The 72,089-nt window shown below is 44.7% G+C and overlaps 1 protein-coding gene across 1 annotated transcript; it reads left to right on the forward strand.

The window, feature by feature from the left end:
• Positions 1 to 17,795: 17,795 nt before the first annotated feature.
• Positions 17,796 to 47,108, forward strand: LOC145791557 (uncharacterized). Its single transcript, XM_082871918.1, has 5 exons — positions 17,796 to 18,302; positions 18,425 to 18,920; positions 45,715 to 45,786; positions 45,997 to 46,159; positions 46,922 to 47,108. The coding sequence occupies exons 1-5, from the start codon at positions 17,796 to 17,798 to the stop codon at positions 47,106 to 47,108; spliced, it is 1,425 nt and encodes a 474-aa protein (XP_082728044.1).
• The last annotated feature ends 24,981 nt before the right edge of the window (positions 47,109 to 72,089 follow it).

Consider the following 72,089-nt stretch of genomic DNA (forward strand, 5'->3'; position numbering starts at 1 on the left):
GTCCAAATTGAAGGTGAACACGCAGCCCACACTGATTGAAAGTTGAACACGCAGTCCAAACAATGATTTTCTGAGCACACAGCCCAAATTGAAGGTGAATACGCAGCCCACACTGATTGAGAGTTAAACACGCAGTCCAAACACTGATTTTCTGAACACACAGCCCAAATTGAAGGTGAACACGCTGCCCACACTGATTGAGAGTTGAACACGCAGTCCAAACACTGATTTTCTGAACACACAGTCCAAATTGAAGGTGAACACACAGCCCACACTGGTTGAAAGTTGAACACGCAGTCCAAACACTGATTTTCTGACCACACAACGCAAATTGAAGGTGAACACGCAGCCCACACTGATTGAGAGTTGAACACGCAGTCCAAACACAGATTTTCTGAACACACAGCCCAAATTGAAGGTGAACACGCAGCCCACACTGATTGAAAGTTGAACATGCAGTCCAAACACTGATTTCCTGAACAAACAGTCCAATTGAAGGTGATCACGCAGCCCATACTGATTGAAAGTTGAACACGCAGTCCAAACACTGATTTTCTGAACACACTATCCAAATCGTAGGTGTTCACGCAGCGCACACTGATTGAGTGTTGAACACGCAGTTCAAACACTGATTTTCTGAATACACAGTCCAAATTGAAGGTGAACACGCAGCCCACACTGATTGAGAGTTGAACTCGCAGTCCAAACACCGATTTTCTGAACACACAGTTCAAATTGAAGGAGAACACGCAGCCCACACTGCTTGAGGGTTGAACACGCAGTCCAAACATTGATTTTCTGAACACACAGTCCAATTTGATGGTGAACACGCAGCCCACACTGATTGAGAGTTGAACACGCAGTGCAAACACTGATTTTCTGAACACACAGTCCAAATTGAAGGTGAACACGCAGCCCACACAGATTGAGAGTTGAACACGCAGTCCAAACACTGATTTTCGGAGCACATAGCCCAAATTGAAGGTGAACACAAAGTCCAAACACTGATTTTCAGAACACCCAGTCCAAATTGAAGGTGAACACGTAGCCCACACTGATTGATTGTTGAACACGCAGTCCAAACACGGATTTTTTGAACACACAGTCCAAATTGAAGGTGAACACGCAGCCCACACTGATTGAGAGTTGAACACGCAGTCAAAACACTGATTTTCTGAGCACATAGCCCAAATTGAAGGCGAACACACAGCCCACACTGATTGAGAGTTGAACACGCAGTCCAAACACTGATTTTCTGAACACACAGTCCAAATTGAAGGTGAACACGCAGCCCACACTGATTGATTGTTGAACACGCAGTCCAAACACTGATTTTCTGAACACACAGTCCAAATTGAAGGTGAACACGCAGCCACACTGATTGAAAGTTGAACACGCAGTCCAAACAATGATTTTCTGAGCACACAGCCCAAATTGAAGGTGAACACGCAGCCCACACTGATTGAGAGTTAAACACGCAGTCCAAACACTGAATTTCTGAACACACAGCCCAAATTGAAGGTGAACACGCAGCCCACACTAATTGAGAGTAGAACACGCAGCCCAATCACTGATTTTCTGAACACACAGTCCAAATTGAAGGTGAACACGCAGCCCACACTGGTTGAGAGTTGAACACGCAGTCAAAACACTGATTTTCTGAGCACACAGCCCAAATTGAAGGTGAACACGCAGCCCACACTGATTGAGAGTTGAACACGCAGTCCAAACACTGATTTTCAGAACACCCAGTCCAAATTGAAGGTGAACACGCAGCCCACACTGATTGAGAGTTGAACACGCAGTCCAAACACTGATTTCCTGAACAGACAGTCCAATTAAGGGTGAACACGGAGCCCACACTGATTGAGAGTTGAACACGCTGTCCAAACACTGATTTTCTGAACACACAGTCCAAATTGAAGGTGAACACGCAGCCCACACTGATTGAGTGTTGAACACACAGTCCAAACACTGATTTTCTAAACACACAGTCCAAATTGAAGGTGAACACGCAGCCCACACTGATTGAGAGTTGAACTCGCAGTCCAAACACCGATTTTCTGAACACACAGTCCAAATTGAAGGTGAACAGGCAGCCCACACTGATTGAGAGTTGAACACGCAGCCCAAACACTGATTTTCTGAACACACAGTAGAAATTGAAGGTGAACACGCAGCCCACACTGATTGAGAGTTGAAGACGCAGTCCAAACATTGATTTTCTGAACACACAGTCCAAGTTGAAGGTGAACAGGCAGCCCACACTGATTGAGAGTTGAACACGCAGCGCAAACACTGATTTTCTGAACACACAGTCCAAATTGAAGGTGAACACGCAGCCCACACTAATTGAGAGTTGAACACGCAGTCCAAACATTGATTTTCTGAACACACAGTCCAATTCGATGGTGAACACACAACCCACACTGATTGAGAGTTGAACACGTAGCCCAAACACTGATTTTCTGAACACAAAGTCCAAATTGAAGGTGAGCACGCAGCCCACACTGATTGAGAGTTGAACACGCAGTCCAAACACTGATTTTCTGAGCACATAGCCCAAATTGAAGGTGAACACGCAGCCCACACTGATTGGGAGTTGAACACGCAGTCCAAACACTGATTTTCTGAACACCCAGTCCAAATTGAAGGTGAACACGCAGCCCACACTGATTGATGGTTGAACACGCAGTCCAAACACTGATTTTCTGAACACACAGTCCAAATTGAAGGTGAACAGGCAGCCCACACTGATTGAAAGTTGAAAACGCAGTCCAAACAATGATTTTCTGAGCACACAGCCCAAATTGAAGGTGAACACGCAGCCCACACTGATTGAGAGTTAAACACGCTGTCCAAACACTGATTTTCTGAACACATAGCCCAAATTGAAGGTGAACACGCAGCCCACACAGATTGAGAGTTGAACACGCAGCCTAATCACAGATTTTCTGAACACACAGTCCAAATTGAAGGTGAACACGCACGCCACACTGATTGAGAGTTGAACTCGCAGTCCAAACACCGATTTTCTGAACACATAGTCCAAATTGAAGGTGAACAGGCAGCCCACACTGATTGAGAGTCGAACACGCAGCCCAAACACTGATTTTCTGAACACACAGTCCAAATTGAAGGTGAACACGCAGCCCACACTGATTGAGAGTTGAACACGCAGTCCAAACATTGATTTTCTGAACACACAGTCCAATTCGATGGTGAACACGCAGCCCACACTGATTGAGAGTTGAACACGCAGCGCAAACAATGATTTTCTGAACACACAGTCCAAATTGAAGGTGAACACGCAGCCCACACTGGTTGAGAGTTGAACACGCAGTCCAAGCACTGATTTTCTGAGCACATAGCCCAAATTGAAGGTGAACACGCAGCCTACACTGATTGAGAGTTGAACACGCAGTCCAAACACTGATTTTCTGAACACCCAGTCCAAATTGAAGGTGAACATGCAGCCCACACTGATTGATTGTTGAACACGCCGTCCAAACACTGATTTTCTGAACACATAGTCCAAATTGAAGGTGAACACGCAGCCCACACTGATTGAGTGTTGAACACAAAGTCCAAACACTGATTTTCTGAACACACAGTCCAAATTGAAGGTGAACACGCAACCCACACTGATTGAGAGTTGAACTCGCAGTCCAAACCCCGATTTTCTGAACACACAGTCGAAATTGAAGGTGAACAGGCAGCCCAGACTGATTGAGAGTTGAAGACGCAGCCCAAACACTGATTTTCTGAACACACAATCCAAATTGAAGGTGAACACGCAGCCCACACTGATTGAGAGTTGAACACGCAGTCCAAACATTGATTTTCTGAACACACAGTCCAATTCGATGGTGAACACGCAGCCCACACTGATTGAGAGTTGAACACGCAGTCCAAACATTGATTTTCTGAACACACAGTCTAATTCGATGGTGAACACGCAGCCCACACTGATTGAGAGTTGAACACGCAGCCCAAACACTAATTTTTTGAACACACAGTCCAAATTGAAGGTGAACACGCAGCCCACACTGATTGAGAGTTGAACACGCCGTCAAAACACTGATTTTCTGACCACATAGCCCAAATTGAAGGCGAACACGCAGCCCACACTGATTGAGTGTTGAACACGCAGTCCAAACACTGATTTTCTAAACACACAGTCCAAATTGAAGGTGAACACGCAGCCCACACTGATTGATTGTTGAACACGCAGTCCAAACACTGATTTTCTGAACACACAGTCCAAATTGAAGGTGAACACGCAGCCACATTGATTGAAAGTTGAACACGCAGTCCAAACAATGATTTTCTGAGCACACAGCCCAAATTGAAGGTGAACACGAAGCCCACACTGATTGAGAGTTAAACACGCAGTCCAAACACTGATTTTCTGAACACACAGCCCAAATTGAAGGTGAACACGCAGCCCACACTGATTGAGAGTAGAACACGCAGCCCAATCACTGATTTTCTGAACACACAGTCCAAATTGAAGGTGAACACGCAGCCCACACCGATTGAGAGTTGAACACGCAGTCAAAACACTGATTTTCTGAGCACACAGCCCAAATTGAAGGTGAACACGCAGCCCACACTGATTGAGAGTTGAACACGCAGTCCAAACACTGATTTTCTGAACACACAGCCTAAATTGAAGGTGAACACGCAGCCCACACTGATTGAGAGTTGAACACGCTGTCCAAACAATGATTTTCTGAACACCCAGTCCAAATTAAAGGTGAACACGCAGCCCACACTGATTGATTCTTGAACACGCAGTCCAAACACTGATTTTCTGAACACACAGTCCAAATTGAAGGTGAACACGCAGCCCACACTGATTGAGAGTAGAACACGCAGCCCAATCACTGATTTTCTGAACACACAGTCCAAATTGAAGGTGAACACGCAGCCCACACCGATTGAGAGTTGAACACGCAGTCAAAACACTGATTTTCTGAGCACACAGCCCAAATTGAAGGTGAACACGCAGCCCACACTGATTGAGAGTTGAACACGCAGTCCAAACACTGATTTTCTGAACACACAGCCCAAATTGAAGGTGAACACGCAGCCCACACTGATTGAGAGTTGAACACGCTGTCCAAACAATGATTTTCTGAACACCCAGTCCAAATTAAAGGTGAACACGCAGCCCACACTGATTGATTCTTGAACACGCAGTCCAAACACTGATTTTCTGAACACACAGTCCAAATTGAAGGTGAACACGCAGCCCACACTGATTGAAAGTTGAACACGCAGTCCAAACAATGATTTTCTGAGCACACAGCCCAAATTGAAGGTGAATACGCAGCCCACACTGATTGAGAGTTAAACACGCAGTCCAAACACTGATTTTCTGAACACACAGCCCAAATTGAAGGTGAACACGCTGCCCACACTGATTGAGAGTTGAACACGCAGTCCAAACACTGATTTTCTGAACACACAGTCCAAATTGAAGGTGAACACACAGCCCACACTGGTTGAAAGTTGAACACGCAGTCCAAACACTGATTTTCTGACCACACAACGCAAATTGAAGGTGAACACGCAGCCCACACTGATTGAGAGTTGAACACGCAGTCCAAACACAGATTTTCTGAACACACAGCCCAAATTGAAGGTGAACACGCAGCCCACACTGATTGAAAGTTGAACATGCAGTCCAAACACTGATTTCCTGAACAAACAGTCCAATTGAAGGTGATCACGCAGCCCATACTGATTGAAAGTTGAACACGCAGTCCAAACACTGATTTTCTGAACACACTATCCAAATCGTAGGTGTTCACGCAGCGCACACTGATTGAGTGTTGAACACGCAGTTCAAACACTGATTTTCTGAATACACAGTCCAAATTGAAGGTGAACACGCAGCCCACACTGATTGAGAGTTGAACTCGCAGTCCAAACACCGATTTTCTGAACACACAGTTCAAATTGAAGGAGAACACGCAGCCCACACTGCTTGAGGGTTGAACACGCAGTCCAAACATTGATTTTCTGAACACACAGTCCAATTTGATGGTGAACACGCAGCCCACACTGATTGAGAGTTGAACACGCAGTGCAAACACTGATTTTCTGAACACACAGTCCAAATTGAAGGTGAACACGCAGCCCACACAGATTGAGAGTTGAACACGCAGTCCAAACACTGATTTTCGGAGCACATAGCCCAAATTGAAGGTGAACACAAAGTCCAAACACTGATTTTCAGAACACCCAGTCCAAATTGAAGGTGAACACGTAGCCCACACTGATTGATTGTTGAACACGCAGTCCAAACACGGATTTTTTGAACACACAGTCCAAATTGAAGGTGAACACGCAGCCCACACTGATTGAGAGTTGAACACGCAGTCAAAACACTGATTTTCTGAGCACATAGCCCAAATTGAAGGCGAACACACAGCCCACACTGATTGAGAGTTGAACACGCAGTCCAAACACTGATTTTCTGAACACACAGTCCAAATTGAAGGTGAACACGCAGCCCACACTGATTGATTGTTGAACACGCAGTCCAAACACTGATTTTCTGAACACACAGTCCAAATTGAAGGTGAACACGCAGCCACACTGATTGAAAGTTGAACACGCAGTCCAAACAATGATTTTCTGAGCACACAGCCCAAATTGAAGGTGAACACGCAGCCCACACTGATTGAGAGTTAAACACGCAGTCCAAACACTGAATTTCTGAACACACAGCCCAAATTGAAGGTGAACACGCAGCCCACACTAATTGAGAGTAGAACACGCAGCCCAATCACTGATTTTCTGAACACACAGTCCAAATTGAAGGTGAACACGCAGCCCACACTGGTTGAGAGTTGAACACGCAGTCAAAACACTGATTTTCTGAGCACACAGCCCAAATTGAAGGTGAACACGCAGCCCACACTGATTGAGAGTTGAACACGCAGTCCAAACACTGATTTTCAGAACACCCAGTCCAAATTGAAGGTGAACACGCAGCCCACACTGATTGAGAGTTGAACACGCAGTCCAAACACTGATTTCCTGAACAGACAGTCCAATTAAGGGTGAACACGGAGCCCACACTGATTGAGAGTTGAACACGCTGTCCAAACACTGATTTTCTGAACACACAGTCCAAATTGAAGGTGAACACGCAGCCCACACTGATTGAGTGTTGAACACACAGTCCAAACACTGATTTTCTAAACACACAGTCCAAATTGAAGGTGAACACGCAGCCCACACTGATTGAGAGTTGAACTCGCAGTCCAAACACCGATTTTCTGAACACACAGTCCAAATTGAAGGTGAACAGGCAGCCCACACTGATTGAGAGTTGAACACGCAGCCCAAACACTGATTTTCTGAACACACAGTAGAAATTGAAGGTGAACACGCAGCCCACACTGATTGAGAGTTGAAGACGCAGTCCAAACATTGATTTTCTGAACACACAGTCCAAGTTGAAGGTGAACAGGCAGCCCACACTGATTGAGAGTTGAACACGCAGCGCAAACACTGATTTTCTGAACACACAGTCCAAATTGAAGGTGAACACGCAGCCCACACTAATTGAGAGTTGAACACGCAGTCCAAACATTGATTTTCTGAACACACAGTCCAATTCGATGGTGAACACACAACCCACACTGATTGAGAGTTGAACACGTAGCCCAAACACTGATTTTCTGAACACAAAGTCCAAATTGAAGGTGAGCACGCAGCCCACACTGATTGAGAGTTGAACACGCAGTCCAAACACTGATTTTCTGAGCACATAGCCCAAATTGAAGGTGAACACGCAGCCCACACTGATTGGGAGTTGAACACGCAGTCCAAACACTGATTTTCTGAACACCCAGTCCAAATTGAAGGTGAACACGCAGCCCACACTGATTGATGGTTGAACACGCAGTCCAAACACTGATTTTCTGAACACACAGTCCAAATTGAAGGTGAACAGGCAGCCCACACTGATTGAAAGTTGAAAACGCAGTCCAAACAATGATTTTCTGAGCACACAGCCCAAATTGAAGGTGAACACGCAGCCCACACTGATTGAGAGTTAAACACGCTGTCCAAACACTGATTTTCTGAACACATAGCCCAAATTGAAGGTGAACACGCAGCCCACACAGATTGAGAGTTGAACACGCAGCCTAATCACAGATTTTCTGAACACACAGTCCAAATTGAAGGTGAACACGCACGCCACACTGATTGAGAGTTGAACTCGCAGTCCAAACACCGATTTTCTGAACACATAGTCCAAATTGAAGGTGAACAGGCAGCCCACACTGATTGAGAGTCGAACACGCAGCCCAAACACTGATTTTCTGAACACACAGTCCAAATTGAAGGTGAACACGCAGCCCACACTGATTGAGAGTTGAACACGCAGTCCAAACATTGATTTTCTGAACACACAGTCCAATTCGATGGTGAACACGCAGCCCACACTGATTGAGAGTTGAACACGCAGCGCAAACAATGATTTTCTGAACACACAGTCCAAATTGAAGGTGAACACGCAGCCCACACTGATTGAGAGTTGAACACGCAGTCCAAGCACTGATTTTCTGAGCACATAGCCCAAATTGAAGGTGAACACGCAGCCTACACTGATTGAGAGTTGAACACGCAGTCCAAACACTGATTTTCTGAACACCCAGTCCAAATTGAAGGTGAACATGCAGCCCACACTGATTGATTGTTGAACACGCCGTCCAAACACTGATTTTCTGAACACATAGTCCAAATTGAAGGTGAACACGCAGCCCACACTGATTGAGTGTTGAACACAAAGTCCAAACACTGATTTTCTGAACACACAGTCCAAATTGAAGGTGAACACGCAACCCACACTGATTGAGAGTTGAACTCGCAGTCCAAACCCCGATTTTCTGAACACACAGTCGAAATTGAAGGTGAACAGGCAGCCCAGACTGATTGAGAGTTGAAGACGCAGCCCAAATACTGATTTTCTGAACACACAATCCAAATTGAAGGTGAACACGCAGCCCACACTGATTGAGAGTTGAACACGCAGTCCAAACATTGATTTTCTGAACACACAGTCCAATTCGATGGTGAACACGCAGCCCACACTGATTGAGAGTTGAACACGCAGTCCAAACATTGATTTTCTGAACACACAGTCTAATTCGATGGTGAACACGCAGCCCACACTGATTGAGAGTTGAACACGCAGCCCAAACACTAATTTTTTGAACACACAGTCCAAATTGAAGGTGAACACGCAGCCCACACTGATTGAGAGTTGAACACGCCGTCAAAACACTGATTTTCTGACCACATAGCCCAAATTGAAGGCGAACACGCAGCCCACACTGATTGAGTGTTGAACACGCAGTCCAAACACTGATTTTCTAAACACACAGTCCAAATTGAAGGTGAACACGCAGCCCACACTGATTGATTGTTGAACACGCAGTCCAAACACTGATTTTCTGAACACACAGTCCAAATTGAAGGTGAACACGCAGCCACATTGATTGAAAGTTGAACACGCAGTCCAAACAATGATTTTCTGAGCACACAGCCCAAATTGAAGGTGAACACGAAGCCCACACTGATTGAGAGTTAAACACGCAGTCCAAACACTGATTTTCTGAACACACAGCCCAAATTGAAGGTGAACACGCAGCCCACACTGATTGAGAGTAGAACACGCAGCCCAATCACTGATTTTCTGAACACACAGTCCAAATTGAAGGTGAACACGCAGCCCACACCGATTGAGAGTTGAACACGCAGTCAAAACACTGATTTTCTGAGCACACAGCCCAAATTGAAGGTGAACACGCAGCCCACACTGATTGAGAGTTGAACACGCAGTCCAAACACTGATTTTCTGAACACACAGCCCAAATTGAAGGTGAACACGCAGCCCACACTGATTGAGAGTTGAACACGCAGTCCAAACACTGATTTCCTGAACAGACAGTCCAATTAAAGGTGAACACGGAGCCCACACTGATTGAGAGTTGAACACGCTGTCCAAACACTGATTTTCTGAACACACAGTCCAAATTGAACGTGAACACGCAGCCCACACTGATTGAGTGTTGAACACACTGTCCAAACACTGATTTTCCGAACACACAGTCCAAATTGAAGGTGAACAGGCAGCCCACACTGATTGAGAGTTGAACACGCAGCCCAAACACTGATTTTCTGAACACACAGTCCAAATTGAAGGTGAACACGCAGCCCACACTGATTGAGAGTTGAACACGCAGTCCAAACATTGATTTTCTGAACACACAGTCCAATTCGATGGTGAATACGCAGCCCACACTGATTGAGAGTTGAACACGCAGTCCAAACCCTAATTTTCGGAGCACACAGCCCAAATTGAAGGTGAACACGCAGCCCACACTGATTGAGAGTTGAACACGCAGTCCAAATGCTAATTTTCCGAGCACACAGCCCAAATTGAAGGTGAACACGCAGCCCACACTGATTGAGAGTTGAACACGCAGCCCAATCACTGATTTTCTGAACACAAAGTCCAAATTGAAGGTGAACACGCAGCCCGCACTGATTGAGAGTTGAACTCGCAGTCCAAACACCGATTTTCTGAACACACAGTCCAAATTGAAGGTGAACAGGTTGCCCACACTGATTGAGAGTTGAACACGCAGCGCAAACACTGATTTTCTGAACACACAGTCCAAATTGAAGGTGAACACGCAGCCCACACTGATTGAGAGTTGAACACGCAGTCTAAACATTGATTTTCTGAACACACAGTCCAATTCGATGGTGAACACACAGCCCACACTGATTGAGAGTTGAACACGCAGCCCAAACACTGATTTTCTGAACACAAAGTCCAAATTGAAGGTGAACACGCAGCCCACACTGATTGAGAGTTGAACACGCAGTCCAAACACTGATTTTCTGAGCACATAGCCCAAATTGAAGGTGAACACGCAGCCCACACTGATTGAGAGTTGAACACGCAGTCCAAACACTGATTTTCTGAACACACAGTCCAAATTGAAGGTGAACACGCAGCCCACACTGATTGATGGTTGAACACGCAGTCCAAACACTGATTTTCTGAACACACAGTCCAAATTGAAGGTGAACAGGCAGCCCACACTGATTGAAAGTTGAACACGCAGTCCAAACAATGATTTTCTGAGCACACAGTCCAAATTGAAGGTGAACAGGCAGCCCACACTGATTGAGAGTCGAACACGCAGCCCAAACATTGATTTTCTGAACACACAGTCCAAATTGAAGGTGAACACGCAGCCCACACTGATTGAGAGTTGAACACGCAGTCCAAACATTGATTTTCTGAACACACAGTCCAATTCGATGGTGAACACGCAGCCCACACTGATTGAGAGTTGAACACGCAGCGCAAACACTGATTTTCTGAACACACAGTCCAAATTGAAGGTGAACACGCAGCCCACACTGATTGAGAGTTGAACACGCAGTCCAAACACTGATTTTCTGAGCACATAGCCCAAATTGAAGGTGAACACGCAGCCTACACTGATTGAGAGTTGAACACGCAGTCCAAACACTGATTTTCTGAACACCCAGTCCAAATTGAAGGTGAACACGCAGCCCACACTGATTGATTGTTGAACACGCAGTCCAAACACTGATTTTCTGAACACACAGTCCAAATTGAAGGTGAACACGCAGCCCACACTGATTGAAAGTCGAACACGCAGTCCAAACAATGATTTTCTGAGCACACAGCCCAAATTGAAGGTGAACACGCAGCCCACACTGATTGAGAGTTAAACACGCAGTCCAAACACTGATTTTCTGAACACACAGCCCAAATTGAAGGTGAACACGCTGCCCACACTGATTGAGAGTTGAACATGCAGTCCAAACACTGATTTTCTGAACACACAGTCCAAATTGAAGGTGAACACGCAGCCCACACTGGTTGAAAGTTGAACACGCAGTCCAAACACTGATTTTCTGAGCACACAACGCAAATTGAAGGTGAACACGCAGCCCACACTGATTGAGAGTTGAACACGCAGTCCAAACACTGATTTTCTGAGCACATAGCCCAAATTGAAGGTGAACACGCAGCCTACACTGATTGAGAGTTGAACACGCAGTCCAAACACTGATTTTCTGAACACCCAGTCCAAATTGAAGGTGAAACGCAGCCCACACTGATTGATTGTTGAACACGCAGTCCAAACACTGATTTTCTGAACACACAGTCCAAATTGAAGGTGAACACGCAGCCCACACTGATTGAAAGTTGAACACGCAGTCCAAACAATGATTTTCTGAGCACACAGCCCAAATTGAAGGTGAACACGCAGCCCACATTGATTGAGAGTTAAACACGCAGTCCAAACACTGATTTTCTGAACACACAGCCCAAATTGAAGGTGAACACGCTGCCCACACTGATTGAGAGTTGAACATGCAGTCCAAACACTGATTTTCTGAACACACAGTCCAAATTGAAGGTGAACACGCAGCCCACACTGGTTGAAAGTTGAACACGCAGTCCAAACACTGATTTTCTGAGCACACAACGCAAATTGAAGGTGAACACGCAGCCCACACTGATTGAGAGTTGAACACGCAGTCCAAACACTGATTTTCTGAACACACAGCCCAAATTGAAGGTGAACACGCAGCCCACACTGATTGAGAGTTGAACATGCAGTCCAAACACTGATTTCCTGAACAAACAGTCCAATTGAAGGTGAACACGCAGCCCATACTGATTGAAAGTTGAACACGCAGTCCAAACACTGATTTTCTGAACACACTGTCCAAATTGTAGGTGTTCACGCAGCCCACACTGATTGAGTGTTGAACACGCAGTTCAAACACTGATTTTCTGAATACACAGTCCAAATTGAAGGTGAACACGCCGCCCACACGGATTGAGAGTTGAACTCGTAGTCCAAACACCGATTTTCTGAACACACAGTTCAAATTGAAGGTGAACACGCAGCCCACACTAATTGAGAGTTGAACACGCAGCCCAAACAATGATTTTCTGAACACACAGTCCAAATTGAAGGTGAACACGCAGCCCACATTGATTGAGAGTTGAACACGCAGTCCAAACACTGATTTTCTGAACACACAGTCCAATTCGATGGTGAACACGCAGCCCACACTGATTGAGAGTTGAACACGCAGTCCAAACACTAATTTTCTGAGCACACAGCCCAAATTGAAGGTGAACACGCAGCCCACACTGATTGAGAGTTGAACACGCAGTCCAAACACTGATTTTCTGAGCACACAGCACAAATTGAAGGTGAACACGCAGCCCACACTGATTGAGAGTTGAACACGCAGCCCAATCACTGATTTTCTGAACACACAGTCCAAATTGAAGGTGAACACGCACCCCACACTGATTGAGAGTTGAACTCGCACTCCAAACACCGATTTTCTGAACACACAGTCCAAATTGAAGGTGAACAGGCAGCCCACACTGATTGAGAGTCGAACACGCAGCCCAAACACTGATTTTCTGAACACACAGTCCAAATTGAAGGTGAACACGCAGCCCACACTGATTGAGAGTTGAACACGCGGTACAAACATTGATTTTCTGAACACACAGTCCAATTCGATGGTGAACACGCAGCCCACACTGATTGAGAGTTGAACACGCAGTGCAAACACTGATTTTCTGAACACACTGTCCAAATTGAAGGTGAACACGCAGCCCACACTGATTGAGAGTTGAACACGTAGTCCAAACACTGATTTTCTGAGCACATAGCCCAAATTGAAGGTGAACACGCAGTCCAAACACTGATTTTCAGAACACCCAGTCCAAATTGACGGTGAACACGCAGCCCACACTGATTGATTGTTGAACACGCAGTCCATACACTGATTTTCTGAACACACAGTCCAAATTGAAGGTGAACACGCAGCCCACACTGATTGAAAGTTGAACACGCAGTCCAAACAATGATTTTTTGAGCACACAGCCCAAATTGAAGGTGAACACGCAGCCCACACTGATTGAGAGTTAAACACGCAGTCCAAACACTGATTTTCTGAACACACAGCCCAAATTGAAGGTGAACACGCTGCCCACACTGATTGAGAGTTGAACACGCAGTCGAAACAGTGATTTTCTGAACACAAAGTCCAAATTGAAGGTGAACACGCAGCCCACACTGGTTGAAAGTTGAACACGCAGTCCAAACACTGATTTTCTAAGCACACAACGCAAATTGAAGGTGAACACGCAGCCCACACCGATTGAGAGTTGAACACGCAGTCCAAACACTGATTTTCTGAACACACAACCCAAATTGAAGGTGAATACACAGCCCACACTGATTGAGAGTTGAACATGCAGTCCAAACACTGATTTCCTGAACAAACAGTCCAATTGAAGGTGAACACGCAGCCCAGACTGATTGAAAGTTGAACACGCAGTCCAAACACTGATTTTCTGAACACACTGTCCAAATTGTAGGTGATCACGCAGCCCACACTGATTGAGTGTTGAACACGCAATTCAAACACTGATTTTCTGAATACACAGTCCAAATTGAAGGTGAACACGTAGCCCACACTGATTGAGAGTTGAACTCGCAGTCCAAACACCGATTTTCTGAACACACAGTTCAAATTGAAGGTGAACACGCAGCCCACACTGATTGAGAGTTGAACACGCAGCCCAAACACTGATTTTCTGAACACACAGTCCAAATTGAAGGTGAACACGCAGCCCACACTGATTGAGAGTTGAACAGGCAGTCCAAACACTGATTTTCTGAACACACAGTCCAATTCGATGGTGAACAAGCAGCCCACACTGATTGAGAGTTGAACATGCAGTGCAAACACTAATTTTCTAAGCACACAGCCAAAATTGAAGGTGAACACGCAGCCCACACTGATTGAGAGTTGAACACGCAGTCCAAACACTGATTTTCTGAGCACACAGCACAAATTGAAGGTGAACACGCAGCCCACACTGATTGAGAGTTGAACACGCAGCCCAAACACTGATTTTCTGAACACGCAGTCCAAATTGGAGGTGAACACGCAGCCCACACTGATTGAGAGTTGAACACGCAGTCAAAACACTGATTTTCTGAGCACACAGCCCAAATTGAAGGTGAACACGCAGTCCAAACACTGATTTTCCGAACACACGGCCCAAATTGAAGGTGAACACGCAGCCCACACTGATTGAGAGTTGAACACGCAGTCCAAACACTGATTTCATGAACAGACAGTCCAATTGAAGGTGAACACGGAGCCCACACTGATTGAGAGTTGAACACGCAGTCCAAACACTGAGTTTCTGAACACACAGTCCAAATTGAAGGTGAACACGCAGCCCACACTGATTGAGTGTTGAACACACAGTCCAAACACTGATTTTCTGAACACACAGGCCAAATTGAAGGTGAACACGCAGCCCACACTGATTGAGATTTGAACTCGCAGTCCAAACACCGATTTTCTGAACACACAGTCCAAATTGAAGGTGAACAGGCAGCCCACACTGATTGAGAGTTGAACACGCAGCCCAAACACTGATTTTCTGAACACACAGGCCAAATTGAAGGTGAACACGCAGCCCACACTGATTGAGAGTTGAACACGCAGTCCAAACATTGATTTTCCGAACACACAGTCCAATTCGATGGTGAACACGCAGCCCACACGGATTGAGAGTTGAACACGCAGTCCAAACACTAATTTTCGGAGCACACAGCCCAAATTGAAGGTGAACACGCAGCCCACACTGATTGAGAGTTGAACACGGAGTCCAAACACTGATTTTCTGAGCAGACAGCCCAAATTGAAGGTGAACACGCAGCCCACACTGATTGAGAGTTGAACACGTAGCCCAAACACTGATTTTCTAAACACACAGTCCAAATTGAAGGTGAACACGCAGCCCACACTGATTGAGAGTTGAACTCGCAGTCCAAACACCGATTATCTGAATACACAGTCCAAATTGAAGGTGAACAGGCAGCCCACACTGATTGAGAGTTGAACACGCAGCCCAAACACTGATTTTCTGAATACACAGTCCAAATTGAAGGTGAACACGCAGCCCACACTGATTGAGAGTTGAACACGCAGTCCAAATATTGATTTTCTGAACACACAGTCTAATTCGATGGTGAACACGCAGCCCACACTGATTGAGAGTTGAACACGCAGCCCAAACACTGATTTTCTGAACACACAGTCCAAATTGAAGGTGAACACGCAGCCCACACTGATTGAGAGTTGAACACGCAGTCCAATCACTGATTTTCTGAGCACATAGCCCAAATTGAAGGTGAACACGCAGCCCACACTGATTGAGAGTTGAACACGCAGTCCAAACACAGATTTTCTGAACACAAAGTCCAAATTGAAGGTGAACACGCAGCCCACACTGATTGATTGTTGAACATGCAGTCCAAACACTTATTTTCTAAACACACAGTCCAAATTGAAGGTGAACACGCGGCCCACACTGATTGAAAGTTGAACACGCAATCCAAACAATGATTTTCTGAGCACACAGCCCAAATTGAAGGTGAACACGCAGCCCAACCTGATTGAGAGTTAAACACGCAGTCCAAACACTGATTTGCTGAACACACAGGCCAAATTGAAGGTGAACACGCAGCCCACACTGATTGAGAGTTGAACACGCCGTCCAAACACTGATTTCCTGAACAGACAGTCCAATTAAAGGTGAACACGCAGCCCACACTGATTGAGAGTTGAACACGCAGTCCAAACACTGATTTTCTGAACACACTGTCTAAATTGAAGTTGAACACCCAGCCCACACTGATTGAGAGTTCAACACGCAGTCCAAACACTGATTTTCTGAACACGCAGTCCAAATTAAAGTAGAACACACAGCCCACACTGATTGAGAGTTGAACTCGCAGTCCAAACACTGATTTTCTGAACACACAGTCCAAATTGAAGGTGAACACGCAGCCCACACTGATTGTGAGTTGAACACGCAGCCCAAACACTGATTTTCTGAACAAACAGTCCAAATTGAAGGTGAACACGCAGCCCACACTGATTGAGAGTTGAACACGCAGTCCAAACACTAATTTTCTGAGCACACAGTCCAATTCGATGGTGAACACGCAGCCCACACTGATTGAGAGTTGAACACGCCGTCCAAACACTAATTTTCTGAGCACACAGCCCAAATTGAAGGTGAACACGCAGCCCACACTGATTGAGAGTTGAACACGCTGTCCAAACACTGATTTTCTGAGCACACAGCCCAAATTGAAGTTGAACACACAGCCCACACTGATTGAGAGTTGAACACGCAGCCCAAACATTGATTTTCTGAACGCACAGTCCAAATTAAAGGTGAACACGCAACCCACACTGATTGAGAGTTGAACACGCAGTCCAAACACTGATTTTCTGAGCACACAGCCCAAATTGAAGTTGAACACGCAGCCCACACTGATTGAGAGTTGAACACGCAGCCCAAACATTGATTTTCTGAACACACAGCCCAATTGAGGGTGAACACGCAGCCCACTTACTTTACTTTGCACGCAGCCTATTCATTTTATTCGCACGCAGCTTTATTCATTTCATGCTGAAACATGCATTCATTCTGAATGCAGGTGACTTCTCGCACCGTGCGGAGATATGGCTCTACCGCGGGGAGAGACTGGTATGCTGAGCTCCCGGAGGTCGTTCGGGGCTTGGTCGTCTTGACGGGGTTTGAGCCCTTCTGTACTGGGTTATCCCGTTGCCCTACCAGGAGGACGCTGATGGCCGCCCTGGTAGAGAGATGGTGGGACACCACCAACTCTTTCCATTTCTTTGCCACTGGGGACATGACTATGACCCCTTTTGACTTCCCTGTATTGACCGGCCTTGATGTGGGAGGCTGGGTGATCCCATATGATGAGGACATGGACGAGTGGGAGGCCGCTTGGATATATCTGCTGGGGGCTCGCCCGCCTGTTGACAGAGCTTCGGGGAGAGTCCGATACACCTGGTTCTCTTCCCATTTTCGGCGGGTGGAGATGGAGCTCGGGACTCCTGATGAGGCAGCACAGTATGCCCGCGGCTTTTTGATGTTCCTCTTCGGGACCACTCTGTTTGCTGATAGAGGGAACACTGTTGGGCTTTATCTGCTGAGTGCCTTGGTGGACCTGTCACAGGTCAGGCGGTATGACTGGGGTGGTGCCGGCTTGGCCACCCTTTATTGCTACATGAGCGCGACCTCACGCGGACGGGGGGACTTACTTGGCGGCTATTGGAGAGCCTGGGAGGTACTTTCTGCCCTTTTACATTTCTGCTCCTCATTACCTGCACATCGCACACACGGCGCACTTTATACTCTGAACCGTGCATTTTGCCCTCGGCATTTCAAATTCTGCTTTATTTTCTACAGTTGTGGGTCTATGTATATTTCCCGACATTGGCCCCGGAGTTGATGGTAGCGGGACCTCTCATGACCCCGTACTCACTTGTGTTTGAGGGCCGGCACCCGCCAAGATCTCGGGAGTCTCTCCTTTACCTGCGACAGTATTTCGACACGGTGCGCTCATCGGAGGTACTTCAGAACTCTCAGTTCTTTCTGTTTTCATCTTTGATTTGTCCTGTACATCTTCGATTTCTGTTTGGTTTATGCACCTGTTATCTGCAGATTACATGGCAGCCCTGGACGCCCTTAGGTGAGGGTCTCCAATTCCAGTTTGCCGGAGGGTGGGGTGCCTCCCGGTACAGGCTCCTGTTCGAAGGGCCGGTTGGTAGGGCCTTTTTTCTGGGGGAGCGTTTCTTGCGTCAGGTCTGGGGGTACACTTCTCAGGACCCTCCATCAGCACCCCCAGTCGATATGCGGATTGCTGATGTGCTCATTTCCCGAGATGTTGTTAATACTATGCTGGGTACTGATGCTTTGCTATATCTTGAGGAGGGGGATTACGCTACATACCGTCACACATACCTGAAGCCTCCATTGACGGGAGTTCGCACCCCGATGATGAGGCCTGCTGGTATGCCATCTTCGAGCCAGGCCTGGGCTCGGGCTGCAGACGCCCCTTCCACCAGCAGGGCTGGTACATCTAGAGGTGGGGGTGGATCGGTTCCCCCGATTCCTTCGACTTTTCCTCATCCTGGGTGGTCGGACATGCCGACTGAGCTGATGGGGTGGCAGTATGGGACTACCTCTCCGATTCCGATCCCGATAGAGCCTCCGATGCCCGGTCATCGATACGTCATTGATCCCGACTCACCGCCGGTATGCCCCACTGTTTTTCATCTATCATTCAAACACTTAGACATTCCTTTATTCACTGATGATTATGAGCTCGTATCTGCAGCCACCCAGAGAGTACATGGAGGGGGTGATCGGATTGGTGGCCTCACTTGAGGGGATGGTCCTGCGGAGGGAGGCACAGTTGTCTATCATGGGCTTCCAGGTACCCTTTAGTTTTCTAGCATTTATCATACTTCTGATGACATGATGATTTCTACTGCATTGATAGGCTACTTGTGTAGAGCACATTTGACACACACCCCACTTGTACACTGTGTTTACATGCACCCATTTCGTGTAGTTTTTGCTTGTATCTGCATCTGATGTACACATTTGGACTGATGTATTTAATTTGAACTCTTTGTTCTCAGATGCCTCCGGTATATGCTCAGCCGTAGGCCGGGCCACCTGGGCCTTCTCGGGGAGCTGGGCCATCTGGGCCCTTTCACGGAGCTGGGCCATCCAGGCCTTTTCACGGAGATGGGCCATCCAGGCCTTTCCGAGGATTTGGGCCGTCTCGTAGACGCAGAGGACATATTGTGGAGGAGGAGCCTGGTGAGGATGAGGAGGAGGAGGAGGTTGCAGACCGTCAGTCGGAGACATCTGCTGATGGAGAGGACGGCTCCGGCCTTGGTTCCGGGAGTGGAGGCGAGGCTGAGGGGGATCCCGAGGATGACGGCTCCGATTCAGATGATGGCGATGGCGATGGTGGCGGAGAGTCTATTCCGCAGAAGAGGACGAAGAGGGCCTCTTATTACTGCTCTTGAGAGCACAGATGTGGCTGTTTCCTGTTTTATTTATCTTTTTGCTAGTAGTTGTAGCACATTTGTACATTATCGGGCAGTTTTATTTTTGTAAAACTTGTGCCTTAGTCTGTAAAATGTTGTAACAAACGAGGCATGATGGAATGAAATAGCTTTTGAAAAAAGTGTTGTATTTTAAACTTTTAGCATCATCGCATCATTTTGCACCAAAATGAGATTGAATGGAAATGTGCATTGTGCATTTTGCCCAGTCAGGTAGTGAACCGACGCAACAACTTAACTTCCTAAGATATAACAAAACCTTAGTAAGTTTACAACTCGATAAGCAAAATACAATAGTGTTGACAACTCAAATAAACAAGACTCAAACAAAAATTGCTTAAACAGGGAGTAACAACTCAAAAACACGAAACACGACAGCTCGACAAACAACTCGATAAGCAAAACGACAACTTGATAAACAAAACAACAACTCGATAAACAAAACTCAACAACACAAAGTGTACTTCGGACGATCTGGGCAATCAGAACGCATCCAAAACAGAGGGAAATAGAGGCTTTTGACACACCCGTTGCAGGGAAATGCTTGTAACTTTCTCTTGGAGGGTAAAACAGGGCTAAAGACACACATTGGAGCATGGCCGGCTACTTTTTGGAGCCGGCCAACCATGTTTATTGCCAGGGGGGGCCACCGGCCAGTTTTTGAAAAAGGAAATGGCCGGCCTGCCAGAAAAGGTGGCCGGCCGGCCACTTAGTCCAGCAACCGTCAAATTTTTGACACTTGTCCCCCGAATAGTGTTTTTCCCTCTTTAAAAGCCTTAGCTTCGTGGTTCATTCAGATCACCTTAGTTTTGCACCAAAATGGAGGCGTTTCTTGTTGAAAATCTCACAGCTTGGATCGCTTCTCTAGATGGTTTGGAAAAGCTAAACTTCCGGGGTTTTGGCTTGAATGCACTGTTCACGCTGAGTCGCACTCCGCTGCACCTTCCTTTCCTCCATGCCGCGGCGAGGTTTTGGAACCCAGTGACGCATATCTTTAGCTTTGGCGGGCAAGAGGTATGTCCGACTTTTGAAGATTTTCAGGTTTTGATGGAATCTGAAAGTCATGAAGAGATTTTGCCCCAGTTTCGCTTTGGCCACGCCCAAGCTTTAGGGCGAATGTGTGGACTCACCGCACACGACGCTCGGTCTCTGATCTGTAATGGGGAACTGGATATCCTCGGTCTGATTTATCGCTTTTCTGACGCTGGTGACCGTAGCAACCATTGTTGGCAAGGTCTCCGACAACACGCCCTTTGCTTGTGCCTGCTGTCTCACTTTCTGCTTTCCCCGGGCTTTGGCGGATCTAGCATCCGTCTAATTGAAGTTGCTCAAGGTTTGAAAGAAGGAAAGAGTTGCATTGCCATGACCCTGGCCGAGACACTGATGGGCTTGGATGCTTTCCATCGCCGGGAGATGACTAGATTTGCTGGGAGTTCACTGCTGCTACAGGTAATGTTTCCCACCCAATCTTACATATGTATTTGCTCACATCACTCGGCCCTCAGGCTCGGTTTTTCTCACAAAACCCCTTTTCTCACTTTTCCCTCATTGTACATCTCTCTATTCTTTATTCTCTCATTTTTCATCCCTCCCCCAGGTATGGTTGATGGACAAATTGCAGGTTGTGGATTCTTGCCCAGCCTACTCAACTCGAGGCTATTTCTTTCGACAGCGCCTAGTTGATGCCCTTGATGAAGGGTGGTGGTTTGACTGGATGTGCAATTTGTCTGCAGATCGCATTGTTTGGCGTTGTCCTTGGCTCAATCTCCCGGCAATGAGCTATAGCATGTCCCGGCTGATCGGGATCCAGTTGATTGGTCTAACCCACTGTGTGTTCTACTTTCCGTTTCGGTTCCTACGCCAGTTCGGTCATGATCAGATTTGCCCGCCAGAGGGGATTGAGTACCCGGCTGCTTTCCCGGTTCGAGGTGCACAGCTTGCCCGATATACCACAGCATGGAGGACTAGAGAGCTCCAGGCCCCTGCTCCCACTTTCAATTGCACTTTATCTGACGAGTGCTTGGATTGGCTCAATAAGGAGGCACAGATCGGGCCTAGCTTGGCATCAGAGGCTTCGACCAGCTCTGGGAGGGGATGCAGGGATACTTGACTTGACTATGCCCCGGATTTATTGATTTATTAGTACTTTCAAGTTTTCTTTATGAATGTAATAAAAAGCAACTTCGATTGTATGCAAGAGCAGGAGATCTCTGTTTTGAAATCAATGAAATTGAAGGTTGTGGTACTGAACTTTGGTCCCAAAATGGTCTTAGTTGTAAAGAGATTAATTTGAACAAAGTCAACTTTTATTAAAACTTTTCAAAACTATTTTCGATATGGATCAGAACTGGACACGCCTAAGATCTGTCACTGAGATGCACAATCTCGGATCCTAGCAACTGGAAAGTTGCCCCTAGTCTGAATAGTACCGCGATAACGTGTGGCAACGGAAAGTTGCCCCTAGTCTGATAGCACTGCACTGGAGATTGCGATAAATACTGATGGATAAAGATGACTGAGATGGTCAAAATGGACAAAGTTGATCGGGGAAAAGTTTATGGCTGAACTTCAGGGTGAAGCTGCCTACGTATCCCAAAGATGGGAATCAAGCCTTACGTAGTTCAGGCTTAGGTTCACTCGGGTATTTTCACTCTCCTTTTACGCTCTAACTTTTGCCAAGGTCACCCTTTGCGGGTTTTCAACCTTGCGAGCTCAGTTTTTATATTTTCCAATTTTTTGTGCTCTGACTTTTGCCTAGGTCGCCCTTTTGGGTTTTCGGCCTAGCGAGCCTCTCAAGGGTAATATTTCTTCAACTTGTCCATATTGATCGGTTGTGAGAACTCCAAGCCATCTAGATCCATCAGAACCACAGCTCCACCTGACCAGATACCTTTGATAATATAGGGACCAGTCCAATTAGGTTTGAACTTGCCCCTTGGGTCGTGGATGGGAGCTCGGTTGTCCTTGAGCACCAAATCTCCTTCCCTTAGATTCCTGGACTTAACTTTCTTGTTGAAAGCCCGAGCAATTCTGCGCTAATAACCTTGAACATGGTACAGTGCTTTCAGTCTCCTCTCATCAAAAAGCATGAGTTCCTCAAACCTGCTCTGCTGCCAATCTGCTTCGGCTATTTGACACTCAGCCAATACTCGCAATGATGGAACCTCAATCTCGATAGGTAGAACGGCCTCCATCCCATAAACCAATGAATATGGAGTCGCTTCGGTAGAAGTTCTAATTGAAGTCCTGTAACCCCATAGAGCAAATGGCAGCTTATCTGGCCAATCCCGGTAGGTTTCCACCATCTTCTGCAGTATGTGTTTGATATTCTTGTTGGCGGCCTCGACTGCTCCGTTGGTTTGCGGCTGGTATGTGGATGACTTATGAAAAGCCACATTGTATTTCTCCAACAAGTCAATCACTTCCTTCTTGAAGTGGGAACCGTTATCTGAAATGACCTCGTTTGGGACCCCATAGCGACAGATGATGTTATTTCTGATAAACTTTGCAACGTGCGACGCCTTCAATACCACAAATGATTGGGCCTCGACCCACTTTGTGAAATAATCTATCGCGAACAGGACGAACTCATGCCCATTTGACCCCTTTGGAGTGACAGCCCCGATCACATCAATTCCCCAAACTGAAAATGGCCATGGCGAAGTCATGTTGTATAGCTTCAACGGCGGGATGTTCATGCGGTTTGCATGAATCTGACACTTGTGGCATCGCCGGACAAAACCGATACAATCCTCCTCCATGGTGGACCAGTAGTAACCTTGTCTGAGGATCTTCCGTGCTAGCATTACTCCGTTCATGTGTGCACCACATTCTCCTCCATGGATGGCCTCTATCAGGCGCTTTGATTCATCGGCTTCGACACACAACTTATGCATTCCCAGATGACCTCTCTTATACAGCTTACCCCCACAGATGATGAACTGAATGGCCATTCTTCTGATTGCCCTTTTATCCTTGGCATTTACCCCTAGTGGGTATGTTTCTTTCTCTAAGAAATTCCAAATGTCATGATACCAGGGGTTTTCATCCTGAACCTCATCTATAGCAGCAATCGACTCGTAGGCTGGTGCAAATTTCTGGTCAATGACGACTGGACGCATCCGGATTCCAAACGGGATGTCTATCATGGAAGATAGAGTTGCTAAAGAATCTGCGAACCTGTTGTTCTCTCTTGGAAGATGAGCAAAGTTTAGCTTCTCGAACCTAGGAATTAACAAGTCCAAGGTTTGGTGATACATCATCATCTTTTCTTCTTTGACTTTCCAGTCTCCTTTTGCTTGAGACACAACAAGGTTCGAATCTCCGATGACATCCAACCGTCTTGCCCCTAGTTCCAGGGCTGCCTCTAGACCGGCAATGCATGCCTCATATTCTGCTTCGTTGTTCGAAACTTTGAACCGGAGTTTGAAGGCTAGGGGGATACGGGAATTGTCGGGTGCTATCAGCAACACTTCTATCCCATACCCATATTGATTTGACGCTCCGTCAAAGTACATCGTCCAATATTCATCGTCGATGTGAAAAATGGCTTCATCTGGGAATAAGTACTCAACTGCTTCACCTCCTTCCACTGGATGATCGGCTAAGAACTCTGCCACTACTCTTCCCTTGACTGACTTGCGTGTTACATATTTCAGATCGAATTCGGAGAGCAACAGCAGCCAACGAGCTAGCCTACCTGTAAGTGCCGGTTTCTCGAAAAGGTACTTGATGGGATCCAGTCGTGAAACCAACATTACGGAGTGAGCTAACAGGTAGTGCCGCAGCTTCCTAGTAGCCCATACCAAAGCTAAGCAAGCCTTCTCTAATGGTGTGTAGCGAGTCTCATACTCTAGCATCTTCTTGCTCAGATAGTAGATGGCCCTCTCCACCTTATCCTCTGATTCCTGTGCGAGCATGCAGCCCATTGTGGTCTCAGTCACTGAGAGGTACAATATCAACGGTTTCCTCAGCTCTGGCGGTGACAACACGGGCGGGTTCTGCAAGTATTCTTTGATCTGTTCAAAAGCAGCTTGGCATCGGCCGTCCCATTGGAATTTCTTGCCTTTCTTCAGGAGACCAAAAAGTGGTTCACAAGTCAAGGTTAATTTTGAGATAAACCGTCTTATGAATTGTACTTTACCCAGAAAGCCTCACACCTCTTTTTCAGTCCTTGGTGGTGGCATTTCTAAGATGGCCTTGATTTTTTAAGGGTCGACCTCGATGCCCCTTTGTGTAATCAGAAATCCCAGCATTTTTCCCGTTGTAACACCGAACGTACATTTCTGAGGATTCAGCCGCAACCGGAATTCCCTGATCCTTTGCAAGAACTTTTGCAAGGCGGTGTAGTGGCCCTCTCTTTCTTTGGACTTGACAATCATGTCGTCCACATACACCTCAACCTCTTTGTGGATCATGTCGTGCAATATTGTGGTCGCGGCCCGTTGATAAGTAGCTCCGGCATTCTTCAACCCAAACGGCATTACCCTGTAGCAGTATGTCCCCCATGGGGTGGTGAAAGCAGTCTTTTCTCTGTCTTCTGGTGCCATTACTATCTGATTGTACCCTGAGAAGCCATCCATGAATGAGAGCAAAGCATGCCCTGCTGTGAAATCCACCAACTCGTCGATATGCGGCAAGGGAAAGTCGTCCTTCGGACTAGCCCTGTTTAAATCCCTGAAATCCACGCACACCCGGATCTTGCCATCCTTCTTCGGCACTGGAACGATGTTGGCCAACCAAGTCGGGTATTCGAAAACCAGCAGGAAGCCGGCATCGATTTGTTTGGTGACCTCTTCTTTAATCTTGAGAGCCCAGCAGGTACGGATCCTTCTGAGTTTCTGCTTGACAGGTCGGGCCTCGGGGTCAAGGGGGATCCGGTGCTGTACAATCTCAGGATCGATCCCAGGCATGTCTTCGTAGGACCACGCGAAAACATCTTTGAAATCTTTTAGTAAAGCGACTAAGCGCTCGCATTCCTCCGAAGACAACGTGGACCCGATCTGGACCAGCCGCGGGTCCTCCTCAATACCAATATTGACGGTAATGATTTCATCAGTTAAGGGTTTGACAAATCTCTCCTACTCCTGCTCAATTAAACGTTGCAAAACCGGAGGAATTTCTTCCTCGTCGTTTTCATCAAAATTTTGAAAGTCTGAGTTTATGCAATAAATTAAGGGCACAGAAAAGTACTCAGAAACCACAGTCACTTGATTCTCATTAAGCTCATCCAAATCGTCCGAATTCTCGGTTACAACAGACTCAAACGAGAAAGAAAAAGACGACCTGGACATAACTGCGGCATCCGGGTTATCATCCCCAGGATTACCAGACTCAGACTCAGTCGAGCTGGAACCTGATTCCGACTCACAGGACTCGGTGGAATCAGCTTCCGGCTCACTACCTGACCCGGTGCTGCTGGACAAGAATCCCTCTTCGTATTGCCAAGTGAGAGAGGGTGCGATAGATGCATCCAAAATAGTTATTGGCAGGCCCGTAGCCGTTCCATCCCCGATCACGCATACCGAGAAGTTATCCCCCAAGCACTTATGGTCGATTGGAGGATCTGAGAGTAGACTTGCCAGCGCTACCCCCATTTCAAGTTCGGTGTCCTCAGACTGCACTTTCTTACTCTGTTCAACTTCAGCTGATGGGTCTGTCTGCTCTTCGGCAACGTCATCCCCGGGTAGTTGCAGGTCGAAGAAGATCTCGAAACCTGGCATGCGCTTCTTCTCCGCGTTTAGCCACGGCTCTGGGAAGCCGAAAAACGGAAAGTCCTCCCCTTCCCGGACGAAGCGTCCGTTTAGGGTACCTTGAATGGGCCTATGCATCAATTCGAAAGGCTTCCTAGCCTGCTTTGCTCTGGCTCTTCCGGCCATTTCCTTTCCCTTCCTCACCCAGTCCTCTTTGGTGGGCAGATAACCCAAGCCAAAGGTATGAGGGTTACGTGGCACTTCGGCCAATGCTGAGACGCCCTTCCGGCCGCTCCTTCCCAATCTCATCCCGGGGATGTGTTGTAACTTGTTCACGAGGTAAATGGATTGAGCACTGACGTACACCCCCTCATTCACAGCCATAATATTCTGCACCACTCGAGCCTCAGCCAAAGTGAACCCTGATAAAAACACATCCTTAGTGCCATGCTCGATTTCCAAGACTGGTGTGGACACTTTCGGCGGCGGATGGATTGATGAATTCCCGAAGACAATAGCTACCCCTTTTCCGTGAGGGTACTTCAGCATTTGATGCAAAGTGGAAGAGACTGCCTTGACCTGGTGCAACCACGGTCGCCCCAAAAGTAGGTTAAAGGTTGCGGGAACGTCCAAGACATGGAATTCAATGTTGTGTTGTCCTGGACCAACCTGGGTCTGGATCTTGACAGTCCCCATCACCTCCCTGCTGGTGTTATCGTATGCTCTGATCACCTGAGTAGTCGGCACGAAGTCTGCGGGTTTTAAACCGATTACATATGCTGTTCTGGTTGGGCAGACATTGATGGCGGACCCGGTATCAACAAGTACCACCGGTATCCACTTGTCTCTACATTCCACGGAAACGTAGAGGGGTTTGTTGTGATTTGCGCCCTCAGGCGGTAGTTCTTTGTCTGAAAAGGTTAATGCCGGGCAACCTCCTCCCGGAAAAACCAGCCCAACCAGCTGTTCTGGCGTAGTATCTATAGAGAGTTTGAACTTGTCCATGGCAGATAAGACAGCCTGTCTGTGTACTCGGGACGCCATAAGCAGTCCCCAGATGGAGATGTCTGCTTGTATCTTCTTTAGCTGCTTCAGTACAGCTTCCTCTTCGATCTGCTTCTCTTTTTGCCTCTTGACTTCTTTGTCCTTTCCAGATGTTTCGGGTTGGTCTAGGTGCGGGGGCTTGAAGTACCGCCCACTTCTTGTCATGTGATCAACCTCATCGAGGTACCAGGTGTCATCCGGTTGATTGCTTCCACAGTCTTTGTCTGTGTGGGCAAGACATAAGTCATCGTCTCCCCACCACATTTCGTTGGCATTCAAAAGGCACCTGTCTGGCTCGGGCATGTTTGTACTCACGGCACTTTCAGTCTGCATGCTCACAGCATCCTCCGTTCTTGTGCCCACAGCACTTTCGATCCCCTCATGAATTTTGGCTTTCCCGGTTCTCTCAGAACGCTGTTGTTCTACCTGCGCCTGTGCAGTTTGTTGCTCAACTTCCCTCGCATTCACAATGCTTCTGTCCTGAGCGAAATTCTTTGTACCGGCGCTCTCCGGCAATGTAACCTGACTTCCGGCCCTTCCGGCCACAGTTGATATTCTCGCCCCTGCCGGGCCCTGTTCTGGTTGGGATTCTTCCACTACATCTGGCTGATCATCCAGCCATCCAGTGGCCTCTGCCGATTCCTCATGATCAAACCAGTTGACTGCTGCGCCCCCTGATTCTTGGTCATCAAAAAAATGTAGGTTGGCAAAGTCCTCCTCCACAGCTGTCAAATCATTTGCCCCTTGCTCAAATCCGTCTCCCTGGATCATACACAACTCCTCCTTCTCTGGCAATTCTAAGCCCAGCCCAATCCGGCTTGTTGACAAGATGTACTCACTCGGATCATAGGCTTCCCCAACAAAACTCTGTTCAATCCCAGACTCACCAATTCCATCCTTTTCTGAAGTCTGACTTGCCCCATCTTTGATGGTCACCACCGTCGACTCTAGTTGGGTTGTTGGGATGTCCAACATGCACAAAGAGTCGGTGCAGTCGAGAAGGAGCACCTCCAGCTTAGGTAGGTGGGTAGGAGTAATATAGATGCTAGGATCGTAAGACACGACCCCGGTTTGGATAAGATTGACTCTCTTGGGAGGTGGAGTTTGGTTGTGTGTAGGGAGTGGATTGGTTGTGACGTTAGGTCTTTCTAGAGGTAGAATCACATTTTTGTCAACGAGGTCTTGAATCTCGTGACGCAGCCTGAAACATTGGTCAGTGTCATGACCGTGCTGCTGGTGATATGCACAGTACTTGGTTGGGTTGTGAGAGGGTGGAAGTGGATTTGGTAATGGCCTCGGCTCTAGGGGTTTTAGATGCCCCTTTCTGATTAAGACCCCCAGAGCCTTGGACAAAGGCATGTACAGTGGGGTGAAGGTTCTTTGGCCTCTGGGTTGGTGTTTAGTGGTTTGGGTATTGCTTCCGGATGCACCGGAGAAGGGTGTGGCTGCCATGGATCTCGGAAGAGAGGGGGGATAGTGGTGACCATGCTCACCTCTGAAGCTCTTGTAGTTGCAGCGCCACTCGGGCCTGGATTGTTATTACGGTTGAAAGTCCTCCTCGGTTGTTCCCTATCCTGGTCAATCAGACCTTGCTTCATCGCATCCTCAATTTGTACCCCCATCTCGTGTAAATCTGAGAAGGTGGGAAAGGGGAGTACAATCATTTTCTGCATCAATTTCGGTTGGAGATTGCACACAATCATCCTGATTTGGTCTTTATCAATGGGCCTCAAAGTCATCATCAATGCCTTTGCCCCTCATCGAGTTACAAAATCTGAGAAAGTCTCTTTGGGCTCCTGCCTCGTCGTTTCGAGATCACGAGTTGTAATCTCAATCTGAGTATTGTACGAGTACAGCGCGACAAAGGCCTCAGCCATTTCATCCCAGCTTCTTTTTACCTCATCCTCTAACTTCGCGTACCAGATGGCGGCCACACCCGACAGGGTCCGGCCGAATAGCGAAAGTTTTTGTGGTCGGGTTAGGCCCATTGGCCGCAGGATGTCCGAGAATAGCCGAAGATGGACCATGGGGTCCCCGGACCCGTCGAAACGATCAACCTGCGGCATCTTGAACCTATCTGGAAATGTTACGGCCACATCGGTATATTCGTCCTCGATATCCGGAATAGCCTTTACTCCTTGTGATTTCTTGAAGAGCTTCTCAAGCTTGCTCAGTTTCAAAGCTGTATGGTCTATTTCGAACTCGAAGGGAGAGTCCGGGTGGTTGGGTGTATGGGTCTTGGACAGTTGAGGCGGAAGCGGGGGCGGAGCTGGCCCCGTTGGAAGATTCGTGTCCTCTTGCATGTTCTAGACATTTGGCACGGTGTTCTGGGTGTTTGGCAGAGCATTCTGGACAGTAGGTGCCTGCTCGGGTAATGGAGCCCCTGGCGGAGGAGGAATTTGATGTGAAGCAGATGCCACATTGTGCTGTTGCAGTCTAGTGATTAGCTCGGCCTGCTGGGCCATGATCGCGGCCTATTGTTTGGAGAACTCCGCTTGACGGGAGGCATCCTCCTGCATTTGTCTCATGCTCTCTTGCATTTGGCGCATCAGGGCTTCCATCCCTGATGTATTTTGCTGATCCATCTGACTAACTGGTATGTCTATTTCTATAGCAACAATCGAGACCTCAGTCCTATTGCCCTCTGATGGAGTAACCCACTGTTCTGGCAACCTCTGTTCTGACACACTGCGCTTTCTTGGCCTTCTTCTGACAACGGGGGGTAGAGAATGGAACACTGGCTGTTCGTCAATTAGATCCTCAGATTGATTGAGTCAACGACCTTGTGTCCAAAGTGCTTGGGGAATATCTACTGGGTTGGAAGCAATTGTGCTAAAACTGCCCTAGTAAAAAGATAAATAAAGCAATAAGGAAATAAATAAACAGATAAACGGACAGCATAATAGCTTAAAGTAAATGCATGACACACAGCCGGGCATAACAACACACAGTCGATAAGCTGAATACACACTGTCTTGAATCACTGATTATTATCCCTGAATCTCTGATACCCGCAGATAATTGATTCTCAATCACTGACTAATGCCCGCAGGCCTGATGCCCAAACTCATACACTGATACATGCATTCCCTGTAGAGACGCACTCTAAAAGCACATAACAGATAAGTGAGAGCCAAAACACCCCTATGTTGGGGTAGGGTTTCCCTGCCCTATTTTGTCAGGAGCTAGGGTTTCACTACGCACGTAGCGGTTTCAAACAACCTACAATCGGGTAAGCAACCTGTCCTAGTTTGGAATGGTCACTATGGATTCCGAATATGCACTAGGTCGAATGGTCAAAAAGGGTGCCCCGGTAAAACCGGGGTTTGTGTTCCCATACTGGTAGAGCCCACAACTGGTCAGCCTTATGGTCATGTCTTGACAAGACAAGCCTCCGGCAAACCGTTCAGGAATAGCAGATGGCAAACACGGTGTCCTAGGCGCACCAATGCAAATGCAATGCAAAGAAACACATAAGTGTAGCCAAAAACAGATATCATGAGTTCGAGTCAAGTTCTCTAAATCCCCAGCAGAGTCGCTAGAAACTGTAGACGTCCCCGAACGCCTCGGGAGGGTGAGTCCCGTTCTGTTCGTTTGGGGTCACTACAGCTCAGGACTCTCAAATTGTCACGGTTCTTAATCTGAACCAAAGAGTCCAAATCCGGCAAATCGTTTTGAGAAAACAGATTTTGAAAGAAGTGCCAAACATGGACTGCTTTGCCAGATACAGAGTCGCCACCTAAATATTTTATTTTGGGAAATTTAGGAAACCCTGACTCGTTGCCTAAGGCCACGCGTCCGTCAACACCAAAGTTGCCTCGGCTCGGGAACTTGGGTACGATTGGGGAAGGTCACTTCGTGAGCACCCCCGCTCGCCCGATCAAAGATCGGCCTCTACTAACCATGATATCTATTTTTGAAAAAACATTGTATGTTCTTATTCCGGTTATTAGCCTAGATTTACTATGTGATGCGCACAGCATACAAGTATAGACTGGATCGCCTGAATTGGAACAAAACATTTCATGTTTGTTTGTTTGAAAATGGTTTGATGGTGCTACCCGCAAGTAGGCTAAGACGTGGATTTGCCACCCTCAGGTGGGCTTAGAAAACATGATTTTGCCACTATCTAGTGGGCTTAAAACACACAGTGAATGAATTGTTCCAATCCAAATAACCCAACCTTCACCCACAGGCATTCAGGCAGTTATATCACATAAGCAATTAGCCTCATGGTAAGCATGCTATCATGGCAGTCACTCACACGCATGCAAGGATGCTAAAGCATAAAACTTACTGAGTACTCCAAGCCAAAACAGAAGCTAGGTTAGAAATCCATGCATGATCCTAACTATACAAAAAATGCCTAATGCAACACATGCAGAAATGCAACTATAGCAGGCTCGACTATTCTAAACATGACATATGAAATGCTACAGCTAACATGTATTCAATTTGGAATTGAAAATACAAATGCAGTTAGTATGATGCGCCGAGCCCGGTGCATGCGAAACAGATGAATGAATGCAAACATGCTATTATACTGTATGATAATTGAAATATGCCCTAATCTAACCATCATAAGAAAGTAAATAAAAGGGAGAAAGACGTGGGGTTGGAAGACATGCATCACACACACGCACACTTAGTGCAGTTGTGCCCTCGCGCAGAGGGTCTGAAAGAATAATACAGTCCCAAATAAATAATTACAGTCCCGAATGAATACAAAAATCCTAATTAATTTACAAATTAATCTAGGAAAGCTATAAATTGGCATGCAAGCCAGGGACTGCCGCGACTCTAATGAATGATGTATGTTTGGGCTGCCTTGCGTGGAAATCTACTGGGATGCCCCAATTAGCCTCTGTTTTGCAATGTTTTTTGGAAAGCGCGCCAAGCCCCGGAAGACTGCTGATTCTTGATTTGCTGCAACAGAGAGCAAGAAAGGGGCATGGCAATGTATTTTCACAAATGTTTGCATGCTTCGATCCTCGTGCCACCAACCACGCATCTCAATGCATGATGGCCGAGGAGTCGAATTGTGCAACTCAATATAGAATGAATGCACATAAAAACAAAACAAAACCTAGACTCCATCATGGATAATCCGGAGTGTCGACGACTGGGAATTGAGACATGTTCCGTCACTCGGAGTACGAAACGTCCCTCGTTTCCCGTGCTCGGGCTAACTCCTATCCCAAACACAATGCAATATGCATGACATGCATGAATGCAACTAATATACAACCTAGCATGCACAATGCTATGAAATGGCATACACGATGCACGAGGTAACCTGGCATACACAATGCGCTAACATACAACCTAGCATACGCAATGCTATGAAACAAAATGGCATACACAATGCATAAATGGACTTACACTAACACAAGTGGACCTCAGTCACACTCACATAAGAGGCCATCAGATGAAAATGAGACGCTCGAAATGCGTGCACACATGCACGCAAACTGAGGACCGACCCTAAGGCACCGAATGCCACTCTAACAAGACATGGCAAGGCATGAAATATGATATGCTAGCATGCAAATTTCATCACTGAAATGCGACACAAAACAGCCCCGAATCATGAAAACCGGGCATCCGATGCAAGGAATGGTCCCGAAATGCAAGATTAAGCACATGAAATGGCTTGTAGCTACATCAAGCATGCATTATTTGATCATGACATGTGAAGACAGATTCAAGGAAGTCCCAAAATAAGCACATTCACAGTTCTAATCAAGGTCAAACAATGAACACAAATAGAGCAAAACTAGCATGCAAAAATGTCCCTAAATGTGAGATAAAGAAGCAAGTCACAGCTTCAGGCCCCAAAAAGCTGAGGTCCCTTCAACAATGTTGAATAGGGGCCCAAAATATGACCTTTTACAGTTTACAACAAACCACAAAAACCAACACAGGTATGGCTAAGCTCTCATGCAAGAAATGGGCCAAAAGAGGGACAAAGAAGCAAGTGGTGGTTTCTGGCATCAAACACAAAGGGGCCCTTCAACAATGTTGAAGAGGGGCCCAAAATATTGCACTTTACAGTTGATGTCCAGACCCAAAACAGTGTGCATGGAAGCCTAAAATACTACGCAAAATAAGGCCAAAAAGAGAGATATAACACAAAGTATATAAAGGATGTCTCAAACAGTGAAATACCCATAATGAAACATGAAGAAGGGGTCAAAATAAAGCCACTTATAGTTCTGACCAGAGCCCAAAAATGGAAGCAAAAGAGGTTAACAAATCATGCAAAAATATGGCCAAAAGAGAGATATAAAGGCAGGTGATAAATGAAAGCCTCAAACAGCAATGAGCCCTTCAACAATACTGAATAAAGGCTCAAAATAAGCCACTTTTCAGTTTATGACAGAGCTCAAAACAGTTTATACGTAGGCCAAAAACACTACACAAGAAGATGGCATACAAGGGAGATAATGAAGCAAGTGCAACAAGAAGACCTCAAACAGGTAAATACCCTTAAACAAAGATGAAAAATAGCTCAAAATAAGCCTAGTTCCAGTTAGGTTCGGAGCCCAAAACCGCAAGCAAGTATCGCTAAGAAAGTATGCAAAATATGGACCAAAAAGGGGGAAATGGAGCTTACCCTTGTAGACCAATCTTTTGGCAACTCTTGGCTTGAGTTGCAGCACTCCTAGGCCCTGAAGAACAACCTCCAGCTGCTGGAATGGAGGATGGAAGGGTGGGGCTATGGGTTGGTGAAGAAATGAGTGTAGGACTTAAGGGTTTTTTTGCTTGGAAATAGAGAGGGAGAGGGATATAATGCAAGAGGCTTAGGGGGGATTTTTGTAACCCTAATAACAGAGCTGGAGCTGCTGTTATAAAGGCAAAAAGGGGGGGAAAATGGAGGGAAAACAAACCAAGTTTCCCTCCAAAATGCAGCCCCCCGGATACAGAATCTGGGGGGAAAAGGAGGGTGTGTCTGCACTGTACCTGATGTAAGGATTCTGGCCGGCCAGTTATTGAGGTTGCAGGTGGCCGGCCGGCTACCTCCCATGGCCGGCCGACCAAGGGTCAAAACGGTCAATGAGATTTAATGGCCGGCCACCACAGAAAGAGGGCCTCACATGTGTGTACAACACAACCCTGTGGTCAAAAACTGGAGAAAGTGAACCAGGAGAGAGAACAACCCACTTTTCGAAGGGGTTCAAAAGGTTCAAAAGGAATTACTGGCCTGCCACCAAATATTGGTGGCCTCCCAGATGTGTACATCACAAATATGGGGTTTAGGGCGCAAGAAAATGGCCCAAGGGTGGTCAACATTGGCTTTGAAGTGAACAAAATCGGGCGACGGAGGGTGAAGAAGGGATAAAGTTGGCTGACAGAACAATTACTGGCCTCCCACCCTTCTATGACCTTCCTAGCAATGAAACAGAGGTCCCTGCCAAAAATGAACTCAGACCGATGCAAAACGAAGGTTCGGGGGCCGAAACGCGCAGTCCGAGGTCCCAAAAACTGACTGTTAGGCATCGGGAGTGGTGTTCGACCACGAAGTTGGTCTCTCGGACCACAGTGTCCCTCAAAAGGGAGCAAATAAGATGTATGCCAGAAACCGGAGCAAACAGAGATGGTTAAGCGGTCCCGAACCGAGGCACGCGGCCAACGACCCTGAAAAAAATCTGAAACCGGGCTCCAAAAGGGTAAAATGGCCTACGACCACGAAACGTAGCCTACGGCCACTGAGAGATGATCTACGAGACCTCTCCCTCCCTTCGGTAAGAGAAAACAGTGAAAACAGAGCCTGGTTCGGAAACCGAGGCAAAGCACAAAAGAGCCCGGAAGTCCGGAGGCAAGGCTTGCAGCCGAGGTGAGGATGGTGCCTTGAGGTCCTAGGAAGGAGAGGGCTACCCCCTCTCCTTGTTGTCCGTGAAAAGGGCCATTTTTGCCTCTTTAGTGAGCATCATGTTTAGGTTCATGTTGGCCATGCCTTGACTGATATTTATGCTTATTATGTCATGGCATAGCTCTATTTTTAGTTGGTTTTGGTACACCATGCTTGCTTAGCATACATGCCTTGTAATGCCATGTTTAGGTCTTAACATGCTTTAGGTTTTGGTCCTTGTTCTAGCATGATTTTGGCCAAGCTTTGTGAAGCTTTTGTGTTTGTTTTAGCATGCTTAAGCTCTATTTTTGGTTGTTTTGGTCGACCATCACATGCTTAGTATAGCCACCTTGCATTTTGGCTTGTTAGCCTTGGTTGTGTGAGTGTGTAGCATGCATTACTTGCAGTGTTTCAGTGGTTTGGAACCACTTTCCATGTTATTTTAGTCCTTATAACATGCTTGTATGCTTGCCTTTGATGCCTTATGAGGTTGTGCCTTATGCTCCATGTTTGGTCATTGTGCATGCCCTTGAATTTATGTCATTTAGATGCCATCTAAGTGGTCTTTAGGCTTTGTTTTAATATGTTAAAACTTTGTTTTGATCATTTAATTCATGCCAGGTTCGGTTTTGCTAAGGGTAGCTCAATACCTCCTTAGCTTGCCTTAAACACTTGGACCATTATTGCATACTTTTCTTGCTTTGATTACTTGGTTTGGCACCTCTCTTTCATGCAATTTCAAAGCTTATGATATATGCCATATGCCCATGTTTGCCTTCCTTTAAGTGTGCTCAAAGGTTGCTTGTTTGATGTTCAAGTGTTAGCCCATTTGCATGCATGTGCGTGTGTGTATTGGTTATCATTTCCATAGTATTGGCCACTGTTTTAGGCTTGTTTAAGGGCAGCCTAATCTAGTTCAAGTCCACCCTTTGGCATGTTGTTGCATGCTTAGCTTATGACATGTTGTTGCATGTTGAAATGATTTTGCATTTGGCACGTACTCTCCTCCTTGTTTTGGTTGCTTAGCATGCCATATGTTTTGCATGCTTGTGTGTTGACATTGTGCCTTGTATGCTCATTTAACTTGCATGCTTGTTATATGCCTTGCATGCTTCCCATATGCTCATGTTGCATGCCTAGTTAACATACTTAGGTTGCATTGCATTTGCATGCATCTTTCACCTCTTGATCAAGCCATGATAGAGGTTGAAAGCCCCTTGGTTTGTTTATGTGCATTGCATTTCATTTGAAATCAAAATGCACACTTGATTCTTTGGGCCATCACGCATGGAAATGCGCAATTGGTGATCCGAGAATCGAGAATGATATCCCTTTGATTCATGAATATGATAAGGGGTGTGATCGGTGCATACATTGCTTGAAATACATTGTCATGCCAAGTTCTGTCCTCTGCTGCTGTCAAAACAGATTCAGCAGGAAGATTTGGTCGGCCGGCAGTGTTGAGTGCCGATCGGCAAAGAATGTTTGGCCGAGAGCTCAATGGATGGTCGATGACCACTTCAAAATGGCCGGTGATGATCCCATTCAGCCAGTGGTGTTCCACAACACTCAGAGAAGCAACCTTGGGAGTTGTGCAATTTTCAGAGAAGCAGAACAGTCAAAGCAGAGGCAAACTTGTGCATGGCATTGGATTTCCGAGCAAACCCGAGCACGCGCGCATTGGATCCTCTTCCCGAGGCCTTTACTTCTTTCTTAGCTTAGTTAATTTGCTTAATTAATTAGGTGGTCTGTAATAATTAATTAGCTTGTAGGTTAATTAATTTGTATTATTCTTTTGGTCCCTCCGAGTGAGGGTAAATTTGTAATAAGTGTGGGTGCGTGTGTGCATGTCTTCTAACCCCTACTTCTTTTTCCTTTTTACTTATCTGCTTTGATGGTCAGTATTAGGACATGTTTACTTTAGCATACCTTATGCTATGCATGCGTGCATCATTCATTAGTCTTGCATGCACCAGGCTCGGCGCATCATACTAACTGCATAAGTATTTCAAATCTAACTTGAATACATGCTGCTTGTGCATTTTCACATGTCATTTATAGACTTGCCGAGCCTACTCTAGTAACATTCCGTATGCGTTGCATTAGGCATTTAAACATGGACTTGGATCATGCATGATTGCTAACATGTTCTTGTTATGGCACGGAGTACTAGGTGAGCTCTTTATGCTTTAGCATCTCACATGAGTGTGAACGTTAACATGATAGCATGATTACCATGAGGCTAGATGCTTATTTGATGAACTGCTTGAATGCCTGTAGGTGGAGGTTGGATTGTTTTAGTTGGGATAACTCGTTGAAATCCGTATTTTAGCCTACTTGTGAGTAGCAAATTCCAAAGCGTTTTTCAAACAAACGGATATGCAATGTTTTGTTCCAATTTAGGCGATTTGGTCTATACTTGTTTGCTGTGCGCATAACATAGTAATTCTAGGCTAATAACCGGAATAAGAACACATAACGTTTTCAAAAACGGATATCACGGTTAGTAGAGGCCGATCTTCGGATCGGGCGAGAGGGGGGCTCATAGCTGACCTTCCCCAATCGTACCCAAGCTCCCGAGCCGAGGCAACTTTGGTGATGACGGACACGTGGCCTTTGGCACCGAGTTAGGGTTTCCTAAATTCCCCCATAAAAAATATTTAGGTGGCGACTCTGTATCTGGCAAAGCAGTCCAAGTTTGGCACTTCTTTTCAAAAAATCTGTTTTCTCAAAACGATTTGCCGGATTTGGACTTTTTGGTTCAGATTAAGGACCGTGACTATCTAAGAGTCCTGAACTGTAGTGAGCCCAATATGAACAGAACGGGAACGAGGGGACTCGTCCTCCCGGGGCGTTCGAGGACGTCTACAAAGATAAAATATGTATTAGACATGTCGTAGGTTTCAATTTTTGTTGTATTAATTTGTACCTAGATTTTTTGATAAATTTTAGTATAAATTACAAATACATTCTCTGAAATTTGCTTAAAATACAAATTGCCCCATGTGGTTTGGAAAATTACAAATATCCCCTTATGAGAATTTTTTATGTAATAAAATTAACTAAAAAACTTCGCCGGGATTGTTTAACAACTCTGTCGGTCCTAAGCCTGGGTTAAGGAGGAGGGTTGTGTGTTAGGTAGCCGATAGCCAACACGTAAAAAAAAAATTGCTCGGATCCCTTATGACAATGAATCTTACTTTGAATCGTTTAAATGCTAGGTCGTTACCCTCAAGTGACGCGTTGCGCCTGCCTTCGGGTGTTTCGAAAAGTGAGCAAAGGGTGCTGCATTGATGCCTGGGTGCATTGAAAAATGGGCAAAGGTTCTCTCGTTTTTCTGGATGAGCGCGAGTAATGAAACTAGTCCAAGACTATAGGTTTAGAGTAGCCACTTGGAATATAGGAACCTTAACTGGTAAGACAATGGAGTTGGTACATGTTATGATTAGAAGGAGAGTTAGTATAGCTTGCGTTCAAGAAACTAAGTGGATGGGTGAGAAAGCTAGGGAAATTGAGGATACCGGTTTTAAACTGTATTATAGTGGTAAGGATAGATGCATGAATGTGGTGGGAATCTTAATTGCCAAGGGTCTTGTGGAGAATGTTGTGGCAGTCATTAGGAAAGGAGCTAGGATTATGTTAGTTAAATTAGTTATTTGAGGGAATATAGTGAACTCTATTAGTGCACACGCCCCTCAAGTAGGATTAGATAATCAGACTAAGAGAGATTTTTGGGAGCAAATGGATGAGATCTTAAGGAGATACTCGAATGAGAGAATCTGGTTATAGGTGGAGATTTTAATGGTTATGTAGGCATAGATAAACTAGGCTATGAAAGGTGCATGGTGGATACGGTTTTGGTAATAGAAATGAGGCTGGTGAGAGCATCTTAGATTTTGCGTTGGCTTCTGACCTGGTGGTGGCCAATACTATGTATAAGAAGATGGAGGAGCATTTGATAACCTTTAAGAGTGGGTCAGTTAAGAGCCAAATAGATTACTTCTTAGTGAGAAAAGTGGACTGCTTAAAATGCAATGATTGTAAGGTGATTCCTGGAGAGAGCCTAACCTCTCAACATAGGATTTTGGTACTAGATTTATGTTTTAGAGGACAATTGTAGACCGCCCCGAACTCTCTCCGCGCAGCCCCCCTTTCGGAGAAGGCGCGAATTGGGTTCTAGTTACTACAGTTCGGACTCCTGTCACAGTTCTAAATCTAATCTCACAAAATGCAATGTGAGTTTGATAAATCACCAAAGAGTCCAAATCCGGCAAATCGTTTTGGAAAATCGATTTTAATAAAAAGTGCCAAATATGGACTACTTTGCCAAATTTCAGAGTCGCCACCTAAATATTTTATTTTGAAAAATTTAGGAAACCCTGACTTATGCCTAAGGCCACGTGTCCGTCATCACCAAAGTTGCCTCGGCTCGAGAACTTGGGTATGAGAGGGGGAGGTCCTGAAATGAGCACCCCCGCTCGCCCGATCAAAGATCAGCCTCTACTAAACATGATATGTTGTTTTGAAAACACATGTGTTCTTATCTGGTTATTAAGCTAACTTACTATGTGATGCGTACAACACACAAGTGTAGACTCAATCGCGAGAATTGGAACAAAACAACTCATGTTTGCTTTTCGAAAATGGTTTGAAAGTGCTACTCGCAAGTAGGCTAAAGCACGGATTTGCCACCCTCAAGTGGGCTTGAAAACATGATTTTGCCACTCCGCAAAGTGGGCTTAAAACTCGTATTTCGATGAATTGCTCCAATTCAAGTAATGAAGCCTTCATCCACAGGCATTCATGCAATTAATCATTTAAGCACATAGCCTCATGGCAAGCATGCTAAACATGACAATCACTTACACTCATGCAAGGATGCTAAAGCGTAAACACTTACAGTGTACTCCGAGCCAAAACATAAGCTAATTAGAAATCAATGCATGATCCTAACTATACAAGATGCCTAATGCAACGCATGCAAAAATGCAACTAAAATAGGCTCAACTAGCTAAGATGGCATATGAATGCAACACTTGATAACATGCTGTGAAACACGTATTCAAGTAAATGTATTGAAATACAATGCAGTTTGAATGATGCGCTGAGCCCGGTGCATGCAAGACAAATGAATGATGCACGCATGCAAGCATAAAGTATGCTAATCGAAAAGATGCCCTAAAACTAACCATTGAAAGTGGTTAAATAAAAGGGAGAAAGAAATGGGGTTGAAAGACATGTACACACACACGCACCTTTATTACAACATTTGCTCTCGCGACGGAGGGTCCGAATGAATAAGCTAAGCTAATCTAAGCTAAGCTAATCAACTAATCTAATTAAACTAATTAGACTAATTATTACACAACCGAACGAATAACTAGCTACAACTAATTATTACAACAATTAACTAATTAACAAATTAATTAATTGAGTTACCGATTTAAGCTAACTAACAAGTAAAGCTAACTACAAATCAAACTACCTCAGCTCAGTTCCAAGAGGTTGAAAATGCATGCTTGGTTGGCGCTCGCTCAAAAATCCATTACCATGTTGTCAATTGCCTCTGTTTGCACTTGCCTTGGTCTCTAAAAATGGTGCCAATCTCCAGAATGCCTTTGCTTCAAAACAGGAATCTACTGGTGGGCTGCCAGCCAGAAAAAGTGGCTGCCAACCACAAAAACTGGCCGGCCGGCTAGTTTCTTCTGCAGGTTACTGGTTTTGATACAACAGAGAACAATAGAGGTACAACAATGTATTTCTAAGGAAATGTGTGCACTGCCACACTCTTTATCATGTCTCAAGCTCAAAGGAGCGTGGCACTCGGCTCTCAAGCCACCAACCAAGCACCTCAATGCATGGTGGCCGAGGACCAAGCTTGCACCATGTTTATGAATGCACAAACAACACACAAGAGAGCCTCCACCCTATCATGCATGATCAAGGGGGTTGGCGACCAAGGAACGCGACACGTTTCATCACTCTGAGTATGAAACGTGCCACATTCCTTGTGTTTGGATTAACATCCGATCCAAACACATGCAATGCAACATACATAGGCTTATCTTTCAATGCTAAAGTGGCATGCACACGACTCTATCATGTAAGCAATGCAAGCGTAGCATGTTGAGAACCAAAAACATCAAAGCTAGTAAAGAGCAATACACAAGAGGCATGCAATACATAGCACAAATGACCAAAGCAACTCTGGATAGAGCTCAATCATGCCAAAATAATGGTCTAAACATGCTGAAATAGGAGCTCAAAACGCTAGAAGAACATGGACACATGTTGGCCTATAAGCAAGGCATAATACATAACCCACAAAAACTATGAAGAAATGAAGTATATGAGAGTGTGACTACATTATGTACACTGAAATTGCATGCCAAATGGTGCCATACCATGCAAACATCACATACGCCACATGCTAAAAGCCTCAAAGCCCAAAGCTAGTTAAGGCCCTTGCACTACAACCATGCAAGGGAAGCCTCATATGGTCGAACTAACTCAAAACAGATTTAAAACACATCAAAACAGTGGCTAAAACCTACTAAGACTTAGGTACAAAAGGCAAGAAAACCATGCTCATGTATTGGCTCATAAACAAAGCATGAGGCTCAACTTCTCGAAAGCATTGAAAGAGTGATACTTATGAGAAAATGACAGTGATATATACTCTTCATTCACATATTAAATGATGCCAAATCATGCAAACATCACAAGCAAAGCATGCTAGGGGCCCTAAAACTCAAAGCTAGTTAAGGCACATGCACTATAGCTATGCAATACATGAACCATATGACCAAGACCACTTAAAACAGTCCAAAAGCATGTTAAATCAAAGCCAAAAACATGCTAGAGTGGAGCATACATATGCTAGATTAATAGGCTAAACAATCAAGTACACTAGGCTAGTGAGCAAGTTTACACTGCAAGTGCAAGATGCATGCAAGAGGTGACCAAACCAGCCAAAAACAGAGTTATAACATGAAAAATTAGTGGCAAAAACATGCTTAAACCGAGCTAAGACAAGTCACAAAAACATGCTACTTTGCGAGGCTAACTAGGCATAGCATGGAGAGACAAGGAGGGGAGGTCACCTCCTCCTATTTGGGACCTCAAAACAAGTTTTCTACCACTAAATTCGTTTGGAATTCAATGGTTTCAAGGCCAAAAAGTTGTTTGAAAAGCTTGAAAGATAGCTCAAAAGGCCTTACAAGCCAAGGAGCAAAAGGGAGGAAACAACCCCTAGCCAAACAAGGCTTAAACCACTATTTTAGAACCTTAAAATCAGAGTTTTTTATGGTTCAAAACCACCCCCAAAATAGTACAAAACAATGGAAAAATGGGGATAAAGCAAGTATGCAAAAACAAGCTTGAAAGGAGGAAGTGCTTGCCCTTGAAGCACAACAGAAAAATGGCCAAAATTCTGGCTTAAACTAGCTTTGAGAGCTCAAAATGGGCTCCAAGGGATCTCAGCCCAATGATGATCAAGTTTGATCAAGGATGTGTATGCAAAAGTATGGTGTATCTAAGCTTTCATGCACAAAAGGGCAAGAGAAAGTGAACTCTAGAGAGAAAGGCAGAGATTTTGCTCTGAAAATTTTATAGAGAGAGAGGATTTTTTAGAGAGAGAGGCACCCACAATTGCTCCTCCTTCTCTAATGAGAGATATGGCTTCATATATAGCAAAAATGAGCTCAAGGTCGAAAATATCTAATTAGAGGACAGCTGGAGCTTGTGGAAGACACCTCGAGGTAAATATCTGCAAAAAATCTGTGCCAGCTACTTAACTAGTCGGTCAGCTACTTCAAGTGGCAGACCAACCACTTAATTGGCCGACCAGCTACTTCAACTGGCCGACCGGCCACCCCTATAGCCGACAGCAAAAATCTACTCAGCATGTCAAACTTCAAATGGGCATATATCCTTCATATGGACTCCTTTTCAAGTCATTCTTGTGTCCAAATTGAAGCCCCGGAAGTAAACGTTCCAATGGTGGCAGCCTTGTATCAAAATTCTAATTGTGAAAAAATTTATGCCTGTTTTGGTGAAGCCACTCAGTTTCGATCCTACTCGGATTTATGCCGAACTTCTCCTCAACTAGTTTCTTCTCTCCTCTATCATTTTCTTCAACTCCAAACCTCTAAACAAGGTGTTTTGAAAGATTTTTCAAAGATTTCATCTCTCTTTCATTCATTTCCACTTTGCCCTTACTCGGTTTACCGAAAAGCGCAACATTTAACAAAATGCGAGCGTCAGAACATCGTAGAAACTTTTTTTCAAAAATATTTTGAAAGAGAGGGTTTTAAGGTCTAAAATCTTTGGTCAAAATAGTTTTGGTCCAAAAAGGGGTGTGAGGTTTGGATTTGACTCTCTCCTTGCCCGAGAAATCGAACCTTTGCACTGCACAACTTTCATCACCAAGTAAGCAATTAGTGATGCCCAAGTCTTAAGGGCGGTCAAAAATGGGGTGTCTACAACAATACCAAGCTAGGAAGGATGGTGGGTGTCGTAGCATGAGATGGTGGGAGCTAAAAGGGAATAAATTAGAAATATTTAAGAATAGAATGGATAAGGAAGGTATTTGTATTGGCCAATCACAGCTTAACACGTGGCAAGATGAGGGCAACATGGGGAGTTAATTCAAGTCTTCAATCGAAATCAGACACGTGGCAGTTAGCATTGGTAATCATGGATCTGCGTAGTACTGGATCAATGGAAACATACAAGATGATGTGGCCTAACGGTTCCTCACAAAGTTTAAATTCAAAATCAGGAGGGAAGCCTAACTGCAAGGGTGACGTAGTGCGAATGACTGTGAGAGAGCATGTTCAGCAATCATGGGAGGACATTTCGACGGTTGAAAGCCCACCTCGACGGTTATCATTGGAAAGTATAAATAGCAGAGAAGGCCCCAAAATGAATGACCCAGACTCAGATAAAAAAATCAATTTATTTACTTCGTTTTACCTTCCAGTTTTTACAGTTCTTTACATTTCTACACTTTAATTCCTATACTACACTTTATTCCTAAGAGTAGTTTCAAATAGCTTGTTGCTATAAACCTCTACGAGGCTGGGTCAGATCATTGTAAGTTTTTCATTTTACGTAATGAAATTTAGATTCTGAAATTATTCTTCACTTGTTGTTATTTACTAAATTCTCCTAAACATGCCACCAGCAAAAGTCCTTTTCATTGAGGCTGAGAGAACTGAAACACAATCGTCTGATAATTGGTTGGCAATTAATATTCTATAAGGACTAATTGATCCTTGCTGGCACGCTTAAAATTACATTATTAACCTTCGAAACCCAAAAAAGCCAACATATATTTTTTGGCACGCCTAGTGGGACAAATTGAAATGACTAGATGTAGAAGACAAGGAGATAACGAACGCTTGGAAGGAGGTGTGGAGGGAGAGGTAGAAGTACTTAATCAAGAGAATAACGTGATAACACATCCTACAGAAGCACTTATCTCATCAAAACCTATGGTTGAATAGACCAGCAATTCAAAACATGCACCACATGTTCAATATATTGGATGAGGCCATGGAATTGGACCATCCACTGTTCCATCTGCCCAACCAATGAATCCATGGGGAGGCTTGGTAGATGCCATGGGACAACAGTTAATGAACACAATATAAAGATGGGCAATATCCTTTATGGATCGAATGAATTCCCATCAACCAACTAGCACGAGGCATATGGAGGAAAATTCAAATGTTCCTCAGCAAAGATTGGCTAGAGATAAGCAGCCCATGCAAAGTAATGGACATACTAATGGTCAAACTAGTAATCAAAATTATGAAAGACCATCACTTATACCTCAGTCATGGTATGAGCCTCTTTCGAGGCCTGTGGTAAATCAAAATGTCTCATTAACTAACAACGAAGCCATACAAATTGGTGGATCTGGGCCAACACAAGAAAATGGCACGAGAATGTTTCCAAATCCCATGTTCGAAGCCATACCTGGCACAAGGGGGTTCACTAATCCTCTATTTGAATTCACACCAGGGGGGTTGGAAGGGTCTCCTGTGACTGGGAGGGAAACAACATCTGTTCCTCCTATTGGAACACCTTTTGCAGGTTCTTTTGCAAGACAGGCTCAGAGAGATCAACCATACCCTCAACAGCAGCCAGTATCACAGGGACAGCCAGTCCCAAATATACCTCCCTATGGACCAAGAGGTCATCAAGCACAAGGATTGCTACCAAATCCTGTGTTTGTTCCTCCAGTGGTAGTCCAATAAGCACAAAATATGGTTCCTAGATACCAAATTGCTGATATTGTTAAAGAAATGTGTGGACCTATGGCTCGGGAGGTTCAAACTCTTGTGTATAGAAAGCCATACCCAGAATGGGTGGATAGGGTGCATGAATACCTAAGGGGGTTTAGAATACTAGATTTTGCTCTCTTTCATGGAAATGGAAATCAATCAACAGTAGAACACATTGCTAGGTTCGCAGCCCAATGTGGGGAATTTACCAATAATGATTATATGAAGTTAAGACTCTTACCAAATTCTTTAACTAGGGCAGCTTTTGTATGGTATATTAACCTTATACCTGGCTCTATCCAAACTTGGCAGCAAATGGAGAAGGCATTTCATGCCCAATTCTTCCAAACAGAGCCAGAAGTTTCTATGGCAGAGTTGGAAAGGTTGAGTCAAAGGCCTGATGAGAAGGTTGTTCAATTTATTGCCAGATTCAAAAGAGCACGAAACAAGTGTAGGGTCATTCTACCAGAGCTTGAATTTGTGAGATTGGCTCAAAATGGTTTAGAGTTTAGGCTTCGAAAGAAGTTTGATTCAACTGAGTTTTAAGACTTAGTGGAATTAACCTATAAGGTGTTTAGATATAAACCATTACTTAAGGAAGAACAAGATCGAAGTAACGCATCATACAAGACTTATTATAGAAACCCTAATCGCGAGATTGATGCAGCAAAGATCGTGGGAAAAGAGCTTATAACCTGTGAGGCATTAATTCATAAAGATACTACAATAGACTATTAGTTTAAAAAGAAAGACCTTCATAGGAAATACTCTTTTGATTTAACAAAGGCAGATGACATTTTTGATCATTTGTTTGTAGTAAATTTCCTAAAGTTACCAAAGGGAGTTAAAATCTCTTCCCCAGAAGAACTTAAAGGGAAAATGTATTGCAAATGGCATAATTTTTGGTCTTATTCAACTAAAAATTGTATTATTTTTGGGGACAGTATCCAAGAACAGGTCCGAAAGGGGAGTTTAAAATTCCCAACCAAAGTAAAGAATGCTATGGCGATTGACACTAATCCATTCCCAGAGATTGGGGAAGCTACAACCAATGTTGGTGTGCCAAACTTCCAAAACCTATCCTTGAAGGAATTGCAGGAGGTTAATATGCAGATGCATGTTGCCAGCTAGACTACTTTCAAGAAAGATGTCAGAAGTTCACAGTAAGTGGACAGAGTTTTGCGGACCAAAAGAAGGACTCTTTAGTGAGAAGGCACTGGATGATGACTCTCTAGAGGCAGCTGTCATGTAAAGGATGTGTCCCAGATGTAGGTTAAGTTACAAATGGTTGAAAGGTCTCCCAATTGATGGAAAACAGTATTACAAGGATGTGCAGAGAAGCCCTAAACCAACCAGTACCTACAACAAGAGGCCATATCCAACTGGTCCCAAACAACAGCCATTCTTGGTTGGACCACCAGCCGCTAGAGTGCAACCCAAGGGTAAGAGACCTCTGCATGAGTTCAGACCACCCAACTACTATAGGATGGAAGGAAATTATCTTGAGAGGAGGCCTGAAGTGGGCTCAAGTTATAGAATTAGAGCCAAAGATTGGCGTCCAAGATCAGCCTCAAACAAGATAGAAGGTAACCACCCTGACAGAAGGCCTGAATTAGGCTTAAGATAGGAGATCAGGGCCAAGCAGTGGCCTCCACAGGTAGCTTCGAAGCTGGCTTCGGAGGCAGAAAGAGCTAGTTCAGCAACTAAATTAGTAAGTTCATGGGTACCTGGGGTTCCAGATTGGTTTTTCATGCAGAACAAGCCTAAGGAAATGCCTGCCCAGAAAAGTGTCTTTGAAGACCAAGGTAGAATGATTAAACCTCCCTTGGTGGCTCCAAATAATTGGGTATTACTAAAGCACCCAAAAACAAAGGAACCAAATATGGTTCCAGTAATTTTCAAGTCTCAAATGAGGAAGATCCAACGAAGGTACACTCAGTACCAAAAGGATCTGAAGGAAAGCGGAGAAAGTTCTTCATTGGCTCAGTCAAAAGGCTAGACAGAGGGAAAATCAAGTCCAAAATTAGATTCTAGTCCAAAATTGGCTCATCAGAACAAAAGAAGTGTCAGCAAAGAGCAGTTGGCTAAAGTTCACATTGAACTAAAAGCTAGGGAAAGATCTAGCTTAGCATGTCTTGAGAAGGCCTTGATGGAAAGTGATAGTGAGACAGAAGGAGAAGTTGAACTAGGCTAAAGGAAAGAATTGGCTGATGATGAGATGTTTGAAGCCTTCATGACTGAACAGGCATTTTTGGTCGAAAAAACAGTAGGAGCAGACCATTCGAAGGAAGTCATTAGTACTGAAGTACCAGAGTGCAGCATTTGAACAAGTTAGCCTGAAAAAGAAACATGTGCAACCAGCAGTTCAGTTTGGCTCATTTCCTCCAGTGTCAGTGAATATGCTGTATATATTGCCACAAGAGTTTCAGGATAAAGATGGAAACCAAAAAGGTCAGGAAATTGACCCTATTCCAGTTCTAGTGAAGATTCATAGGTTAGCATGGTTCAAGACGAGTCTGAGATGGCCACACCAATGGAAACTGAGGATGAGAGTGAGGAAATGAGTATTAATCTCTCATATCCCTTTGAGTATCGTATAACTTCCATGACACAGCACGTTAAGCCTTTGTTTATCAAGGCTTTTTTCGATGGGATACAAATGAACAGGGTATTGGTGGATAAGCAGTGAACCTGCTTCTAAAGTGCTCTTTGAAGAAATTGGAAAAAGGAAACCCCAGATTAATCCCAACCAGCATAACCATTGCTGGCTTCGTTGGGGATAAGTAGATGGTTCAGGGTATTTTGCCCATCAACCTGAGTGTGGGAACCAGAGATTGCATGACGACATTCTTTGTTATTGATAGTAATGCCAAGTATAATACTTTACTTGGCAGGGATTGGATCCACACCAACAAATGTGTTCCTTCCTCTCTACATCAGAAGATAATGATGGCCTTATGCAATGGAGAGACAGAGGAGATCAATGCAAACCCTCAACCCTTTATCGCTTGTGTTGACTTTGTAGAGGCCAAGTTGTATACTAAAAGAGTGATACCACTTAGTATATTGAGAAAACCTGATGGTTCAGCTGAAGTGACGGCTGATAAGGAAGTAGCACACCTGGAGCACTTAGTATAGGAGAGTGTTGATGAAGATTTTGTCATCAAGGATGATAATGATGCCTGATTGTAGGCAAGAAGATGAAATCCAAGAAGCCAGACCCTTGGCTTTAGTTATGTTTTCAATGTTGGACATAAAATCAATGCTCCAGAATGTTCAAGAACAAGAGAAAGAAGCCATGGTAGTTGGCTGTAAGCAGGAGCAACAATAGGTCAAGTCTTTGACCTTTGATAAATACTGTGCATTGGACATCGAAACAAAAGTCCAAGAAATACAAGAAGAAGAAGCCTTATGGACAGACTTTGTCTATGAGGAAGAAGGCAAAAATGTTGAACCAGAGAAAGTGGAAGCAGAACAAAACAAAGAAGTTGCTTCGAGGGCAGAAAAAATTAAAATACAAGCATTAGTGAGTGCTCAAGTACAAGACCCCTTGGAAGAAGTCAATTTAGGGAGAGGTTCTGCACAACAACCCATTTATATCAATGCTTGGTTAAGCCCTTGTGATAGAAGCCAGTAATTGGTTGTCTTAAAACAAAATAAGGATTCCTTTGCTTGGTCTTATAATGAGCTTCTTGGATTGGACAGATCATTAGTAGAACATAGGCTCCCTTTGAAGTCTAATTTCAAGCCATACAAGCAGAAGCCAAGAAGGATGAGTCTTGACGTGGTTCAGAAGGTCAAGGAGGAAATTCTTAGGCTCCTTAAGGCAGGCTTTATTAGAACAGCCAGATATGTTGAATGGCTGTCCAATATTGTGCCTGTGGTTAAAAAGAATGGTAAAATGAGGGTATGCATCGATTTTAGAAACCCGAACTTAACAACTCCAAAAGATGAGTACCCCATGCCCATAGTAGACTTATTGGTGGACAGTTCAACAGGGCACAAGATTTGTCTATGATGGACGGACATTCTGGTTACAACCAAATCTACATTGCAGAGAAGGATGTCCATAAGACAACTTTCAGATGCCTTGGGAATATTGACATCTTTGAATGGGTAAAAATGCCATTTGGTCTGAAGAATGTTGGGCTACATATCAAAGGGCAATGAACACTATCTTTCATGATCTCATTGGAGGATATTTAGAGTGTTATATTGATGGCATCGTAGTAAAATCCCAGCCTATGGAGGAACACTTGGTTCACTTGGAAGCAACTTTCAAAAGAATAAGAAAGTTCAAGTTGAAGCTTAATCCTCTCAAATGTGCTTTTGGTGTATCAGCTGGAAACTTCTTGAGCTATGTAGTACACAAGAAGGGAATACAGATTGATCACAATAAAGCCAAAGCCATCATTGAGGCCAAGCCTCCATCAAGTAAGAAAGAAGTACAAAAGTTCCTTGGTCAAGTTAATTTTCTTCGAAGATTTATTTCTAACACTGCAAGGAAAACTAAAGTATTTTCTTCTTTATTAAAGTTGAAAGATGAAGAGGAGTTTGTGTGGACAGCAAAGCATCAAACTGCTTTTGAAGGAATTAAAGTCAACTTGGCCAAGCCTCCAGTTCTGATGCCACCAAAGAGCAACAAGCCTTTGAAGTTATACATAGCCGCAGCAGAGGATTCATTGGGAGCTTTCCCAGCCCAGGACAATGAAAAAGGAAATGAACAAGTAGTTTATTACCTTAGTAGGTTTTTAAATTGTTGTGAATGTAAATATTCAGCTGTAGAAAAGTTAGGCCTTGCATTGTACTTTGCAGTAATGAAATTAAGATATTATCTTTTGCCTAATGTTGTCCCAGTAATTGCAACGACAGACTTGGTTAAGTATGTGCTATCTAGACCAATGTTGAGAGGAAGAATTAGCAAATGGATATTAGCCTTGTCGGAGTTTCATCTAGAATATGTCCCCTAGAAGACAGTAAAAGGACAAGTTTTGGCTAACTTTTTGGCAGATCATCCATGTCAAACGAAAAGCCAGGAGATAATGGAACTTGGTATGATTAATGTTGAGCCATGGCAGATATGGTTCGACGGGTCAAAGGCCAATGGTCTGATTGAAATTGGTGTTGTAATTAAGTCACCACAGGGGTTAGAAACCACACACGGCTTCAGAGTGGATGAAACTACTTGTTCCAATAATCAAGCTGAATATAAAGCTTTAATAATGGGACTGAAAATGCTTATTGGATTAAAAGCTCATGCAGTTGATATATTTGGAGATTCTCAATTGGTGGCCAACCAAGTAAAAGGAATTTTCAAATGTCAAAGTGCAAGCATGTTGCCATACTATATTGTTGCATTACATTTGATTTCTCAGTTTTAGATAGCAAATGTGACTTATATCCGAAGGTTTATGAATAACAAAGCCAATGATGTAGTTCAGAAAGCTTCAAATTTCAGAAGAAGAGATGACACTAAAATGAACATAGGTCAAGCAACATATTAAAAATTAATACCACCTTTAGCTAAAACGAATGTGGTGTTAGAAGTCAATCATAATGACTTACAAGATCAAGATTGGAGGCATCCAATAATCTAGTACCTAACTGACCCATCTTCGAAAGCCAACAGAAAGATCAAATTACAATCTATGCAATACATAGTGTATGGTAATGCTCATTACAAAAGGGGAGCAGATAGATTGTTATTGAAATGTTTAGGGCCGAAGGAAGCATTGACAACCATGGATGAAGTTTATGAAGGCATTTGTGGTGCCCATCAGCCTGGTGTGAAGATGAGATGGTTGCTTCGAAGACATTCCTACTATTGGCCAATCATCCTTAAAGATTGTATAGAGTATGCTAGAGGTTGCCAGGCTTGCCAAAAACATGGCATGATAAGGCATGTACTAATAACTTATTTACATATAGTTGTGAAGCCTTGGCCATTTAGAGGTTGGGCTATGGATATGATAGGGAAAACACATCCACCCTCTTCAAAGCACCATTGTTTCATTCTAGTGGTACAGATTACTTCACTAAGTGGGTTAAGGCTAAACCATATAAAGCTGTGGATCAAACTGAGGTTATTGGATTTATTAAAGATCTGATCCACAGATTTGGCATCCCATAGACCATAACTATAGATAATGGGACTGTATTTGATGGAAAGATGGTAAAGCCTTTCACAGCAGAATTTGGAATTAGTCTTATTACTTTCACCCCTTACTATGCACAAGTAAATGGTCAAGCAAAATCATCTAACAAGTCCTTGAAAAAAGGAATACAAAGTGTTGTGAAAGGCAATCTTAGGGATTGGCATAATTTGTTGTTGGATGTATTATGGGCTTATAGAACTTCTCCAAGATCAAGTACAGGAGTAACTCCTTATGCTTTAGTAGATGGACATGATGCAGTGTTGCTTGTAGAAATTAGTATTAAGTCTTTGAGGGTGAAATGCCAGGACAAGTTAACTTCTGAGCAATACCATCAAAGCATGTTTTTGGAATTAGATAATATAGATGAGGCTCGAATTCTTGCATTAAATAGTATTCTTTTCAAAAGAAGAAGGCAGCCAAAAACTATAACAAAAAAGTCGATGAAGGTCATTTGGTATGGAAGACAATACTTCCAATAGGAATTAAAAGCCATAAGTTTGGCAAATGGTCACCTAATTAGGAAGGACCATATCAAATTCATAGAGTCTTGCTTGGATGGGCACACCATTTGAGGAATTTGAATGGATATGTGTATCCTAAGAAAATTAATGGCAGGTACTTGAAACCTTATTATCCAACTATGTGGGAAACACAAGGAGCGTGAGAAATGCCAAGTCAAAATAAACACAAAAAGCATCAAAACACTTAAACAATAAATAAGGATCGCATTTCATATAGAGTTGAGTACATACAGCCATAAATTGGCCCAAAAATCAATACAATGTTTCAGTTGTTCCCTTACAATTGATTCTCTACTCCTAAGGGATGAGAACAACTGAATGGTTGTAGCCATGTCATGCCTTTGATCAACCAGCCCGTGGTTGGTGATTTACAACTTTATAGCAGTTTGATCCAAAGCTAGATTAACTGCTGATAACTCTTCTTCTAATTGACCCTTCTTTTCCAAGAGTTGGGTTCGAAATTGAGAAATAGAGGAATGTTGTCCTTTCAATTCAGACACCTCAACATGTATATGGGAAACAAATTCCTTATCTTTTAATAGCTTCTCCTCTGCAGCTTTGGCAATATGGCAAATGTTGACATAAAAATCTATGGTAGTTGCTTCTTGGGATAAGTGGCTTGAAATAGCCATATTGGATTGCTCAATGACCTTGTAGCATTGAAGAAAACCATTCTTTATGATAGGCCTTTGTAAGGCTTCGAATGGAATCCTTGAGAATAATGTTAGCAATTCCAACAGGTGCCCAAGTCCAGTGGAGGTAAAGTAGCCCTATTGATGGTTGAAGAGCTCTAAAAAATTTCCAAGAGAGAGTCAACTAGAACTAATGGCTCAGTTTCATTATTGGTTGCTGGAATGGTAGGAGATATGTCAAAAAGGCTAGCCAGCCTAGCTTCAAAAATGTCCATCTCTTCCACTAATATTGGAGGTGCAGAAAGGTCTCTAGTGGAAGGAAGAGATGGCTGCATAGGGATAAGAGAGGAGGATGAAGTGTCCCTAGTAGTGTTTATAGTCCTGGCTACCAGTAAGTCAGAAGAGGAAGGACTGGAGCTGGATAGTGATGGTAGACAAAGAATTGGTTAGCTACCAGTATCTTCTTTGAGAGTATCAGCTATCACTGAAGATAAAGTGATAACTGGGATCTCCTCAGGTGGGGAAGAAGCAACAAAGATTGTAGGGAGAGTAAATTAAGTTGAGGTAAAGGTTAGATGAGGAAGATATGGAGTTAAGCCAAAGGATAAAGATATAGGAATGATTTGCCTCACAAAAGGTATGAAAAGTATAGAACCAGGAAGTGGAAGTATTGCCTAGCTGGCTTTACACTTAAAGGCACTTTAGTGTCGATTTTCTTCCTCCTTTTCGAGGTTGCTTCTAATGGTCTTTCAACTTCAGATAAGACTACAAAAACCCTTATCGAAGGAGGAGGTAGAATAACTGTTGCTGCAAAATAAGAAATATGAAGCAATGTTAAGTTTCATTACTAAAAACTTGGGAAAGGAAATTACTAAAGACACAAAAGGAAATTACTAGTTTCAGAAGTGGTAGCAATGGTTAGAGAACTGCGAAGGGTATAATGTTCAGTAGTTTGTTGCCTCCTTGCAGCTTCTCTTTGGAGTGTATCAGCAGCATCAGCGTCATCCCTTAATACCTGTTGCTGTCTCCTCTTCTCAGACCTCTGAAATACAATGATTTCTTTGGGGTGCTCCTCTTCCACTGCTTTTGGCAACTACTTCATGAGTAGAGTTCCCAACAAGATCAGGGGGAGAAACTATCATTCTCTTCCTTCTTTTCAATGGTATCTCTTTCTCTTTTTCTATTTCTTCCTCTTCTAAGTGAGTTTTAGGTATCTCCTCCTCAGGATCAAGCAACAATCTTCTTTTCTTCTGTTGTTGTTGCTTTTCTTTGAGGACATTTAAAGCCTGAACTCTCTGAGGAGATTCTACTTGTGAAGCTCCTACATTAAAAAACAAAGCCATAAGTAGATGAACAAGGCCTTATAAACATCATACAGAGAAGAGAAGGGAAAAAAATAGAAATGCATGCCTCTCTTCGAAGCAGCCCTGGTGATTCTAGGAGAAGGAGGAGAGGCAACAAGAGTAGTCTCTGTGACAACAGGAGTAAGAGTTGGGATAGCAGGGGCAGTAGAGACTGTAATAGTAGTCCCAGTCCTTTGGGGTTTGGCTTGAGTAGGCACATCTAGTCCCACTAGCAGATCTGTGGGAGGTATTGCCAAGAGCACCTCCATATTGGTTGTCCACCAATTTTGAAATCTTTTCAAAGTTGTGCCATGTGGAGTAAAGAGGGTGAATTGAAACTCGCTCAACTCTTGTAGCAATTCGAATGTTACTTCTTCCAATTTGTTTTTAGGTACCTTTAAGTCTCTGACTGTGAGATTGGTATTGGAGAGATTACAAAGAGGGACAGGGATTCCTTGAGTAAGCCCAAATTGCCTAGCAATTGATAAGGACAGTAAACTTCAGGTATACATTTGTAAGCTTGAGGATTCAAAGTACTAATGAAGAGCTCCCTTAGCAACAAGATAAAGGCCGACATATCCTTGTGTAATGAATTGGAGCACTTATTGTCAGCCAAAAATGCCCTGAGCCAAGCTGGTCATGTATTAGTTTCAAAAGGGCAAAAGAATGAAGGAAATGGAGAAATTGGGAGTTGATGAAAAAAAGAAAAATAGTAGGCAAAGCTGGAGGGATATAAAGAAATCTTGGAAAATTTCTCTCCATAAGTAATGGGTTCTTGCACCAAAAATCTCAAGCATTTGGAATGTAGACTAGTGAAATATGCGAAGAGCCAGAGCTGTAATACCCATAGAGGGCCTCCTTGGTTAACATCCAGAGGTTTCTCGTAAAATTGGAAGCAGGCTCTATAAACATGGCCTAAAACATAAGGAGCCAAGGCTATCCTCTTCTTCGAGGCAAGAGCCTTGCCAAATGGGGCAAACTCAGGCATAATCTGCTGAGATGAAGTGCAAAAGAGAAATTTGCATAACCAATATAGAATGAAGGAGAAGAACTCTCGGTCACCTACAAGACCTACCTTATTGTTCTCAAATTTTATAAAATCACTGATGGAAGAGTTCAAGGATGGGATGGTGAATTTGACCGGAAGGTCTGGATAACTAGGCGAAAAGGGAGCACCAAGTGGTGAGAGCCCTAAGAGATGGCAAATATCAAGAACGATGGGGGCCATCATACCACACCGAAACTGAAAAAAAATTAAAAGCCAAATTCCAAAAACAAAGGGCTGTAGGAATCAAAAAAGAATCCTCAGGGATAATGAACCTGGAAAGGCGAAGGGCATCAAGGATATAGAGCTCTTGTAGATCCAATTCTCTGGCTGGCACAACCCTGTCATACCATTCGTCCCATTCGACCCTCAATATGGGCCAGCAGCGGTGGGGACGGTTTATCCTCCAGTTTCCCCAATCAAAACCCCCTTCGTAGAGCAGGCAATGATCCTCTAGACGAGGATACAAAGCAGGAAGTTGAGCTGGGGCTTCTGTGAAGATGGGTCCCAAGATGTATTCCTGTTATTCGTTATGGCGAGGAATAAAGAGGTGACCATCTATGACACTCGGTTGACCAGCTTTGAGCTTAGATATCTCTTCGTTGATACACCTCTTTAAAGCCAAGGATGGACTCACGTGCTCCATAACTAGTACTTTTAAGGAGGAAGAAACTATTAGCAAGAGTTTTCGGAGGATGAAGCTAAGAAAAGAGTAGAGAAGAGGAGAGAGTAATAGAAATGAAAGGGTTTGTTTTTTGGGCAAGTGAGTAAGATAAAAGCACGAAGGGAGAGGGTTTTAAACCTTTCTATTCGAAAGATGCCCGATCTGTCTAAATGGGTAAAAAGACACGAGATAGATTGCTCAGCTAATGTTGGAACCCGCATGAGTTTAAGACTTTGTGCTAAAATTTGTGAGGGTCTTGAAAGTGCAATATGAAAAGTCTCTCTCAAGTTTGATTGTTTGGGCAGGAGACATATCTCAAACAATCAAATTGGATTCGAAAAATAAATATTTGGCTTCGAAAGTCAAGATTTGGCCCCAAAGCCAGATGTCAAACAATCAACTAAGGCTTCGAGAGCAGGTAATTGATTTCGAAGCACATTTCATGCTTAAAAATACAAGAACGCTTAGGTTTTGTTTGCTTCAAAGGGATTGGTGACTTGCTATTAGGTTTCTTGTAAAGATAAAATCCTTTGAAGTAAACTTTGAAGTGCTCTGCAGCTAGAATTTGTTTGTTTTAGACTTCAAAGTTGCAAAACCAGTATTTGGTCAAGTAGTGAAGAAACCCAAAAGGGCTCACTCTTTAAGAAGTAAGCAGTATAATTCCTAAGGGAAGTTTCCATACTTCGAAGCACGTAGACTGTTTTTTGAAGCAAAAAATGTTTAAATTCGAAGTTGATTGGTTATGCAGATTATGTTAATTATGTAATTGGAATGTGAAGCTTAGGGCAAAAGTTGTCTTCCTTAAGAAAAAATTCCGTTTCTACACTTTGAGAGTAAGTTTGATTGATTCGAAGTTTTTTGTGAACATAATAAGAAGCAAGATCACATCAATCATACAACCAAGCATACAATTGGAACATAAAACCAGATCATGCCAAATAAAGAAAGGAAAAACATAGCTTTATTGATATGTAAATAATTACATTAGAAAGCCTTTTTGCCTACAAATTCAATCTCATAAAAATAAGGAATAGAAAGAATAACAAGGTCATGAAATTTGTCCCAGCAGTGGTCAATGAATTTATGTTCCTTCTTTATTCTGTCTTCTGTCTTATCCAAGCTGGGTTGCTGTAGCTGATATGTTCTTATTTGATGGAAAAGTTGTTTAGCTTTCATTTCGAACTCTATCTCCTACAATCCTTGTTCCATTTTGTCCATCTCTAGATCATCCCAGTATGCAAAATCATTTTTCTTAAAGTCATTATATTCGTCAATAAGATTCTCTGCCTCGTATTGAGTTTGAATTTGTTTGGCCGAGATTTTGTCCAAAGAACTAGTGGTAGCCAAAGAAATTTGGTACCAATGGAGAAGAAGCGAGAGTTGATCCAAAAAAGCCTGAAGCTCTGCTTGAGCAATGGGGTTGAGAACATGACCCTGAGTCATAATGTCATAGGCCCATTGAAAGTTCTTGAGAGGAGTCTCATCTCCAAGAACATTGAAGGGCAAGTGAGAAAAGGTTGCAAGCAGAAATTGAGCTTGGTATTGCTCAAATATAGTGGGAAAATCTAGAAGTTGGTAGGAAGGAAGAAACTGATTCTCAAAGAGAGTAAGTTTCAGTTCCTCCATCCAGTGAAGATTCTAAGAAAGAGGAGGCGCAGGAGGTTCCATTCCAAAGGAAGAGGGAAACTAGGGAATTGTAGACGCGCCCGAACGCCCCGGGAGGGTGGGTCCCGTTTTGTTCGTATTGGTGTAGACACCCCATTTTTGACCGTCCTCAAGACTTGGGCGTCACCATTGGAACACTCGGTGATTACCATTGTTTGTGTTCGTCTTGAGTTCCCGGAGGTCTCGATTGCGCGCCTTGCCTCAGGATCTCTCGACTCGATCATGTTGTGTCTGGTTTTGCACCAAACACTTGTGTTTTACCTTGAAGGGGCAGGGACTGCCTTGTGAGGCATCCCCACACATCACCGGCCATGGCTTGAGGCCACCGGCCAGTGATTTTGTTCCATCGGCAATGTATATTGCCGGTCGGCACTCTTTGTTGCCGGTCGGCCATTTATTTTGCCAAAATGGCAATTTTGAATGGCCGATCACTGTTCATCTACTTTTAGTAGATATTTTGTGCCAGCTGTGATAGTTGGCACCCACTCTGTTCCCCTCCATACACGTGTATGGAGGGATTTCCCTCTAAGCAAGCTTGTTTGGTAAGCTTTGCAAGAGGAAACTTCTATAAGAAGAGAGCTCTCCTCCTTCTTCTAGGTTGGTAATTTTGAAAGAAAAACCAGAGCTTACACATATACATACACACTCTCTCTCTATATTTCCCTCTCTCTCCTCCCTTGTGTGTGTTTTGTGGCCTAAAAGTGCATTTTTACCTTAGTTTTGCACTAACACACACACTACCACACCTTACTTCGACTTTGAGGGGCTTTGAGGGTTGTTTGTTGAGGTTTTGGACTGATTTTGGTCAGTAGAGGGTGGCTGGACCAACTGTTCTTCAAGGGTTCTTCAAGGGTAATCACTTTACTTTAGTTTCCCCAATCTTGCATTGGCTTTTGACCTATCTTGCTTTCGGTTTTAGACTTTGTGTATAACTGAAAAAAGCTTTGTATTTTCATGCTTAAGACATCTCATTGAGGTCGTTTTGGCATTGGGGGTCGAACTCCCCCTCTTAAGCCTCTTTTGGCCTCTTTTGGTGCCTTTTCTTTAAGCCTTGTTGACCTTTGTTGTATTGCTCTTTTCACCACTGAAATCCAGTGGATTTTCAGTGGTGAAGAAGATGGTTTGAGGTCTTGCATAAGGGAGGGACACCCCTCTCCCCTTTTGTCTCTCTTTTATCCTTGTTTTGGCTTAAAGGATAACATGCATGCTTGACTGATTTTGGCCCTATTTCAGAGGTTTTTAGGTGTCTTTTGATCAATATATATCTCTATCTTTGGTCGGGTTTGTGGTCTTTTGCATGTATAATACCCTTGCTTTGTATCCCTCCCTTTTGCATAGAAATGCATCTTCTATTTAGGCTTCCATGCTTGCATGATTTAGCTTAGCTTGTTGAAGCTTTCGGTCATGATTTGTCATGCTTAAGGTCTGTTGGCAACTGTTTTGGTCATATTCGGCATGCTTGATGCAGTTGCTTTGCATTTTGGCTTGTAGGCCTTGAGTATTTTGGCTTCTAGCATGCTTAACTTAGATTATCCTCATGATTTGGCATTATTTAAGGTCATATTTCAGTCCATATAAGGTGGTCTTACATTGTCATTTGTGTCCCTTCCCATGCTTTAAGGTGTTGTAGTTTTGTGCCTTGAAATGGGCATTGTGCATGCTTGTATGTTTAAGACATTTTGGGGCTACCATATCAGTGGGTTTTTGGGTGTATTTTGTTGCGTTGAACATCTGTTTTTGGTCACTTAGTCCATTCCATGAGTGGTCATGATGATCGTAGTAGAATGCCCCTTGTTTGTGCCTTAGCTTCGGGCCCCTTTGGCTTGCATGTTGGCATGAGTGCTTGTTCACTATTTTGGACACTTTTTGGTCACTGTTTTGGGATGGACTGAGGTCTACCCTTCATGGTTTAGCACCACCATAGCATGACCATGTTGCATTGTTTTGGTCCTCATGCTTACATTGTATCACACTTGCATGTTGGTATGGCATTTATCTAGTTGCATCTCATATACATTGTACCATACTTGGCACATTTAGAATGCACTAACTTAGTTTTCATGTTGCATTACATTTGGCATGTTTTGCATTTTAACCTCATATTGTGCATTTCAGCCAAGTTTGTATATATGCATTGCATTGCTTGGTTTGGGGTGTCAAACCGGGCATGGGGATTGAGGAGTGTTTGTACTTCAAGTAACAAAACACGCCTCAACCCTCGGTCGCCAATCCCCTTGACTCCAACATGATAGGGTGTTGGTATTCACGTGTTTTGTTTGCATGCATTTTGCATTGAATAGCAACCTTGGCCTCTTAGGCCATCATGCATAAAAAATGCACATTTGATGGCCCGAAGGTAGAGGGTCATGCTCCCTTGAGTCTCTTGCATGATTGGGAGTGTGACCAAGCTCACATTTGCTCAAAATTCCATGCCATGTACTGCTTTGCCCTCTGCTGCTGTCAACTACAGGTCCCAGCAGGAATTTGTGGCCGATCGGCAGTGTTTAGTGCCGATCGGAAAAGAATATGTGGCCGATAGACTTGGAAGCAGCCAATTGAGATTTCCCATGGCCGGTGGTTATTTCCCTTAGCCGATGGTGTTCTACAGTGTTCAGAGAACATATTCCAAGACTTTGGCAATTTTCAGAGGAGCAGGGCAGCATTAACAGAGGCAGCAGTGGCATGGTACGGGTTTCCGGGCAAGATGGATCGAGCATGCATCATTCGCGTATCCCGAGGCAGGGCTGCGACCATCTCTATTCTGCATTTAATTTTCTAAATTAGAGGGTCTGTAATAATTAATTAGCTATGATAGGTAATTCATTGTTCGGATTGTATTATTCTTTTGGTCCCTCCGAGCGAGGGCCAATTTGTAATAAGTGTGGGTGCGTGTGTGCATGTCTTCCAATCCCACGTCTTTCTTCCCTTTTATTTACCTGCTTATGATGGTAGACTAGGGCATATTTAAATTAGCATAACAGCATGACAGCATGTTTGCATTCATTCATCCGTTTCGCATGCACCGGGCTCGGCGCATCATTCTAACTGCATTTGTGTTTCAATTCCAAATTGAATACGTGTTAATTGTAGCATTTCACATGTCATTGTAGATTAGCCGAACCTATCTTAGTTGCATCTTGCATGTGTTGCATTAGCCATCTTAACATGAACTAGGATCATGCATATGATTATTAACTAGTTTTTTGTTTTAGCACGGAGTACGATGAAAGTATCTATGCTTTAGCATCCTTGCATGCGTGTGAGTGTTGCCATGATAGCATGATTACCATGAGGCTAGCTGCTTACGTGATTTAAACTGCTTGAATGCCTGCGGGTGAAGGTTAGATTGTCTGAGTTGGAATAGCTCATTGAAATCCGTGTTTTAGCCTACTTGCGAGTAGCAAAATCCAAAACATTTGTCTAAAACAAACGGATATGCAATGCTTATTCCCAGATTAGGCAATCTCGTCTATACTTGTTTGCTGTGCACATAACATAGTAATTCTAGGCTAATAATCGGGATAAGAACACATAACATTTTCGAAAACGGATATCATGGTTAGTAGAGGCCGATCTTCGGATCGGGCGAGAGGGGGTGCTCATAGCTGACCTTCCCCAATCGTACCCAAGTTTCCGAGCTGACGCAACTTTGGTGATGACGGACACGTGGCCTTCGGCACCGAGTCAGGATTTCCTAAATTCCCCAAAATAAAATATTTAGGTGGCGACTCTGTATCTGGCAAAGCAGTCCATGTTTGGCACTTCTTTTCTAAAAATCTGTTTTCTCAAAACGATTTGCCGGATTTGGACTCTTTGGTTCAGATTAAGAATCGTGACACGAATCGAGTCCGAACTGTAGCAAGGGTCCCTCGCGGGCGCGTGCTACAGTTTCTGGCGACTCTGCTGGGGAGTTTAGAGAGCTTGACTCGAACTCATGATATCCTGTTTTGATCTCATTTATGTGTCTCTTTGCATTGCATGTGCATTGGTGCGCCTAGGACACCGTGTTTGCCATCTGCCATTCCTGAACGGTTTGCCGGAGGCTTGTCTTGTCAAGACATGACCATAAGGTTGACCGGTTATGGGCTCTGACAGTATGGGAACACAAACCCCGGTTTTACCGGGGCACCCTTTTCGACCATTCGACCTAGTGCATATTCGGATCCATAGTGACCATTCCAAGCTAGGACAGGTTGCTTACCCGATGTTAGGTTGTTTGAAAACTGCTGCGTGCATAGTGAAACCCTAGCTCCTGACAAAATAGGGCAGGGAAACCCTACCCCTCCATAGGGGTGTTTTGGCTCTCTTTGCTTGCTATGTGCTTTTAGAGTGTATCTCTACAGGAACGTACATATCAGTTTGCAAGATTGAGTATTAGGCCCGAGGGCACCCGTATCAGTGTTGTTGAGAAAACCAGCTATCTGCGGGTATCAAGTTCAGTTTTGGGAACGGCGATTTGAGAACAATGATTAGTATTGAGGAACAGTGTGTTCGACTTACCAACTGTGTATTATGAATACCCAACTGTGCGTTGTATGTGTTTATTTTACGCCGTTATGCTATCCGTTTATCTGGTTATTTATTGCTTTATTTATCTTTTGATAGGTAGTTTAGCACAATTGCTTCCAACCCGGTAGATACTCCCCAAGCACTCTGGATTAGAGGTCGTCGGCTCCATCGATCTGAGGATCTGGTAGACGGACAACCAGTGTATCACTCTTTACCCCCGGTCACTAAACGGAGGACAGCTAGACAGAGGGCATCAGTTCAACAGTCAGTACAAAGGGCTTTATCTACCCCACCTGTGTACAGTAGGGATCAGGGTTCTGTTTCACCCACAGAGAGGGAACATATACCGATAATTCAGTTAGAACAGAACAGTATGGCTAGTTTAGAGGAGATGGTGCGCCAACTCCAAGAAAGCATGAAAGTTATGCAGCAGGATGCTGTCCGACAGGCAGAGTTCGCCAAGCAGCAGGCCACGGTTATGAATGAACAAGCAGAGTTAATCGTGAGGTTACAACAGCAAAACGGAGCATCTGCTTCGCAACAAGTTCCTCCCCCGCCAGGAATTCCTACCCTCGGGGAGACAGCTAATGTTCAGAATGACACGGACATTCCCATGGGACCACCTCCACCCCCGATCCTACCCCAAATCCAACCCCAGTTATCCAAAACACCCACCAACCTACCGGACTCTCCTTTTGAGTTCGAGACAGATCCCACAGCATTAAAGTTGAGCAAGCTCGAAAAGCTATTTAAAAGATCCCAGGGAGTCAAGACCATCCCTGACATCGAAGATGGGTATACCGACGCAGCCGTGACGCTGCCTGACAGATTCAAAATGCCGCACATTGATCAATTTAATGGGTCCAGAGACCCCATGGTGCACCTGAGGTTGTTTTCAGATATCCTAAGGCCAATGGGCCTCACTAGACTGCAAAAGCTGTCTCTATTTGGCCGAACCCTGTCGGGTGTAGCGGCCATATGGTATGCCAAATTGGAGGATGACGTCAAGAGAAGTTGGGAAGAGATGGCTGAGGCCTTCATCTTGCAGTACTCATACAATACACAAATCGAGATTACGACCCGGGATCTCGAGACAACGAGGCAAGAACCCAAAGAGAGCTTCTCAGAATTCGTAACCAGATGACGGGCTAAGGCTTCGATGATGACCTTAAGGCCCACGGACAAAGACCAGATTCGGATGATTGGGTGCAATCTTCAGCCGCAGTTGATGCAAAAGATGATTGTACTCCCCTTCCCTACCTTTTCTGATCTACATGAAATGGGGGTGTAGATTAAGGATGCCTTAAAGCAAGGCTTGATTGATAATGACCGGGAGCAACCCCGCAGAACTTTCAATCGTAACACTAATGCAGGCCCGAGTGGCGCTACAACTACCAGGACCTCCGAAGTGAGTATGGCCACCACCAACCCTCCCTCAAGAACTATGGCAGCCGCACCATTCTCCGGTGCATCCGGAAGCAACCCACAAACAGTCAAATACCCACCCAAAAACACTAGAACCTTCGCTCCGCTTTATATGCCCTTGTCCAAAGCTTTGGGGTTTTAATCAGAAAAGGGCATCTGAAGCCCCTAGAGCCGCGGCTCTTACCAGAAAGACTCCCCGCTACCCACAACCCAGCCAAATATTGTGCATTTCACCAACAGCACGGTCATGACACTGATCTGTGCTTCCGATTACGTCATGAGATTCAAGATCTCATCGATAACGGGGTGATTTTGCCTCCCGAGAAACCCAACGTTACTACAAACCCTCTCCCCACACATAACCAAACTCCACCACCCAAAAGAGTCAACTTCATCCAAACTGGGGTCGTGCCTTACGATCCTAGCATCTATATCACTCCTTCCCACCTGCCTAAGCCGGAAGTGTTCCTTCCCGATTGCACCGATTTGTGCATGATGGACATCTCCATAACCCAACCTAAGCTAGCGGTGGTGACTATCGAGAACAGGAGAGAGAAGATTCCAAAGGAGAAGGGGGTTGTTGAGCCAGAGTCTGCAGAATCTGGGAGTGGTGTTGGGAATGCTTATAGTCCAGGTGACTACATTTTGTCAATAGGCCAGGATAGGCCAGATATGGAACTACCAACAGAGGGGGAGCTGTGTGTGATCCAAGGGGACAGTCTAGGACAGGGAACGGATGATTTAACGGCTGTGGAAGAGGACCTTGCCAAGCTCCGGTTCTACAGTAACCAAGATCCAGGAGACTCAGCCGTCAATTGGTTCAATTATGAGGAATCAACAGAGGCTACGGGATGGTTGGACGATCAACCAGATATGGTAGAAGAGTCTCAGCCACAACAAGGCCCGGTAGGGGCAAGAATATCAGTGACAGCCGGAAGGGTTGAAGAACAGAGTGCATCGCCGGAGAGCGCTGGTGTCAAGAATTTCGCTCGGGATTGGAGCATTTCTGGTACGGGGATTATTGAACAGTCGGCTGCATTGGCACAGTCGGAACAGGGAAGATTCGAAGATTCCGAGAGAATCAGGAAGGCAAAAACCCATGTGGGGACTGAGACTGCTGCGAGTACAGAAATGGAGAATGCCGCGAGCATAGGAATAAAAGGTACTGCGAGTATGAGAACAGTCATGCCAGAATCGGACAGGTGCCTGTCAGCTGCAGATGGAATGTGGTGGGAGGACGATGATCTATGTCTTGCCCACACAGACGAAGATTGGGGGAGTAACCAACCAGATGATACCTGGTATATCGGCGAAGTCGATCACATGACTAGGAGTGGATGGTATTTCAAGCCTCTACACCTAGATCTACCAGAGGCGTCTGGAAAAGATAAGGAGGCAGAGAAGCAAAAAGAAAAGCAACTCGAGGATGAGGCCGTATTGAGACAATTGAAAAAGATACAAGCAGACATCTCCATCTGGGGGCTGCTTATGGCTTCTCGAGTACATAGACAGGCTATCCTTTCAGCCATGGACAAGGCCAAACTCTCGATAGAGACTACGCCAGAGCAGTTGGTTGGATTAGTTTTTCCGGGAGGAGCTACCCCGATGCTGACATTTTTCGACAAGGAATTACCACCCGAGGGGGCAAACCATAACAAGCCACTCTACATCTCTGTGGAGTGTAGGAATAAATGGATACCGGTGGTTCTTGTTGACACAGGATCCGCCATCAACGTCTGCCCGGCAAGGACAGCCTATGCGATCGATTTGAAAATCGCGGACTTTGTGCCAACAGCCCAGGTGATTCGGGCATATGACAACACAAGCCGGGAAGTAATGGGAACAGTTAAGATTCAAACAAAGGTTGGGCCGGGACAGCATGAGATAGATTTCCATGTCTTAGAGGTTCCTGCAACTTTCAACCTGCTTTTGGGGCGGCCGTGGCTGCATCAGGTAAAGGCGGTCTCCTCCACCCTACATCAAGTGGTGAAATACCCCTATGGGAAGGGAGTAGCCATTGCTTTCGGAAATTCATCGATTCATCCGCCGCAGGAGGTATCTACGCCTGTTCTAGAAATCGAGCACGGTATGTAGGATATGTTCATATCGGGTTTTACCTTAGCCGTGGCCCGGGTTGTACAGGACATCATGGAAGCTAGTGAAAGGGTATATGTCAGTGCTTAAGCAGTCTATCTCATGAACAAGCTCCAACACATCCCTGGGATGGGATTGGGAAAGAGCGGCCAGAAGGGCATCGCAGCATTGGCCGAAGAGCCACACAACCCTCATACCTTTGGATTGGGTTATCTACCCACCAAAGAGGACTAGATAAGGAAGGGAAAGGAAATGGCTGGAAGAACCAGAGCGAAGCAGGCTGGAAAGCCTTTTGAGTTGATGCATAGGCCCATTCAGGGTACCCTAAACGGACGCTTCGTCCGGGAGGGGGAGGATTTTCCGTTTTGCGGTTTCCCAGAACCGTGGCTGAACGCGGAGAAGAAGCGCGTGCCAGGTTTCGAGATCTTCTTCGACCTGCAAATATCTGGGGATGACGTTGCCGGAAAGCATACAGACCCATCGGCTGAGGCTGAGCAGAGTAAGGAAGTGCAGTCTGAGGACGCTGGAAATGAAATGGGGGTAGCGTTGGCATGTCTACTTTCAGATCCTCCGATCGAACAGAAGTGCTTAGGGGACAACTCCTCGGTATGCATGATCGGGAATGAAACGGCTGCGGGCCTACCATCAACTATTTTGGATGCATCCATCGCACCCTCTCTCGTCTGGCAATATGAAGAGGGATTTTTATCAAGCAGCACCGGGTCAGGTAGTGAGCCGGATTCTGATTCCACCGAGTCTTGTGAGTCGGAATCAGGTTCCAACTCAACTGAGTCTGAGTCCGGTATTCCTGGGGGTGACAACCCGGATGCCACAGTCCTGTCTAGGTCGTCATTTTCTTTCTCTTTTGAGTCTGTTGTAACAGAAGAATCGGGCGGCTTAGAAGTATTTAATGAGAATGATGTGGATGTGGTTTCTGAGTATTTTTCTGTGCCTTTGATTTATTACTTAAATCAGGATTTTCAAAATTTTGATGAAAACAACGAGGAAGAAATTCCCCCAGTTTTGCAACGGTTAATTGATCAAGAGCAGGAAAGATTTGTTAAACCCTTAATGGATGAAATCACTACTGTGAATGTTGGTACTGAGAAGGACCCGCAGCTGGTCCAGATCGGGTCCACGTTGTCTTCGGAGGAACGCGAGCGCTTAGTCGCTTTATTAAAAGATTTCAAAGACGTTTTCGCGTGGTCTTACGAAGACATGCCTGGAATCGATCCTGAGATTGTACAGCACCGGATCCCTCTTGATCCCGAGGCCCGACCGATCAAACAGAAACTCAGAAGGATTCGTCCGGACTGGGCCATCAAAATTAAGGAAGAGGTCACCAAGCAAATCGATGCAGGCTTCCTGTTGGTATCCGAATACCCGACTTGGTTGGCCAACATTGTTCCAGTACCGAAGAAGGATGGCAAGATTCGAGTATGCGTGGATTTTAGGGATTTGAACAGAGCTTGTCCGAAGGACGACTTTCCCTTGCCACATATTGATGAGTTGATGGATTTTACAGCAGGGCATGCTTTGCTCTCGTTTATGGATGGTTTCTCAGGCTACAATCAGATAGTGATGGCACTCGAAGACCGGGAGAAGACTGCTTTCACCACCCTGTGGGGGACATACTGTTACAGAGCGATGCCGTTTGGGTTGAAGAATGTTGGACCTACATATCAACGGGTCGCGGCCACAATATTGCATGATATGATCCACAAAGAGGTTGAGGTGTACGTGGACGACATGATTGTCAAGTCCAAGGAAAGATAAGGCCACTACACCGCCTTGCAAAAGTTCTTCCAAAGGATCAGAGAATTCCGGCTGCGGCTAAATCCTCAGAAGTGTACGTTCGGTGTTACAGTGGGAAAAATGCTGGGATTTCTGATTACACAAAGGGGCATCGAGGTTGACCCTTCAAAAATCAAGGCCATCTTAGAAATGCCACCACCAAGGACTGAAAAGGAGGTGCGAGGCTTTCTAGGTGAAGTGCAATTCATAAGACGGTTTATCTCGAAATTAACCTTGACTTGTGAACCACTTTTTGGTCTCCTGAAGAAAGGCAAGAAATTCCATTGGGACGGCCGGTGCCAAGCTGCTTTTGAACAGATCAAAGAATATTTACAGAACCCGCCCGTATTGTCACCGCCAGAGCAGGGGAGACCGTTGATATTGTATCTTTCAGTGACTTAGACCACGATGGGTTACATGCTCGCGCAAGAATCAGAGGACAAAGTGGAGAGAGCCATCTACTATCTGAGCAAGAAGATGCTAGAGTATGAGACTCGCTACACACTGTTGGAGAAGGCTTGCTTAGCTTTGGTATGGGCTACCAGGAAGCTGCGGCACTACCTGTTAGCTCACTCCGTAATGTTGGTTTCACGACTCGATCCCATCAAATATCTTTTCGAGAAACCGGCACTTACGGGTAGGCTAGCTCGTTGGTTGCTGTTGCTTTTCGAATTCGATCTAAAATATGTGACGCGTAAGTCAGTCAAGGGAAGAGTAGTGGCAGAGTTCTTAGCCGATCATCCAGTGGAAGGGGGTGAAGCAGTTGAATACCTATTCCCAGTTGAAGCCATTTTGCACGTCGACGACGAGCATTGGACGAGGTACTTTGATGGAGCGTCAAATCAGTATGGGTATGGGATAGGAGTGTTGCTGATAGCACCCGACAATTCCCGTATCCCTCTAGCCTTCAAGCTCCGGTTCAAAGTCTCGAACAACGAAGCAGAATATGAGGCATGCATCGCCGGTCTAGAAGTAGCCCTGGAACTAGGGGCAAGACGGTTGGACGTCATCGAGGACTCAAACCTTGTTGTGTCTCAGGCAAAAGGAGACTGAAAAGTCAAAGAAGAAAAAATGATAATTTACCACCAGACCTTGGACTTGTTAATTCCTCGGTTTGAGAAGCTAACTTTCACTCATCTAGTAAGAGAGAACAACAGGTTCGCAGATTCGCTAGCAACTCTATCTTCCATGATAGACATCCCGTCTGGAGTCCAGATGCGTCCGGTTATCATTGATCAGAAGTTTGTGCCAGCGTATGAATCAATCGCCGCCATAGACGAAGTTCAGGACGAAAACTCCTGGTATTACGACATTTGGAACTTCTTGGAGAAAGAGACGTATCCACCAGGGGCAAATACCAAGGATAAGAGGGCGATCAGAAGAATGGCCGTTCAGTTCATCATCTGTGGGGGTAAGCTGTATAAGAGAGGTCATTTGGGAATGCACAAGCTGTGTGTCGAAGCCGAAGAATCGAAGCGCCTGATGGAGGCCATCCATAGAGGAGAGTGCGGTGCACACATGAACGGAGTAATGCTAGCACGGAAGATCCTCCGACAGGGTTACTACTGGTCCACCATGGAGGAGGATTGTATCAGTTTTGTTCGGCGATGCCACAAATGTCAGATCCATGCAAACCGCATGAACATCCCGCTGTCAAAGCTATATAACATGACTTCGCCACGGCCATTTTTAGTTTGGGGAATCGATGTGATCGGGGCTGTCACTCCGAAGGGATCGAATGGACACGAGTTTATCCTGGTCGCGATAGATTATTTTACAAAGTGGGTCGAGGCCCAATCATATGCCGTGTTGAAAGCTTCACATGTTGCGAAATTCATCAGAAACAACATCATCTGCCGTTATGGGGTCCCGAACGAGATAATTTCGGATAATGGTTCCCACTTTAAGAAGGAAGTGATTGACTTGTTGGAGAAATATAACGTGGATTTTCATAAGTCATCCACATACCGGCCGCAAACCAACAGAGCAGTTGAGGTCGCCAATAAGAATATCAAACACATACTACAGAAGATGGTGGAAACCTACCGGGATTGGCCAGATAAGCTGCCGTTTGCTCTGTGGGGCTACAGGAATTCAATTAGAACTTCTACCGGAGCGACTCCATATTCATTGGTTTATGGGATGGAGGCCGTTCTACCTATCGAAATTGAGGTTCCGTCATTGCGAGTATTGGCTGAGTGTCAAATAGCCGAAGCAGATTGGCAGCTGTAGACACCCCATTTTTGACCGACCTTAAGACTCAGATGTCACCGATTGAGCGCTTGGTGATGTTGCATATGGTGCTCGTTCAGAAGTTTCAGAGTCTCGGCTGCGAGCCTTGCCTCCAGACTTCCGGGCTCTTTCGTGTCTTGCCTCGGTTTGCGAACCAGGCTCCGTTTTCTCTATTTTCTCTCCCCGAAGGGAGGGAGAGTTCTTGTAGGTTATCTCTCAGTGGCCATAGGCTACGTTTCGTGGTCGTAGGCCATTTTGCCTGTTTGGAGTCCGGTTTCTGGTTTTTCGGAGCCGTTGGCCGTGTGCCTCGGTTCGGGACCGCTTAACCACCTTCGTTTGCTCTGGTTTTTGGCATGCATCTTATTTGCTCCCTTTTGAGAGACACTCTGGCCCGAGAGACCAACTTCGTGGTCGAACACCACTTCCGGTGCCTAACAGTCAGTTTTCGGGGCCTCGGGCTGCGCGTTTCGGCCCCCGAACGTTCATTTTGCATCAGTTTGGGCTCATTTTTGACAGGGACCTCTGTTTCATTGTTAGGAAGGTCGTAGAAGGGTGCAAGGCCAGCAATTGTTCTGACAACCAGTTTATTCCTCCATCGCCCTCCGTCGGCCGTTTTTCTCACTTGAAAGCCAATGTTGACCACCCTAAGGCCACTTTTTCCAGCCCTAAACCACATATTTGTGTTGTACACACCTGGGAGGCCACCAATATCATATGGCCGGCCATTAATTATGTTTGACCCTTTTGAACCCCTTCAAAAATTGGGCTTTTCTCTCTCCTGGTTTACTTTCTCCAGTTTTTGACCACATGGTTGTGTTGTACACACATGGGAGGCCACCAATTCGGGGTGGCCGGCCATGGGGAGGGCCGGCCGGCCACCTGCAACTTGGATACCCGGCCAGCCATGATCCTCTCCTCTGGTACGTTACAAATATGTATTTTGTTTTCCCCCAGATTTTGTATCCGGGGGGCTACACTTTTGGGGGGAAACTTGAATTCATTTCCCCCCCCCCTTTTTTCCCCCTCTTTTTCCCACACCTTTGCCTATATATCAAGCCCTCCAGCTCCCATTTCAGAGGTTACAAAAAATTGTTTTAGGCTCTTGCATTACATCTCTCTCCCTCTCTACTCCAAGCACCAAAATCCTTCAAATCCTACACCATTTTACACTACACCTCATAGCACAAGGCCTCCATACTCCATACAAGCAGCTTGAGGCTGTTTTTTAGAGCTTAGGAGCACCCAAACTTGGTCCAAAGGCTGTCATAGATTGGTTCTTCAAGGGTAGGTCTCCTTCTCCTTTTTTTGGCCCTATTTTTGCATACAATCTAAGCTATACTTTCTTGCATATTTGGGCTCCGACCTTAACTTAAAATAGCATTATTTTGAGCTCCTTTTCATGTTTGTTTAAGGGCCTCTCCCTGTTTGAGGCTTCCTTTTTACACTTGCTTCTTTACCTCTCTTGTATGCCTATTTCTTGCACAGTATTTTAGGCCTATCTTTGTTATAAACTTTAAAGTGACTTATTTTGAGTCCTTATTCAACATTGTTGAAGGGATCTTCACTGTTTGAGGCTTCCTTTTGTCACTTGCCTCTTTATCCCTCTTTTGGCCTTATTTTTGCATGTTTTGTTAGCCCCTTGTGCTTATATTTTTGGGCTCTGGTCCGAACTTTAAATAGCCTTATTTTGAACCCCTCTTAATTTTTTATCAAGGGTCTTTTTCTGTTTGAGGTTCCCTTCTTGCTCTTTGTGTTTAAACCTCTTTTTAGGCCTTATTTTGCATAGTATTTTAGGCTTGCATGTGCACTGTTTTGGGTTTGATCATAAACTGTAAAATACCATGTTTTGCACTCCTCTTCAACTTTGTTGAAGGGCCATACTCTGTTTGAGGCCAGAAACCATCACTTGCTTCTTTGTCTCCCTTTTGGCCCATTTCTTGCACATTGTCTTAGGCCTGTTTGTGTTTGGATCCATGGCTAGTTGTAAACTGTAAAGTGCTTTATTCTGAGCCTCTCTTCAACTTTGTTGAAGG

Source organism: Camellia sinensis, chromosome 5 (genome assembly GCF_055761805.1).
Source record: "Camellia sinensis isolate YWXY chromosome 5, ASM5576180v1, whole genome shotgun sequence".
Lineage (NCBI taxonomy): Eukaryota > Viridiplantae > Streptophyta > Magnoliopsida > Ericales > Theaceae > Camellia > Camellia sinensis.

Bases quoted from the DNA above. Each gene is read 5' to 3' on its own strand.
- LOC145791557 (XM_082871918.1), top strand. From the start codon at position 17,796: ATGGCCGCCCTGGTAGAGAGATGGTGGGACACCACCAACTCTTTCCAT. The intron at 45,787-45,996 runs GTTCTTTTGCAA...ATATTGTTAAAG, and splicing joins TATTGGAACACCTTTTGCAG to AAATGTGTGGACCTATGGCT. The intron at 46,160-46,921 runs GTTCGCAGCCCA...TTTTGGGGACAG, and splicing joins ACAGTAGAACACATTGCTAG to TATCCAAGAACAGGTCCGAA.